General features: G+C 38.8%; 2 protein-coding genes across 5 annotated transcripts; both read right to left on the bottom strand.

The window, feature by feature from the left end:
• Window positions 1-7,102: 7,102 nt before the first annotated feature.
• On the bottom strand, window positions 7,103-30,587 carry cyp4f22 (cytochrome P450 family 4 subfamily F member 22). Of its 4 annotated transcripts, none has more exons than XM_012956903.3 (13): window positions 30,481-30,587; window positions 26,928-27,150; window positions 22,718-22,862; window positions 20,122-20,175; window positions 19,489-19,616; window positions 18,325-18,446; window positions 17,366-17,633; window positions 16,197-16,263; window positions 15,494-15,623; window positions 9,945-10,078; window positions 8,789-8,853; window positions 8,608-8,690; window positions 7,103-7,725 (listed from the first exon to the last, which is right to left on the bottom strand). In XM_012956903.3, the coding sequence occupies exons 2-13, from the start codon at window positions 27,147-27,149 to the stop codon at window positions 7,554-7,556; spliced, it is 1,590 nt and encodes a 529-aa protein (XP_012812357.1). In that variant the 5' UTR covers window position 27,150; window positions 30,481-30,587; the 3' UTR covers window positions 7,103-7,553.
• Window positions 30,588-36,038: 5,451 nt separating this feature from the next.
• Window positions 36,039-60,208, bottom strand: cyp4f2 (cytochrome P450 family 4 subfamily F member 2). Its single transcript, NM_001016020.2, is given in 13 exon segments — window positions 36,039-36,656; window positions 37,413-37,495; window positions 37,594-37,658; window positions 38,867-39,000; window positions 39,999-40,128; window positions 40,758-40,824; window positions 43,123-43,390; window positions 43,864-43,985; window positions 45,266-45,393; window positions 48,271-48,324; window positions 53,976-54,117; window positions 58,237-58,459; window positions 60,170-60,208. Coding segments are annotated over 12 exon segments (1,587 nt in total). The 5' UTR covers window position 58,459; window positions 60,170-60,208; the 3' UTR covers window positions 36,039-36,484.
• Between the last annotated feature and the right edge of the window lie 11,881 nt (window positions 60,209-72,089).

Raw genomic sequence — 72,089 nt, forward strand, 5'->3', positions numbered from 1 at the left:
GTCTGGATGCTCCAGTACCGCCTGCCTGATGGTAGGAGCGTGAAAAGTCTGTGGCTGGGGTGGCTGGGGTCAGAGAGGATCCGCTGCATCTTCCTCCTACAGCGCTGTCTGTACAGGTCCTGCATAGCCGGCAGTTCAGTCCTGGTGATGCGCTCTGCTGATCTCACCACCCTCTGCAGAGCTTTGCGATCCAAGGCATTACAGCTGCCATACCAGGTGATGATACAGCCAGACAGAATACTCTCAATGGTGCATCGATAGAAGTTTGTGAGTATTCTGGAGTCCATGCCAAACCTTCGCAGGCGCCGCAGAAAGAAGAGCCGCTGTCTTGCAGCTTTTGTGATCACACCAACATGGTGAGACCAACTCAGATCCTCACTGATATTGATGCCAAGGAATCTGAAGCCGCTGACTCTCTCCACCTCTGCTCCGTCAATGTGAATGGGGGTATGGCCTCCTCCCTGCAGTCTCCTGTAATCCACAATGAGCTCCTTAGTTTTGCTGACGTTGAGCAGCAGGTTGTTGTCCCGGCACCATGATGTCAGGGCTCTCACCTCTGCCCTGTAAGCCGACTCATCTCCATCAGAAATGCAGCCGATGATGGTGGTGTCGTCTGCAAATTTGATGATAGTATTGGAGCTGTGTGTTGCTGTACAGTCGTGGGTGAACAGGGTGTACAGCAGGGGGCTGAGCACACATCCCTGGGGGGCACCGGTGCTAAGTGTCAGTGTGGATGAGGTGATGTTGCCGATCCAAACCACCTGAGGTCTGTTTGTCAGGAAGTCCAGGATCCAGCTGCACAGGAAGGAACCGATGTTCAGGTCACGGAGTTTCATGACAAGTCTGGATGGTACGATGGTGTTGAAAGCAGAGCTGTAGTCAATGAACAGCATCCGCACGTATGTGTTTCTCTGGTCCAGGTGGGAGAGGGCAGTATGAAGTGCAATTGCTATTGCATCGTCTGTAGATCTATTTGACCTGTAGGCAAACTGGAGTGGATCAAGTGAAGCAGGGAGTAAAGATGTGATGTGAGCCTTGACTATACACTCAAAGCACTTCATGGCAATGGAGGTGAGTGCTACTGGGCAATAGTTATTTAGGCAGCTCACATTCATTTTCTTAGGGACAGGGATGATGGTGGTCCTCTTAAAACATGTTGGAACAGCAGACTGGAGCAGGGAAAGGTTAAAAATGCTCATGGGCGCATTCTTTGAAAACACGACCTGGGATGTTATCTGGTCCAGGAGCTTTCCGTGTGTTTACTTTTCTGAAGTGTTTACACACGTCTGCCTGAGATATCTGATAAGGGCGACCGTCCTCTTCCAACAAAAGCTCCTGAGATAGGTGTTTATCAAAGCGTGCATAGAAGGTGTTCAGCTCATCAGGTAGAGAAGCAGTTACCTCCCCCACTCTGCAGCTCTTTCCTTTGTAGTCTGTGATGGTCTTCAGTCCACTCCACATGTTCCTGATGTTAGAGTTGCTATAGCAGGACTCCACCTTTTCTCTGTACTGTCCCTTAGCTGTTTTTATTGCTTTCCTGCTTTCCTGAGAAGATTTGTACTCACTTGGGTCTCCGGATTTAAAGGCTGCAGTCCGCGCTCTGAGCGCTGTGCGGACCTCTCCGTTAACCCATGGCTTCTGGTTGGGGTAAGTCCGTGCATTAACCCGCGGTACGACGTCATTGATGCATTTGTGAATAAAGTCCATTACGTACTCAGCGTAGTTGTTGATGTTGTTGTCAGAGGCAGTCCGAAAGACTTCCCAGTCCGTGATGTTGAAGCAGTGACGCAGGGTGCTGTCTGACTGGTCGGTCCAGCGCTGAACCGAACGCATCATAGGCTGCTCGCGTTTCAGCTTCTGCCTATAGGCTGGCAGCAGCAGGACTGAGGAGTGGTCTGATTTGCCGAAGTCTGGTCGAGGGCGGGCTTTATAGGCATGTGCGTACGGAGTGTAAACATGGTCCAGGATGTTCTCACCACGCATTGGAAAGTTTACATGCTGGTAAAACTTCGGCAGAACTTTCTTCATGTTGGCTTTATTAAAATCGCCAGCCACGATAAAAGCAGCCTCCGGGTGTAATGTTTCCTGCCGGTCGATAGCATCAAACAGTTCATCCAGTGCCCATGTGGTGTCGGCGTGGGGAGGAATATAAACAGCGGTAAACAGATGCCAATGTTTGTTAAAAACCATTTGAAGCTTATCATTATGTACATGATATTGGGAGACAGAGGTGACCAGATGTCCATTTCCTTTTCAACTCCCTTGTCTCCCCAATCAATCTTCTCATTTGCACCTATTGCATATACTCCTGAAGAACTTTAGTAGGGTAGCCTCTATCTACCAGTTTGATTCCATTTTCTTTAGATCCTCCTTTAAAATATCAAGATCATTAGTTATCCTGCACACTCGAGAAAAGTGACTGATAGGTATAGATCTTTTAACTGCTGGAGGGACTCCAGGTCACCCTGCCAAAGAAGAAACCATCATTGATATACCTCCAGCAGGCACAACAGTACAATATACGTTGTCTCTCTCAAACCAACTCATAGATGAGTTGGAATATTCTTTGTCACGCATATCCCTTAGGGCAAGGGCACATGGGGCATATTGTCAGCCTTTCAAAGAATTGAAATTCCATTTAGTTATTCTGTGCTGACATATCTTAGCCACTAGCTGTTAAATAGTTTTTCAGTAACTAGTCATAAAAATAGGTCTTAATAAGCAAAGATAACAAATTGTTTTCATGTGAACAGTAACAATTCTAAAGGTGTCTGGTACAATTATCCCTTTGGCATTTTACACAGCAGAAGCCAGAACTGACTTACTATGAATAGGGGGCAGCACTTGATACTATATACAGTCACACAGGAATAATGTAAGATAAAGTTATATACAGTTTCAATATGTAACAGTGCATTTTATAATACAGTAAGAATGCATAAAGTTTACTAGTTACAGGAAACCCACAGTGACCAATCAGATATTTGGTTTCACACAGTAGGCCAGGAATAACTTCCTGCTAATTGGTATTATGTTTCACTCCAACAGGAACAAATTTTTATATTTTTATTGCATAACCCCATTGGTCTGAGCAAGTTAAAAAATGTAATGCAATGCAATGCACCTATTATCACACATTAAGGGGGTGATTTATCAACGTTCAAGTTTGATTTTTTTCATGATTTAAGTTTTTAGTGCTAAAACTTGCACAATTCAAGTTCCAAAACTTGAATATCTGGTATTTATTAAGGGGGAGATTTATCAATATTCTAGTCAAGCCATATTATTAAACTGATTTTTTCAAACTTGAAAATTGTTTAAAATAAATCCCATAAGTATGTGCAGTAAGAAGCTGCAAAGAGTTTAGCAAAAGTGCAATACAGGAGCCATGTAATTTCATATAAATCAATCATTATCATGAGGTGCATCATATGCTGCCAAAATAGATACCTTATCATGTGTGTATATATGTGTTTACTTTGTTCTTTATTCTACAATCAAATGAGCAAGCAGCACAGAGGTAATGCTCTCTAGAGAAGACTTCAGGACAGTATCATATCTGTTCTTGTCAGAAAGGGGACAATAAAAGATTAAACATTACAGGACCTGTACAGCTTGCTGGATAGAAAATAAAGTACAAAAAATGCACCGTCTCTGAATAGTAAAGAAATCATTAACCGTTCATATAATTATGCAAGAGGATGAAGGAATTCAACTAGAATGGCTTTGTGCTGAATGCCATTTACTGTATATTGCCTTTGTAGTGCATAAGTATACTGTACCTAAACCTTTAAAATAAACAGGATTGATAGGAGCAATCTGGTTTCCCCTGCTTACTTAGTAGACCACTGCTAATTCTCTTTGCTCCACTGTACTTTTAAAAGCACCAAAAAGTTTGGGCACCACACCCTGAACTGTTTCCACTGACATTCTTTATAAACTTCACTTACTTCACTCACTCTACAACAGAGCCCGATAGTAATATTTCCAACCACCCTATTTAAAGTAGTTTGTCTGTGTGGACTTTATGAAACAAATTCATGCACATCATTCTAAATATTATGCCCCCTGGCAGTTCTTAATTAATAATCTCTTTACATCTGACTTCCATACTGACATCACCATCTCCAGTATTCTCATGCATTTTCAGCTCATCTCTCACTTTTAGCTCCTCCCAACATGACATAACGGGGAGTATTTACTAAAGTGTGACTTTTCTTTGTATAACTTCACCAAAGTTTGCTTAATTCATCAAGTGTACTTTCACAACACATCTCATATTTACTAAAAATCACAAGTACGTTTTTATAAGAGTGTTGAATTTTCTCCTGGCATAAATTCTTTGTGAATATTCATTGCTGTATTTTCCTCAGTACTCTAGTAGCAGGGAACATCCTCCAGAGCAGTGTTGTTCAACTTCTGTGGTACTGAGGGCCAAAACTTTTCTTGCCTACATAGTGAAGCGCTGATAATAGAAGCCAGTTTTGACCACTCCCCCTTTGAAACCACACCCACTTCAACCCACACCCATGTTATCAAAAAATCTTTTAAGACCATCCACACATTAATGATGGTAGCGCAGCAAATACCCAAATGTTTGGTGCTCACTGCAGGGATATCACCCATCACTCATTTGTGAAAGAAGTTTATAGTCATATTAAGCCACACCCTTAAATCCATATGCCGTCTTCTCCTCTGTGGATAGCATAGCAACCCCCAGCACATAACACACCTTAGGGACCCCATAACAACTATTTCTAAATGCTAACAAACTCCTAGAGCAAACACCTACCAGGGTTACCACCCACTGGCAGCATAGGGCAGAGTATGGCACACAGGCAGGGCAGGGCAGGGCAGAGTGTAGGGCAGGCAGTGTATGGCACACACAGGCAGCATAGGGCAGGCAGAGTATGCCACAGAGGCAGGGTCCTCAGTGTATGGCACACAGGTAGAGTAGAGCAGGCAGAGTATGGCACATACAGGCAGCATAGGGGAGGCAGTGTATGGCACACACAGGTAGCATAGGGCAGGCACAGTATGGCACACACAGGCAGCATAGGGCAGGCAGAGTATGGCAAAGAGGCAGAGTAGGGTAGGGCAGGCAGAGTAGGGAAGGAGATAGTGAAATCTATCATGACTATACAAAAAACTGATCATGACCACTCCAAGATGAACAGTTGGTACTACAGTACATACAGTGACACAATGCTGGGACTGCTCCTACAGACTGTCTGAGGTGTGAACAGGTGAACAATGTGGGCGTTTACAGTCTGAGTTGTGAACAATACAGGGGCTTAAAGGTGGGAACAATGCAGGAGTTTATAGTTTGAATCTGAGGTGTGAACAATGCAGGGGGGACAGTTAATCTCAATACTGATACCATTCAATGGTATCAGTAGCCAGACAGGTGGGGGCAGTCACAGCAGCCAGACAGGTGGGGGGGGGGGGGCAATCAAACTGGTGGTTGAATAGTTGGATAGCACTGCTCAAGAGTATTTTCACCCATGAATAAGTGATGTATGTGGCATATTAGCATAGAGGAGGTGACAGATAAGGGTAATGTAGCAACTATCTTTATAATGGCAGTGAACTGGTGAAGATTTATTGGAAACATTTCCTCTGGCAAAATTTCACATCTATTGTTCACCAATGTGCGCTTATTTCACCAAAACTTTTAACTTTTAATTTTAACGTTCTCCCTTTTCTAAATATGTTTCTAAAGGGATATATATTAAAAGGTGGTCTATTAACCCACAGCAACCAATCAACAGTTAGCATTTACTATTCAGGTGCTTGAAAGCAGACATCTTCGTTGTCAGCTGTGGGTTACTAGTCCTGGGCAAAATTTGCCCTTTTTATTACATTACCCTTATAAAGTGTTGCTAGACCTGGTACAACTTTGGATTTGGACTGTCTTTCCATAAATGCTGAGACATTACTTGTTTAGATGACTTAGGAGCTGCACCAGTTTGGAAGCTGTTTCAATACATATTCTGTGTTCAATACAGTTGCTTCTATTTTACCTGTTGCCTCTACTTTCCTGACTAACTAACTTGGCTGAGCCATGGAATGCAGTAATGTGAATAGCACTCTGCAATCCAGTTGCCAAAATATTTACTGACAGTTCTTATGAATTTTAAAATTCTGATTTTAAGATACAGTAGATTATTCCACTGTTTGCCTGAGCTCATTACAGATGTAATTGCAATTGTTATGGGTGAGCCAGCACAGCACGGGTTAACCAGCAGAGCTGTACCCTGCATTCCAGAGTGCATCCTGAGCGGTAGGTATTATTAGTTGTTGTGTATTGATTTACTGTCATACAACCCAGCTGCAATCACACAGCCCCGAAACTCCTTCTTGGTTCCCAAGGCTATGTTCTACCCCACAGTTACCTCCCTAAAACTCCCTTCTACAGAGCCTGGTACAACTATGTTTGTAAGAGGGTATGAAACAGCCCCAATTCCTTTGTGCACTATTCTGACTATCTCTGTTTAGAATCCATGTGCCATGTCAATAAACTTCAATTCTACCTCCAGAGATCTCCTGTCTTTTAAAACACAATGTATGCACAAGGTAAATTAACAAATGTTCTTCAGCTAAAAATATTGTTCTGTCAGTAACCAGTAACAATGGGTTTGAAAATGGTTTCAAAATCTATAGTGCTAGCAGGTGCACCAAGTGATTTGTGTTCTACAAAGGGATGGTTAATAGTTGAATGTGTTGCATGTTATTGCATGTTACTACAGTTCATTTATAGACTGGGTGTACCTTGATGTCCATCCAAGACACCTGGCGACAGCTTTGTTTATCCACCATATTGAGTAGTTTAATATGTGACAGGCAGCTGTTGATAGCTATTACAATCCCATATCTTATAGAATGGAAACATGGGGGTAGGCTGGTTTGATGTCCACTTACCTCTTGTACCTTATATGCATTGTATAGGCAGCATTTACAGGTCTTTGTTAAGGTCCATTAAGTCTCACTTACCTAAAATAGGTGCAAACCACTGTAACCAATAACACAAGTTTCCTTTTATGTTCTCCCAAGTCAGCTGTTATCCTACAGGCTTATATTTTTATGGCAACAAGCTTGTTAATTACAGACTTAAACAGGTCACACTTTTTAATTACTTTTTTTCACATATGGAGAATTGAGTTTGCTGAAGTTAATAAAGGATACAGGTCTGATTTTAACTTAAATTAATAATGTTTAAAGTAGCATTTGTTACACCAGATTTAAGTGGATTTGTCCATTTTATCTGTCTCTGGAATCCAAGCTTTGGAAGCTTTGGAATCCAACTGCAGTTGTGGTTATTGTACAACTCTGTGAAGCTTTCAAGGGGTGTTGGGAGTGGTATAACCCTGTTATTTCAGTAAGCAATTGCTCTAACAACCATTCTTCTCTCAGTTTTCACTGTAGCAAATTACACTTTCATTTTACTTCAGGTTGTTGATTAAATGACTAAAATAATTCTTTTCTATGACACACTTCATATTAAATTGTGCACTTTGTCAAGCCAGTTGGTTCCACCATTAGCAGGCATGACATTATTGTTTCAGTTCTTCCACCTGCAACCAGAGTCCATTTTCTGCTCGTAGGATCAGCTCAGGTTTTCTGCGTACTGTCTTGGTTTCATCCAACCTCATGTAAAAGTTATAAAGGGTTAAAGCCAATACAATCTTCATCTCAGCCATAGCAAAATTCTGTCCAATACAATTCCTGCATAACAAGGTAGAGAAATGTAATTATGTGTCAAACAGAACTGTAAAATAAAAAAATCAGCATATTAAAATACTTTTTTACCCTCTAAAACCTTATCCGTTCTGCTGAAAGCAGATTTCCTAAAACAGTGAGGGCCATGGTGCAAAAAGTCAATAAAACATTGTATTACAGGGGTTACAAGGAGAAAAAGATGGGTATGGCTGGGTGCGGACTTGGATTCTAAATAGGCCCTGGAATTGTAAGAACACAGAGGCACACACAGCCTCACCAGCCCAATAACTAGTGACTGTCTATGGCATCTTACAGCAGCCCCTCCGGCATTTGTCAGAACCCACAGATTGCACATGTGTTTACATGTAGTTTGCAAATGTTCTGGTTGGGGTTGGAAGATGGAAAATGCAGCTGTTACCAAAAAGAGTACCAATCAATCTGAATGGTCAGGAATGCCCCTTGCATTCCCCATGATACCGACCCAGCACAATAGCGAATAATGCACAAATAGTTTTACTGCTGCACTTGTAGAACTATAGCAAAGTGCACAGTGCACAAACAGTGCACAAACACAGTTGCCATGTTTTTTTTACCAACAATGTCACCAGGGGAGTTGCACCTGATAGAATTGCGCCCAATGTGCAAAATATGCTCATACTTCAATGCAAATTGTACACACCTGCGCAGAAAATTTTCCAGTAGTCTGAGATTTAGGTATGTTGCCTATTGACCAAGGTCACTTGGAAACCCTGAAGCTACCACCTAGTTCAAAGGTGCTGGCAGTTCCAGTGTTCCCCTAGGGAGGAAGGTGAAAGGCAACATCTAAAATAACACATGTTTATTCAAGTATCTTTAAAGAATGGATTTTTTTGTGCAGTGTCTACTTACCTGGGTCCAGCTGAGAATGGTACAAATGCATGGGAAGACCTTTCCTGGAGCTTCTCTGGATCAAAGCGATATGGGTCATAAACCTTAAGCAATAAAAGGTCATGTGTTAAGATTATGCTACAAACACAATTTGGCTGATGGGCTTTGAAAACAGAAACAGTGGCAATCATGTAACTTGTACCTGTGGGTTAGGCCAGACATCAGGGTTGTGGTGGGTTCCATAAATACTGATCAAGCAGCTGTTTCCTTAAATGAGAAGCGAAACCATATATTAGAACTCATAGTTCCCTTTAGGCAAGATAGTGACACTAATGGAGTGTATACTTAGACGCCAGAAAAACCAAAATCTAATGCTGAGTTCTGATTCCACTTGCCTTGTACCAAAACCCGCTTTAGGAGCTTTGGTGATCTTGTATACACTTAAATCTCAGCATAAATTGCTCACCTATATCAAACGCTTGTTGTAGCGTCGGGTGCTGACTGCTAACCCCACTGCCAAGGATCAATTATAACTGTAAAATCCAACACGCTGCAGTACTCTGAATCTTGTGAAAAAGTGTTAACTGTCTTGGCACAATAATAAGTTAAAGGTAACATTGGTGGCAAAACAATCCTTTTGTGTTTATTTAATGTATAAATTATTTTTTTTTAGTAGATTTAAGTAAGGAGATCAAAATTACAGAAAGACCCCTTCTCCAGAAAACCTTAGGTTCTGAGCATTCTGCATAACAATATACATTTACCGGTACTTTATCTTTAACCTTTTGCCTGCCAAGCAAGCAGCTCCTACATGCTGGCAAGTAAAGGCTCTAACTAACATAATATATCTGATATAGGTATGGGACCAGTTATTCAGAATGCTTGGGACCTGGGATTTTCCAGATAAGGGGTCTTTCCGTAATTTGGATCTCCATACCATAAGTCTGCTGAAAAATCATTTAAGCATTACTTAAATCAATAGGATTGTTTAGACAAACAGAGAGAACTGAGAAAATACAAAGTAACAAAAAAGAAATTCACAAATGTGACTAATGACGGGATTTAGGAAGATGGGAGGAGATCAGATACTCAAGAAATGTGTCCCAGATATGTACTGATGAACTAATGGTGGTAACAAAAATAGCAAAGTATGTACCCAGTGTAGTTATCCATAACCACCAATTGTCAGATAGCATTTACTAGTCACCTGTTTAAAAGCAAACATCTAATTTGTTGCTAGTTTAGTGTTAAAAAAAGAACAGATTAATTACTATTTACTAATATTAAGTAGATGTCACAGACAGCATATAATAGTGGGTGAAATCCAAAAATATAATTTATATATATTAATATTGTACCTTTAGGGATGACTTTGCCATCAGGTAATTTGATGTCCTCTGTACAGCGCCTGGATACCGCCGTTACAGGAGGGTGAAGCCGTAGACTCTCCTTGATGCACATTGTAGTGAATGGCAACTGAGACAATTCATCCCTGAAAGAAAGAAATATAATTTCAGCAATGTCTTCACAATGACTAATGGGCATATTTATAAAAATGTGAATTTGGAGTTTAATACATAAAAACTTTCTATTCATTTCTATGGCATTTTCAGAAGCAAATTTATGAAATAGTGAGTTCTAGCTTTCACCCACTGATAAATATGCTTCTAAAAATCCCATAGGAATGTATAGAACGTGGGTGAGTTTTTATGTATCAAACTCTAAACTCATATTTTGATAAATCTGCCCCCAAAACTCAAAAATTAATTAGCATTATGTAAACTAAAGCACTTTACTCTCTGGTTTGAGGCACCTTCATGGTAGTACAGGAATGTGACCTGTTGCCTGGAATGCTTGGGTGTCTTGCTATAAAGAAAAGCACCATTAAGTCCATCTGTGCACAAAATGCATGAGGTTTTCTGTACACCTCATATCTTTGTAATTAAGTAATGCTTTTCATTTACTTGAAAAAACCTACTCATGTATCTATGAGTTGCTACAATTCCTGGTACTAAAAATATTTAAACACAAAAATGTAAGTATCTTTAAAAGGCAACTATGAGTCAGTATTAATTTACACATGGATTTCTGTGAGTTAGGAAAGTGTATCAAAGTAATTAATATATTATGTACTATTGCCTTGCACTTTTAAAAGTTATGTGTTTGCTTCAAATCCTACTATACTTTATATAAACTAAGCTGTTGTGTAGCCATGTGGGCAGCGATTAAAACTAAAAAAAAGGAGACAAGGCACAGGTTACATAGCAGAAATGAACAGAACTTCCCATTGTATTTTATTGAGTTTATCTGCCTATGTAACCTGTGCTTTTTCTCCTTTTTCCAGCTTGAATGGCTGCCCCCATTTATAATAACTATAGTAGTCTTTCTATAACAAACACACAACTTTTACAAGTGCAGGGCAACAGTACATTATATTTTATTTACTTTAAAGCCGATTTAGTAGGATTGTTTGCCACCAATACGGATTCACACCGCTTAGTTATCATCAAGTACAAGGTGCTGTTTTATTATTGCAGAGAAAAAGAAATAATTTATAGAAATAAGAATCGGCTGGCCTTCTTGTAATTTGAAACTTTCTGGATAACAGGTTTCCAGGTAATAGAGCCTATAGCTTTATTGTCTTATGATTACAGAATAAAACCATATCAGTGAAAGGCTATATTTTTTATGTTATTGCATGTATTCTACTAAGCAGAAAACCATACAAGTGGTCCCCTGTAAGTACAACCCTATGGGGTATGGCATTACTGTATTTTTAAGCAATATCACACATGAAAATGTTTATGTGCATAATCATAATCACAAATGTATCTCTTCTATGTATAAGTTAATTATAAAGGACACATATATAAATTTGGCACACCTACAAATAAAATGTAACTTTTATTATGGGCTTTAATTAAAATGAGTTTAAAAAATAGAAAAGCAAGAGAAAGAAAAAATTAAAAGAGAATACTCTATGCCTAAATTATCAGATACACTGACTTTCACGTAGATGAAATCTCATAGATTGTTGTTCTCATAGATCGGCATGTGGGGGGTTCTGTAAGAAACATCGTAGTAAAAGACGTTTAGGTGGGGGAAACTAAGGCGCGGTAATTTCAAATATTGCTTAACCCGGTAAAAGGTTTTATACCAAGAAATTGCTTTTGACAATATTGCTTTTGACAATGCCGTTTGAAATCATAGCCTCCTGTGAAAAAAGTCCGTCAAGTCTAGAGAAGAGGTACGCCTCTGAATAGGTGAATTCGAACTTTAAAGGTAGAGTAACAGCTACGGGAAAAGTATAGGAGTTTTGAGACCGATTGTTGATATATACATGGTTCCGGCATTTTGGTATAACTGGATTGCTCACCTAATTAGATTGATTCGATCATACAGTGGTAAACTTCTCCTGATTATGAAGGGTTAACAGTGGAGATTTAGCAGAGGGGAGTTGACGTATGGCAATGCACACTGACTACGGTAGGACACTGACTCTGCCGCGGCGTTGCAAAAAGGTCATTTCACAGCGGATAGTACTTGCGTAATATGTGTGTAGGCTTGATAAAGGGCTGGTTTAAGCCCGAAACGTTGCTGTGTGCACTTGAGTAAAGTCACTTTTTTCAACAACATTTCCGGAGTGCTGCTGTTTTTTCATTTTATCCTGCGTAATATGTGTGTACACCGTTATTGATTGAAGCCAGGACATCAGAATATGTGTTTACACCGTTACTGATTGAAGCCGGGATATTGCTAATTAACCACTCTATAACCCACACTTACCAATGTCGTGATACAGTCAAACAGCGTCCCTTAACTATAATCGGTATCCCTGTCCCCTATTGTGTCCCTTAATTTTAGGGACGGGCGCCTATGGTTAACAAGTTAATAATACATGGTAAAAGTGCGGCTTTTGATATGAACGCACTGATGTGTCATACTTATATCTAAAGGGGCTAAAATTCTAGTATATGGCACACAAAAGAAAAACCAAACACCAAGGGTTACTGAGATTTTATTGACACGGTAAATAAAAAATCACACACCAAGGGGCACATTTACTAAGACACGAATCTGAACCGAATTGGAAAAATTCCGATTTGAAAACGAACATTTTGCGACTTTTTCGTATTTTTTGCGTTTTTTTCGGCATCTTTACGACTTTTTCGTTACCAATGCGATTTGCGCGAAAAAACGCGAGTTTTTCGTAGCCATTCCGAAAGTTGCGCAAAATCTGCCGATTTTTTCGTAGCGTTAAAACTTGCGCAAAAAGTTGCGCCTTTTTCGTAGCGTTAAAACTTAAAAGGTGCGACGTTTCGCGCAAGTTTTAACGCTATGAAAAATCGCCAGATTTTGCGCAACTTTCGGAATGGCTACGAAAAACTCGCGTTTTTTCGCACAAATCGTATTAGTAACGAAAAAGTCGCGACATTTTTCCGAAAAAATCGCAAAATACCGATCATTACGAAAAAAACGCAATCGGACGCATTCGGCCCGTTCGTGGCTTAGTAAATGTGCCCCCAAGAGTTGATAAGACTTTATTAACACGGCAAACAAAAATTGAATATAAAGGAATCCTAAGACGCTAATGATAAGACTCTTAGAAAATAAAAAGGACTGAATAAACTTACCTTGTAGTCAGGATTCAGTGAAAGGTGCGATCAGGCCTTTCCTTGGATACAATTGTTACGATAATGTAACAAGGGAGAGGAGTTTCACTTGGTATATTCAGTGAACCTATATGCAGTCGCTACACTTGATAATTAAACGACACATTGTATCAAGAAAAGTCTGAACAACAATCTATGAGATTTCACCTACGTGAAAGTCAGTGTATCTGATAATTTAGGCATAGAGTATTCTCTTTTAATTTTTTCTTTCTCTTGCTTTTCTATTTTTTAAACTCATTTTAATTAAAGCCCATAATAAAAGTTACATTTTATTTGTAGGTGTGCCAAATTTACATATGTGTCCTTTATAATTAACTTATATTTCTACTACACATTGAGCACCCTATCATCAAAGTTGTTGTGCGAGGTTTTCTCTATTGTATCTCTTCTATGTATGTCAAGAACATGCCACTCTCAGACGTGTATGACATGGGGATGGGGCAACAAGGGGTTACACTCAGTCACCTTTCACACAGGTTAGACTAACATCAAGCACCCCCAAACACACCACCGCCCCAAATAACTATTCGCTGCCACCATCTATCATTAACAGGCGATAGAAACCTAATGCACAAATATATCACACAAGCTTTCTTACTGTAGTTCGGGTTAGTTTCCACTAATTCCACAAAATACACTAGCAGCCAAACGGTTAATTTACAAACACACTCTCCTGCTAGCAGTTAATTAGTATTTACACAGAACTTGCCCCTCCTACTGAATACACATACAGCCAAGCAGTTAATAAATTCACATGTAAACAAGGTACGTGGGGATCTTTATAGAGCCAAAGGACAGAACTGTTATATTTAATATTACAAAGGTAACATCTCTATAGTAGTAATAATCCAGTCCTTTAAGATTGTTACAGGGAGTGACCATACTGGACACCTCTGTTAAAAGTGTCTGCACCACGCACATGCTCAATACGCTCTGAGCAGATGTTGAGAAGCTAAGCTTCTAAGATGGTAAGCTACTGGGGGCACCTTTGGGGCACAGATCTTCATTGCTAAAGGTCTGTGGTTGGGAAGAAGCCCAAAACATAATTTACATTATTAGCCTACATATTATTTAAGCTTTAGTTCTCCTTTAACTAATTTAGGAGAAATGCTACTTCTGTATAGTAGCTGCCAGAAGTCATAGTGGCTCAGTAGGTAGAACATCTTCTTTGCAGAGCTTGGGTTATAAGTTCCAGCATGGGCACTATCAAGGATTCTGTATGTTCTATGGTCACTGGTTAGTGTAGTTACAATAACTGAAACAGGTGTTGCACTTGTTACTACATTGGTTACATCATTCATTGCTCAGAAAAACAGGTGCTTAATGTGGGATGTTTTTATATTGTCTTGTTTATCTCTGCAAACTTCCTGTTTTCCTGATGCTCTTTATATCATCTATGTTTTAGGTAAATATTTTTCAGCATTCAAGTCATCTGCCATAAAAACCATCAAATAAAGGAGGCCATACACTGGCTAATACTATCAGGTATCCAACCAATCAGCATACGGACTTAACATATGGATGTTGCATGAGTGATGATACACTTGTTTGGCTACCTTCATATTGTTCCTTCTTGTTTCTTGTTATTGTTCTTCTGTTCCTATTCATTTGGGCTGATAGCCCAGTCAATAGGAACAGAAGGAAGCAAAGAGAAGTTGTAGCACTTGCCGACATGGTGCATCACAGATACATTTTTTTATACATGTCTGATCATCTGTCATGTCAAGATGGTCAGGCAGTATGGTTTATATCAGCCAAATAGCTTGAGCAAACCTGGGCATATATGGGAAGTTTCCAATCCAAGTTTTCCTTCTACTGGTCTGTAGGTACATTTAGTGGATATTACCATGAATTTTATAACAGAAATTTACAAAGAAGCACTACTTTAAGTACAAAGAAGTATCAAGAAGATATCAAGAGCTACATTAAGCTTCTGGTCCATATGCTATTTGGATGAGGGTTCTGCAAACTACAGCTGTAAGATGCTACAATAAGTTTAATGTTACAAAGAGGATCCTCTGATGGCAGTCTTTCACCCAAGTGATTTCATTGTCGCATAAACCAAAGGCACAAATGGTTAATGTCCCACCAGATCTTTTCAGGTAACATAGAAACATTCCAGATTCTCAGCAAGATGAAACACATTATGTTAACAACACAATATGAAGATTGAGTTCCCTTCAAACAGTCACATTAGACTTATAATTGACATGTTTATCTTGTGAGGCACCTACCACTCCAGATGCTTTGTGTCTTTCCCTTCCAGTAACTCTGTAATCTCCTTTCTGCATTTCTCTTGATATTCAGGGTGACAAGCCAAATTGTATAGAATCCATGATAAGCCACTTGCTGTGGTGTCATGACCTAGAGATAAGAGTATGGTCAGTACAGCTTTAATGTACAGTACAGAATTAGCTAGAACATTTTAATGTATTAACATTTGCGTTGAGTTATTGATCTTATTCTACAAATCCAGTCCACCCATCCATAGAGAATATGCAAACCTTACACTGAAACACAGTTTTTGTCTAAAGAGCTGCTATTAATCATTTGTGTACTTACTTGTGGCTTTACTTGTGAATTAGTTTTATTTTCGGAAATGAAACATTAGCCAGCATTGCACACAATGGCTTGTTTTCTATTGTGCCGGGCACAAATGTACTACTCACATATGGGGTAATGATTTGTGCAGTCTGTAATCTGCACCTTGATTGGAATAAATATCTGGCACAAGGTGCAGAGCACGGTGTTGGGTACAAGGCTCTGCTGCACCTTGTGCCATAATAAGCTTTCTATCTTGAACATATAAGGAAATGTAATTTTATAAAACAAAGCTAGTTCGTCCAGTAATATTAGTATCATTTTTTTATATATTAAAAGCAGGTTACACAGCCCTTTTCAATAATAAAACCGTCCCTGCAAAGTCTGTAATCCTACCTTCAAACATAAATGTGTCTACTTCGGCCCTCATATCTTCATCAGACAGCTGATTTCCATCTTCATCCTGTGCCCCAACAAATGAAAATGATAAAACTTCACTGGGTACAAAAAAAAAAAATCACTCCCTTTTCATCCTCCAATTCAGTACAATTTCCAAACCTCCACAAATGAGTGTTAGCCAATGCTGTCTGAGTGACTACCATCAATTTACACACTGGTTTCCCTGTCAGTGGTTATTTAGCCAACCCATATTTAATCTTTTCCTCCAGACATACTTGCCCATTCAGATGCACGCACATCAACACATACCCTTAAAGACAAACTGACACATCTGTATCTTCACCGAGACACAGAAGAAAAACTTCACAACCTTACATAAACTGCTGATACTTGTCTGTATCTCACCAACTGGATGGATATCATATGAGTGACCATACATGACCATACATGACATGGCCAATTCCATTTGATTGGGCCGAGAGCTGGAACATTTGGCTCTTCACTTTCTCATTTGCTTATGCACCATGCATAACAGATACAGATATGGAACACTGGCATATTAAATTATGTCCATTTGAACCAACCTATATTTATCTCATAGTGAGATCAGGATTGTCACCCTAGCATACCAATCACAACCCTATTTAAACACCCTGGTTCACAGACTGACCCATGCATAATCACGATAATCACTTAAACACCCTTACATTTATAATTCATTTAATGGAGGGACAACCTTTACTATGTGGTGTCTGGGTGATTTAATATAGCTCATTTGCTGATAACTGAACCAGCAGGGACAGCCAAGCACTTTGACATTGTTGAGTATACTTCTAGTTATCAACTTTTATTACTTAGCTATAATTTCTTTTGAACACTCTTTTAGTCTTCATTTTTACAACTACCTTTAAATTTACAACCTGAGTAATAATTCCTTAAATGGTTTTTTTTTATCCAGAAAAAAACTATTTTCAGTATAGCATTATTCAGTAACACAACAGAATTGGACAGGGGTCTGAATTACTTTCTGTAAGCCTTAATAATTAATGACTATCAATGCTACTAAAGCCTTTTGGTTTTAGCAAAACTATATTTATATTATTAATACTACAGGAAAGATTGTGGTCAGGAAATGAAATATTTGTGATGGATATGATTTGTCTAACCTTTGACAGCAATAGAATATCAATGAAATCTTTGGTTTTGCCTTGCTTTGACTTAATCCATTCCTCTATCCCTTTCTCTTGCAAGGCCTTCTTTCTCTGCTGTACCACTCCGGCAGTAAATTCATGTACTGTTTTGCATGCCTGGTGAAATTTCCTTCCATTGGAGGAGAGGTTGTAGATAAAGTCAAAATGATGGGGCAAGTAGTGCTCACGTTTCACCACTAGGGAGCTCAGTTCATAAATAGCAGCAATATAATCACTTGGCTTCCTACAATAAAAAAAAAAGATTTTTTAGGTATTAACACAAAATATACTGTAAATAGTAGATGCAACGTTTTTTCACCTGTTATTTCAATGTCCATTATCAAAGGCAACTTGCCCCCCCCATAATTTTTCCCTTAAGCAGGGTCAGGGTAAGGGCCCCAATTCCCCATAATACTGTTTCAACATCTGGGGGATAACAACAGTTGCTGATAATATATATATTTGTACGTTTAATTGATTGACTATCACTTCCCATGAAGTTTGGATCGGTTATTCCTTCCATTGGCATCTCCCATTCATTTGATGTTTCAGTTTGCCAGTCCAGATTCTAATATACCTTAAAATCTCTCTATAGAATACCAATTCAGCATTTATTAATGCAATGAAATAAAAATGAAAGTAACTGGCCAGCCTTTAGCATTAATAGATGAAAAGCTCCCTGTTTTTTGCACTCTGCACCACTTGTTGTGCCCTGAGGCACAGCGATTGCTTCTAGAATGAAGAGCAAAGAGGGTGGGTGGCAAATGGGCCACAATGCCCTCTATTATTCATCACATAGGTGCACAGACTAGGAGGTGCCAGGGGCCCCAAGGTTAGGTACAGAGGTCTCCTGCGCCTGTGCCATATTCTTCTACTTTCTGCAGCTGTCTTACAATATTTAAAAAAAAAAATCAGGGGTAAGGAATAAGCCTTACTCTTGGCAGTCACTGTCATAGCTAAAAGTACATTTAAGAAGTGTATCCAAGGTCATCAGGCTGACATGTTCAAACATATCGAGAGACACAGGGCCCACTGCTGCCAATCTCCGCCACTTTGCCTGTAAGAACAAAATGGACACAATACAAAAAACAATGCACGTTAGGAAAAATACTAAGATTTTTTATATCTTGAAATAAAAAAAATCGTATCTTATTGTATAATGTCCGAAAAGTACAATTTTTTCATATCTGAACGATCAGAAAAACCTTTCTGACTTTGATCCTTCTGTGCATGATTTTGGAAGCCTCCCATAGGACTCAATGGCATTCTGCAGCTCCAACCTGGCCCAAGGAAAGTCACGATATGAAGCTTGAATGAATCCGAAACTTTTGTACTCGGTGCGACAATACAATTTTGTCACGCTTTTTTCTCAAAGTACGAAAAAGTCGCAGAAAATATGCAAAAGTTGACTTGGCTGACAAGTCAATGTAGATTTGGGCAAAATACATGAGGTTTTACATTTTCTTTTAGGAGAGAATCGACTGTACTTGATATCCCAAAATAACTCTCAGTGATGGATTACATTTTATTAAAGGAATGAACAGCCTGCTGCCCATTAATAGCCATCTACCTGTCACTGCACATACAAGGGGATATTTTCAAAAATGCATGCAAGTGATTTCAGGTGGAAATCCTCCTTGTATGTACAGTGACAAACAGATGCTATTGATAAATCAGTATGGGGTGGTAATGCCCAGTGGAGGAAACCCCCTAGTGAGAGTTTAGGCTTCAGCTGCAGTTTGGTTATAATTGGTAACATTTATTTTAGTGTTTGAAGGTGTATTATATAGGTGACACAGGTGTAAACTTTCTATGCCTTCTACCTTAAAGAGAACCCTTAAAGATGACACACTCTAGGTAGTAGTTAAATTATGGTAAAATAAACCCTCCTAATTTAAACATCACAATCAAATTATCCTGTGGGTTAGGCTTTGTACAAACAGATCAGAAGCTGGTCTCGGTAAAGCACAGTGGAGCAATGCAGCTAGTTGCCTTTAAGCCAAAGAGTGGACTTTTGGCAAAATTTTTAAAGCTGACCACAATGCTATTGGTCAAAAAAAAAATTCAGGAAATGAACACAATCCCAAAAGGGAACTTACAAGCATAATATCTGTGCTTTGATTAAAAATCTTCACATAGTTCTTAAGGATGTCAAAGTGAAAAGCAGGTGTCAGAAGACGCCGTTGACGCCCCCATTTCTCCCCACGGCTAAGCAACAGCCCATCCCCTAAAAATAAATGTAATTCAATTTAATGGTCATAATATGCCACACAAAATAGAAAGGAGGCAAAGTAGAAGCAAAAAAGTTACAACCAACTGCAATATCATTGCAACAGGATCAGTTTTAGTGATTCAGTATTTAGGACACCAGTATAGGTAACTATGACAGCTATTCCTTTAATAATAATTATATTTACAAGTAAAAGTTGCTTAGAAATTTTATTTCATTAGGCAAAACTTTCTTTTTGGGTTTATATCCCATTTAAGACAGTACCAGAAGGGAATATTAAAAAGCCTATGATGTTAGAGTTGTGGCAAACTGGAGATGAGAAATAATGTCACCCTGAACACAAGCAAAATAATGCTTATTAATGCTCATTCAACAAGCACTTAAATCCAGGGCATATTCATATTCACACTGCCACAGGGCTGGTGCTAAGTACTGGGCCACATTGACCCCCCCCTTCCCCTGACTCACTAACATGAGTGTTTAATTTTGTTGAAGGACTCACCTAGCCAGGGTCTGAGGAAACCATAGAACAGTTCATCTTTAGGAGCAATGGCAGCTATAAAGCAAACAAGATATAAAATGTTCTTAGTGTAGGGCTATTATTAACATGTATTTATAAAGTACCAACATATTCCTCAGCACTGTACAATAAGTGGGTGTATACATTGAACATACAGAATTATATACAAAGCAACCTATAACTAATACAATAGGTAAAGAGGGTTGGTATGTTTAATATCATTCATATAAAGAGAAGGTAGTAGGATTGTGTTCTATAAACCAATGATGTGTGTGTGTTTATCACATTCCTATAAAAATATTAAATTAGTAATCTGTCCTGTTATGCACAGGTCAGTTCTTTCTATAAATTATCTGTAAGCTAATGTATAGATGGGCTAAAAGGAAAATGGTATTGCCTCAAAAAACAGAAAAATGGTGAATAAACTTAACCTGATAAACTGCAGAACAAAGAGTACCTTATATGGGAAACATCTCTCTTCTAAATGAATGTGAAGAACCCTCCAAAGTAACTGGGGTTGAACTTGATAGAATTTGTTTTTTTTCAGCTCAACTTTACTAAGTAAGTATGACTACTTTACATTTGAACGTGAGGGCAACATAACCACTGTTATACTGACAAAATGAGATAACATGTTTTCATATGATACATTTGCTATACTCCACCAAATTTTGGATAAAATAGTTTAGTCAGTAATATTTTCTCTGCTTTTGGACAATCCTTAAAAAATCAGGTAATTACATTTAAAAAAAATGTTTTTTGTAGTATTAACATATATAGAGTCTAGACAATAAGATGCAATAAGAGCAGCAAGCTTTTGGCATAAGCAGACTATGCTTTCTAGGCCCAGATATCCATGTGCACCCCTAGGGGCAAATTTATCAAAATGTGAGATTAGAGCTCACCATAGAAAAATTCACCCACTCTCTATCTATTCCTATAGGATTTTTAGAAGCGTATTTACCAATGGTTTAAAGTTAGAGTTAACCATTTGATAAATATGCTTCGAAAAACCCCTTAGCTAGTATCTCATGAAACTCAAATTATTATATAAAATCCCTGGGCTTACTAGATAACCAAATCTTTTATATTCGAATATTCACATTCTTCTACAATGGACAAACTGGATCTTTATTTCTCTGTTTAATAGAAATCACAACCCAGTCACTCAGGGTTTTGTTACATATAAACTCAGAATGATGTTTCTAAAGAGCTGCCTGTCATCAGTTTTTAAGGGTCACAGTTTTTCGGAATTCTTTGTAAAGGTCTAGTAACTAAAAGCAAAGAATCAACAGGAAACATATACCTGTGTACTGTTTGAAAGTAAATATCTGTTCTGATCTGTTATTGGTTATCAGGCCCAATGAGAACTTTGACACTACAATATGTAGGTTTATTGTTACTTTTCCCCTTATAAAAGATGAGTGCACTGTAAAATATTAATAGTAGGGGTAGCATTTTTACAGCATTCATAATCATTTACTTAAATCAAATACAGATCTGTTCAGGATCAAAGTACAAGAACCAGTATGAAAGAATGTAGTGCTATATAGGCGTGAGATTTAGCTGAGCAATGTGCCTGTTCTCAAGAAACAGGAAGGAATTAGCCCTACACCCTATTGCTGTTTGGTTCATATTGCAAAATGCACGCTGTATGTGTGTATTCTCTTAAAGCATTTTAAGCAGACAAGGAACTTTTATCCAATGTGTAGCTTGAAATATAACATATGAAGCTAGAACGTCTTTTACCAGTTTAGAATTTTACATATTGATTTACCTAACAGCTTTTATGTTAGAGAAAAAAAACCATAAGGAACAGGAAAATATAATAACTACCTGGCAGAATGGCACACTGCACAAGCAAGGTTATAAATCACTAGAAAATGTTTGGTTTCCATTCATGGGAATAAAAGTCTCTTTCTAATTCCATTATCACTTCCCAGAAATTAGACAAGGTTGGGGCAGGGTTTAAGGTTAATGACATATACATATATTTTTACCCATCTACTTTTTTATCTTTTTTTCTGCAGAGAACACTGAAGCTGTATTTGCATGCCGTGTTGTGTTTTGGAAGTCACCCTGCAATATAGACTATGTAACACTACATTCTTGCATACTGGTTCAGAATAGAGAAAACCTATATAAATGTTGAAAAAAGAAAAGTCGCTGTAGACAGCCACTTCCCTTTCAGTAGGATTAGAAATGCTCACAACTTCTGCATTCTTAAAATAGAACTTAGTAGTGCAGTTTTGACAGTTTATCCTAAGAGACCTGCATCAACCAAACACTACATGGGCCATTGCTATTAGAGGAAAGAGATGTTGTTATGCCAGTATTTCATATTTTTAAATGGCATCTGTGTGGTTATAGGGCTGCTGCAATACTTTCCATATAGAACTGTTACCCACCACACAATCTGCTCTGCTAGCATAATCTTAAGCAGTATACATGTTCTTGTCCTATTTATTGCTGTATGTAGTCAGCACTACTCTACTATCATCCCCACTGTGGACAGCACAGCAAACATGCTCAAAGCTGCAGAAGGCAAGGAAATTGCAGGACAGCTATGAAAGTCTACCTGACACCTGCAGTATTGGCTTAATGCTACTTGGGTGGAAAAGTCGCACGATGGGATAACAAAGACTAAACCACCAAGAGCAGGCATAGATGTTGGTCTTCACCAAGCTGTCCACCATCAACAGTCCTTCTTCAGTATTCCTGATCTGGAATGTGGGGAAGTAAGTAAGTAAGGTCAGAAAGTGGGCACCCATTAGTATGTAGATATGGCCGGTACACTCTGAGAACCAAATCAAGTAGCCTGCAATAATCCTATTTTTAAATTAGAAATAATGGTTAAAACAAAAGCCTCTATGGTGTTGTTAGCATTGAAGGGACTTTAAACTGTAGGGACCCATATGGTTATTATGCCCCTATGGCTTTTGGAGGGGTGGATCTTCCTCTTTGGCTGCATCTGTTGATGCATCTGTTGACTGCATCTGGAAGTTCCACTGAGCCTGGGATCAAAAGGGCCCCAGTAAGCCATCAACCCTAGAGACTACATCCAACTCTAGTGAAGTCGGGGAACAGGGGCCCTGTGAATGAGGATTAGCAAGAATAGGATAACATCTGTCATAGCACTTTCTAGAAAAGTGAGAAAGTTAGTCTAGGTAGAAAGAGCAGTTTCTGGAACCAACCAGGTAAGCTGGAAGAAGTCTTCTCTACAGGCACTGTTGCCTTAATGTAGGACACAGGTCTGCTGTTTGGGATCCTTAACCGCTGAGGTATACATCCTAAGGATACAAGATACTTATCCAGACTACTCTCGATAGTGATGCCCTGCTGTTTGGCTGTCTTTACCCTGCCCACCTCTGTCGAGGTGGTATAAAATGGTGGACACCATAGGGTTGATTCACTAAAGGTCGATAAAACGTGTGTTATTTATAGCGTGCGTTAAAAATTTATCGCGTCTAATTTTTTGCGTCTTAAAGCACGATTCACTAAAAGCATACTTGCGTTAATCTTGAATGTTAGAGTCCTATGTACCCCATGCTCTGAAGCCTATCTAGCTGGTCTGGTCTGTAAATACAGCCAAATAGGGGTTAAAGTTCTGTTATATTTATTTAACTGAATTACAAGGTCTAATCTGTTATGTATATAGTGGCAACATATTTTTCACAGTACTGTACATTACAGAAATTACACACTATTTCCTGCCCCAATGGAGCTTACAATCTATCTTAGGTTACTACCACATTTACAAACCAAGGGCCAATGTTATCAGGAGCCAATTAATCTGCCTGTATGTTTTTGGAGCGTCAGAAAGGAAACCATGCAGACAATGCAGACACTGTGAGAACATACAAAGTCCTTGCAGATACTGCCCAAGCCAGAATTGGGCTCAGCACTGGTAGCTTTTTATTCATGGAGCCTAAAGGAAAGTTAAATAATTCTCTCCATGAGTTTTTACTAGGTAATGCCATTTTCTATTTCAAAACAGGTCCAAGTTTCTAGCTACACCAATGCAGTCCAAAAATACCCATGTAGTGATCTGATCATGCAGTTTAATATGCTTGTCACTAAAATCTATTAAAATGGCATGAGCTATAAATCACATTTAAGCCTACATCAGGCCTGATACCCAGTTTGACTGCTGTGACCTCTTTACTGTACCTGAAGCTGCAACCATTGGCTTAATTGTGTCCGGGTGAACCATTGATACTAACGAGATAGGTCCCATCCATGTCAGAAAAGATTTGCGAAAATTAGAGATGGTATTACTCACTTCTGTAAGGCCCTCCTCTGTTGGCATGAACTGCAAACAATGACAGCAAAGCAATAAAAGCAAAGCACAGATCTGGGGATGCTAAATGAAAATAAAGGCAAAATCAAGCTTCAGTACAAAGCAGCAATATATTTCTAAGGTGAAATGGAACTTTGCATATTGCTTCGTCTTCTGAAGTGCTGAGCAATTTTGTAGGGCTCATCTTGTTTCTTATCTTATTACTCTGATTTAGAGCATAGGTCATAGGTGGAGCATAAAGCAGCAGCAAAGCAGTGTCATCTAATTTAATTTTGTAAGGCTATTCCATTAATTGTGGCTCCTCCATCATTATTCCGGCCGTACATAGTTATATAGTAAAGGTTAGAGCTCAGCAAAAGCATTGCAGCACTACACATAAAAATCTATCATACCCTGGTCCAATAAACAAACTCACGGTCCCCGTGGATAGAGCTGTCAGGTTAAACACCATTAGCATGATCATAAGCATAACTACATTCTTAATGGTTGTTAGTAAGGATTACATTACTTCATTATTTAGAAAGTACTTTAATTTCTTTGGGTTTTTTTTAAACAAATATACTCATGGAACCTTTGTTTTCAACCTGCATTAGATTGTCCACAGGTAAATGCTGAATAGTGGTGATAACTGCATCTATGTAAATTTGTAAGTTTATAATCATAAACGTGCTAAGGCTTCATGCTTACATCAATGTAAACCCCATATGGAGGTTCAAACTGTTACAGCAAGGTGCCAGACATTAAAAACATAACCAGAGGTAAATAGAACCATTAAGGGTTTACCTTAAAGTGGTATGGTTACTTAACAATATTACTTAACAATATTTACTCATAAACCTGTGACTTAAAACCACTGTTTTGTAAAAATGTGTGTATTGTACTTGCAAAGAGTAAAGTACAAGTAGGTGATGTGCAATAAGATTTAACTATTTTCATATAATTTCCATTACAGTATCAACACCTTTTCCTTTGTTCAGTTAGATAGAAACTTGTATATGCTGCATAAATAGGAAATTCTACCTCCCTTCCCCCAACAGCCTCATAATAAATGTCTTTAAAACTGTAAAGCCCCATGAGTGCTGTCATTACAGGAATACTGCCATGGGAAAACATGTTTTTTTTCCAAATGCATCAATTAATAGAGCTTCTTTAGCAGAATCTTGCATTGAAATCCATTTTTCTATATTTAATCCATTTTTCTATATTTAATTGAAATCCATTTTTCTATATTTAATTTTGAAATTTCTCATGGGGCTAGCCATAGTCTTCATTTCCCAGGGTGCCACAGCCATGTGACGTGGTCTCTAGTAAACGTCAGTCACACTTTACTGCTGAGCTGCAAGTTGTATTGATATCACTCCCCTCCCAGCAGCCGATTAGCAAAACAATGGGAAGGTAGCAAGATAGCAGCTCCCAGTAGATATCAGAATAGCACTCAATAGTAAGAAATCCAAGTCCACCTTGGGACTCCTCCAGTTACATGGGAGTAAGAGAAACAATAGGTTATCTGAAAGCAGTTTTAATGTGTAGCGCTGGCTCTTCCTGAAAGCTCAGACTCAGGCACAATGCACTGAGATGGCTGCCTACACACCAATATTACAACTAAAAAATACATTTGTTGGTTCAGGAACAACATTTTAAATGGTAGAGGGAATTATTTGCTATGTAAACAGTGTAATTTTGAAAAAAAAAGTAAACCATAAAAATCACAACAGAATCCCTTTAAGAAAATTGCTAACAACTGTAAAATGTCTGCAAAAATTTTAGTAATTAGTACCCAAGGTTTTAACACACGAGTGTAAGAGCTTACTTTCAGCCATTAATGTGGAATAATGATGTTAATAAAATACCACTTTTAAAAAACATTGCTCCAAATATATCTGCCTTTAGTACCTATTCCAGAAAGTGGTGCAACACACTTTTTTGGATTTAAGTTATGGATGCATCAACTCCTGGTTCAGGTTGTGATTTGGCTGAATCCCAGCCTTTTTGGCATAATTCTGATTTTAATTTAAGTGCGTGGCAAAATAGTATGTGAACTCTAAAAATCAGGTGACCATTGTTCTAACATGATCAATAAAGATTGCAACATTTTTAACATAATTTAAACATGATTTTTTTCCCTACTCCACCCCCCCCCTCCATTTCCCCCTTACAATAATTTGGATATGCAAATTAGGGTTCAAATTCAGTTTGGGATTTGGCCTAATCTTTTGTGAAAGAAGTAGGATTTGAATCTTAAAAAAAATAAGTTTGGTGCATCCCTGCTATAAGATCATTAAATTGCATAGCTCTAAGCTTATAGGCATAGTGGGATTCAAAGCCTAAGTTAGGCCCCAGACTTAAGCAAATTATGGCTACATGAGAGGTTAATGCTTATTAGCTGTTCTTGATACTCCTTGACCTAAAGCAGGGTGTAATATTGTATGTGATAAATAACTTTGCTTTTTGGGCATCTCTAACTTAAGTAATCATTAAACATGCTTACCAGTCCCAAATGTCCTAAAAGCCAGCTACGTCTTGGGGGTTCTGGAAAACAACGCAGCCGCCTGGCATTGATGATGTAAGCATAAATGTATATCGCCATCTTTAAAATGGTTCGAAACATAATAAGGCAGAACAGGAGAATAACAGCAGCAAAAATATAAACTCGGAAAGATGAGCGACTCATATTTAGGGAGTCCAGAAAATGGTCCAAAGACGGCAACATCCTAAAGTGAGAAAAGCAAAATAAAATACAAAACATTGTTAATTACTTGGTAATCAAAAGCAGATTACCAAGGGTAGGTAGATACTAATCCAGTAAAAATAGCCTCCTCTATGTTGCTGAGATGCAAGTCACTGCAGTAGGAATAAAGGTGCAGTTTTGCTCTGATTTCTGAAGGCTGTAGCCAAATAGTCGGCCCATCTGGGCCGGTACTGAATTATGCATAAAACCTGTTGTTTTGCCACTAAAGCTGCTTTATTGTATCTACTAACCACAGTTATCCCTCTACCCATAGGTATGACGAGTGCAGTATCAAGTTTGCAGTACCCAGCCCCTTCCCCAACCCACCCAAACAGAAACAATACCGGACAACAGATTGGGAAGAAAAGGCTACAGTGTTTATTAACATTACTTAAAACATCCTTAACATGTATACAGTCATGGCCCAAATTGTTGGCACCCCAGAAATTTTTCCAGAAAATCAAGTATTTCTCACAGTAAAGTATTGCAGTAACACATGTTTTGCTATACACATGTTTATTCCCTTTGTGTGTATTGGAACAGAACAAAAAAAAAAGGGAGGAAAAAAAGCAAATTGGACATAATGTCACACAAAACTCCAAAAATGGTCTGGAAAAAATTATTGGCACCCTTTCAAAATTGTGGATAAATAAGATTGTTTCAAACATGTGATGCTCCTTTAAACTCACCTGGGGCAAGTAACAGGTGTGGGCAATATAAAAATCACACCTGAAAGCAGATAAAAAGGAGAGAAGTTCACTAAGGGGCCCATTTACTTACTCAGGAACCGGCCGAATGCGTCCGATTGCGTTTTTTTCGTAATGATCGGTATTTGGCGATTTTTTTGGAAAATTGTCGCAACTTTTTTGTTACCAATACGATTTGCGCGAAAAAACGCGACTTTTTCGTAGCCGTTACGATGCGCTCGTATTTTGTTGCGACTTTTTCGTAGCCTTCGTGCCGAGTACGAAAGATTCGGATTCATTCAAGCTTCAGTATGGTGACTTTACTTGGGCCAGGTTGGAGCTGCAGGGTGCCATTGAGTCCTATGGGAGGCTTCCAAAATCATGCTAAGTCTGAAAGTTTCGCCCGCCGCTTACGAACGCTCAATACGAAAAAGTCGCAACAAGATACGAGCGCATCGCAATGGCTACGAAAAACTCGCATTCGGTCGAAAAAATCGCAAAAAATACGAAAAAGTCGCAAAATGTTCGTTTTCCAATCGGATTTTTCCAATTCGGATTCGAATTCGTGTCTTAGTAAATGTGCCCCTTAGTCTTTGCATTGTGTGCCTGTGTGTGCCACACTAAGCATGGACAACAGAAAGAGGAGAAGAGAACTGTCTGAGGACTTGAGAACCAAAATTGTGGAAAAATATCAACAATCTCAAGGTTACAAGTCCATCTCCAGAGATCTAGATTTGCCTTTGTCCACAGTGCGCAACATTATCAAGAAATTTGCAACCCATGGCACCGTAGCTAATCTTCCTGGGCGTGAATGGAAGAGATAAATTTATGAGGTTGCAACGCAGGATAGTCCGGATGGTGGATAAGCAGCCCCAAACAAGTTCCAAAGAAATTCAAGCTGTCCTGCAGGCTCAGGGAGCATCAGTGTCAGCGCAAACTATCCGTTGACATTTAAATTAAATGAAACGCTATGGCAGGAGACCCAGCAGGACCCCACTGCTGACACAGAGACATAAAAAAGCAAGACTACAGTTTGCCAAAATGTACTTGAGTAAGCCACAATCCTTCTGGGAAAACGCCTTGAGGACAGATGAGACCAAGATAGAGCTTTTTGGTAAAGCACATCATTCTACTGTTTACCAAAAACGGAATGAGGCCTACAAAGAAAAGAACACAGTACCTACAGTGAAATATGGTGGCGGTTCAATGATGTTTTGGGGTTGTTTTGCTGCCTCTGGCACTGAGTGCCTTGAATGTGTGCAAGGCATCATGAAATCTGAGGATTATCAAAGGATTTTGGGTCGCACTGTAGAGCCCAGTGTCAGAAAGCTGGGTTTGTGTCCGAGATCTTGGGTCTTCCAGCAGGACAATGACCCCAAACATACGTCAAAAAACACCCAGAAATGGATGGCAACAAAGCGCTGGAGAGTTCTGAAGTGGCCAGCAATGGGTCCAGATCTAAATCCCATTGAACATCTGTGAAGAGATCTTAAAATTGCAGTTGGGAAAAGGCGCCCTTCCAATAAGAGAGACCTGGAGCAGTTTGCAAAGGAAGAGTGGTCCAAAATTCCCGGTGAGAGGTGTAAGAAGCTTATTGATGGTTATAGGAAGAGACTGATTTCAGTTATTTTTTCCAAAGGGTGTGCAACCAAACATTGTTAAGAGTGCCAATAATTTTGTCCAGTCCATTTTTGGAGTTTTGTGACCAATTTGCTTTTTTCCTCCCTTTTTTGTTCTGTTCCAATACACACAAAGGGAATAAACATGAGTATAGCAAAACATGTGTTACTGCAATACTTGAAATACTTGATTTTCGGGAATTGCTGCCTACTGGCACCGTCATGCCCTGCCTCCCTAAGTTACATTCCAGTCCATTTGGTCTCATTATTTGTTGCTAGATAGACCCTTGTTTCTAATACAAATGCAACTCATAGCTGCCAATCAGAAAACTGTTTCCATAATTCTGTTCTAAATGTATTAAAGCTGATTGCTGAGTTATATTTATGGTGTAACCCAAGCAAGTCAATAAAAACATTTAACCAGCACTACAGATCAGTGCAAAAAGCAGCATTTTCACTCACTGGTTTTTATGCTGAAATTTTACATGGAAAATAAATATAAATATGCACAATTTACACAGCATTACCCGTGGTGTACCCATTGCAACTTTTATAAATTTACCCACAAAATGCTGAAAACATAGATTAACATGATATGACAACAATAGGTTATTATTAGCAGGGTTCATAGCAACTGTTAAGTGTTCCAGTGTGACAGTTTTCTGTATCAACTCCGCACACATGTTAACTAGGGCTCCCAGCACGGTTCAGCTGCAAGTGGATGATCAGAGTTGTAAGTATATGTATGTATAACATTTGTTACTTGCTATCAGTAAAAGAGGGTATACAGATCCCAATTCAACAGGTCAAATCAAGTCTTAGTATCAGATCCACTGACCAGAGAATTGCTGCTACCTCTACTACCATCCAATTCTTCTGAACTACAGAAATCCAAAAGTGCTATTCACTAATTCATACATAATATTTAGCAGTATAACTGGTTTCAAGTAAAATAAACCTTTTTCTGAATCAGTATTTATGCCAGTTACAAGGATGGAAGTTTCTTACCTAGCAATCAGGAGAGATCCAGCAGAAACAGTCTCTATTACAACAATATATAACCACCTCTGTGAATCTTGTTTGTTGACTTCCTACACTGCCTTCTGCTCTGGGCACGGCCTGCTTTCAGCCAATCTAAAAAGTGCAGATATGATTCTGAATTGGCTGGGATTTGCTGCCTCACAGTGGTGTGTATCTGAAATCATACCATATGGTACATGTGTGCGACCTTTTATCCAAATTGCATGGAACTTTACTTTGGATCACCATACTTTAAAGCTGGCCATACACGTTCAGATTTTATTTGTAGTCAGACAATGTTCTGGCTAGTAATTGATAGACAACAATCATATAAGTTATGTCCCAGAAATAGTAGTGACATATGGAAACTTTCATCCCGAGAACAACGTGTTTATACATGTTATATGAAAGAATGTGCAACAATTTATCATGTGCATGAAGCTTCAGTTTCTATTTTGAAAATCAAATTTTCCGGTTTTCTGTTGAGTTCCGAATATATAAATGCCTAATACAGAGCAGCACTTGCAATAGTATTGGCAACAGCATATCAGGAGAAGAAGAAGAAGAAGAGAAAGCGTTCTTGTTGGAGTAAGCAATGGCTTTTAAAGCGTGAAACTGTAACAAATGTACATAAAGTTCCTCTATCGTTTTTTGTTTGTTTTTTTTAAATTTAGGCTAACAGGGTTCTCCTCCTGGAGAACTGCTCTCTGCAAAGCTTTTGTAATAGTTCTCTGATTATAACTAGATTCTAGAAATTGTTAATTGAAGTGAGAGAGTATGTAGATCATGCCATGTACAGAACCGAGCCGCACTGTTTGCTTAAATAAAGTCTGCTCAGCTCTGCCACATCCTCATATGGCAATGGTAAAAACGTTCTTGAATTGAATACAGGTATGGGACCTGTTATCCAGAATGTTCAAGATCTGGGTTTTTCCAGATAAGGGGTCTTTCTGTAATTTAGATCTCCTACCTTAAGTCTTCTAAAAAATTATTTTAGCAGTAATTAAACCCAATAGGATTGTTTTGCCTCCAATAAGGATTAATTATATCTTAGTTGGGATCAAGTTCAAGGTACAGTGATATTATTACAGAAAAAAAGGAAACCATTTTTAAAAATGTGAATTATTTGATTAAAATGGAGTCTATGGGAGATGGCCTTTCTGTAATTCGGAACTTTGTGGATAATGGCCAGTGTTCATTACAATAAATACATTCATTCATGTAGTTGTTATTGAACTGCTTTGTTCAAAACAATAATAATAGAATACTGAAATAATATATGTGGAAGGATTCTTTAGCAGTTTGGATTTGAAAATTGAAGATAATTAGTAGAGAGCCTGAATACAAATGTAAGTAACAAAAAATAATAACAATAAAACTGAAGCTTTACAGTCGTTTTGTTTAACTACACAGGATTTTCAGTTGCAGGGCAGAAAGGTGCAGCATAGGAAGAATAGTAAGTTTCTTGGCATGGGCCCATCTATTACATATGCAAAATGTACTTAAAGGTGAACAGTAGAAATTATTTTACATATTTGGATTGAAAGAGTAGAAATTCCATTTAGTTATTTTTGGCTAAAAATCTTTGTATCTAGCTGTTAAACAGTATTTCAGTTAAAAAGGTCGTGATAAGCAAGACAAGGATAATTGTTCTCATGTGAACAAATCCATTGAAGCCCAAATAGTAACTATAGACATATATATTTAAAGGTGTCGGATTACAACTATTAATAACTACCAACAATGCCTTTGGCATTTTAAATGCCAGAAGCCTAGAACTAACTAACGATGTATAGGGGCCAGCACTTGACATGGATGTATCTACATTCACGTGGGAATTGTAACAGGAAAAACAAGTTATATGCAGTAACTATTAATATGTAACGGATAGTAACACAAAATTTCTAATTTTTTTCTTTTAAAAAATAAACTTACTTCCACGAATGTCTGACATTTACTTATAAGTCTTAGCTGAAAAAAGTTGCAGAAAAGTCACGAAAAAATCTGAAACCTCTTAAATTTCGAAAAAAAGTAGGATCTTCTGGGGAAGGGACATCTGCCATTCACTTCTAAATGATCTTGGCAAGTTTTAGCTGGCGTTCGGATTAGGGTTTATAGCTGTTTTGATGCATAGTAAATCTTGAAAAATGTTCTTTTGTCTTTTTTTTCTGCGACTTTTAGTGCTAAAAAATCATAATTGGAAAATAAAAAAATCATAGCATTAGTAAATGTCCCCCATAGTTTGGCACTGGTAATTAGATATTTGGTTTCAAACAACAGCTTTTCCTGCTAATTGGTTGTTCACTTAAACAGCAGCAAACTTGTGTTTTAATTGCATAAACCCATTGGTTCGAGCAAGGACCAAGTTATCACTTATCTATTTTAAGGTTATCTGGTAGGAAAGGTAAACTCTAAGATCTAGCTCCACGTACCACACATGAAGTATGTGCATTAAGAAACTACAATAAGGGAAAACCCTAAACCACTGAATACAGGAGCCATGTTACTCCATTTAAAGGGGACCTGTCACCCTAAGAAATAATTCCGAAACCTTTTCTATCATGTTAGTTGAGCAAAATAAGCTTTAAATACACTATCTAAATTATTGAATTTATTTTCCCTTATGTTTTGGAATTTACAGTGATAGCCAGCAGGCTGGCGCCATTTTGTGTTCACTGTTATTAAGGCAAGCTTTGTATCATCCCAAAATCTTATGCATTTGCCATCAAAGTGATATCTAGGAAGTGCTGAATTGAAAGTTAAAGTGATTGTAAATAAAAATCTGTGCTGTCAGGCATAGAGGAGGGGCAAGCAATATATGTTTGACTTTTAAATACATTTATAACAGGTATGGATGATTTAATTATAAAAAAGAATTTGTTTTTCATTTTTTTTTAATATGCAGCTTTTTATGTGTGGGCGACAGGTACCCTTATATTAATCATTATCATTTGGTGCATTGAATGCTGGCCAAACACAGTTTACTTCTTATCTATATTTTAACTAATAAAACTGCCTATGATGCACCTTCATGTGTGATGTGTATACATGACATGGGGACTCCTCAACTGACCCTTCGCCTTGAGGCACCCCACTGCACCCCCTTGTTACATACCTTAATGAAACTCCAGGAGACAGAGGTGCAGAAATTGGCCACAACATTTATTCACATTTTATCAGATAAATAGGACCTTACCAGCCTCACCCCAAGGAAATATTCTAAAGCCATAATTCCACAAGAGGTCGCTACTATGCTCTGCCGTTCCTCACTAAAGACTTGAAAGAGTATTAGGCTGCCTCTACCTACAGAGAGGAGGGCCCCAACACTGTTAACAGCAGGAGCTGCATTACCAACCATGAGAGAAGTTCAGCAGCCCTGCTGCCGGTCCTGGATCTGCAGTGTCTCGATGATAGGAAATCCAAGCAGGTTGTCACCTAGCACAAGCAGTAGTCTGTGTCTATCAATCCACCGTGCAGTCACAGGAGAGAACCTCCTTTCTCCCTCTGCTAAAATTACCTGTGCAGTACTCTGGCAAGGTCCTACTGCTGCTGTGACAAATAAAACTTAAAATATATTATCATATATCCACTGTTTAAATACAGAGGAAGGCAAAAAACCCAACCTGAAGCTAGTACCAATTATGCCTCAAAAGGAAATAAATTGCTTCCTGACCCCCTTGTCGATCGGAAACATTCCCTGGATCAAGCAATCGTAGTTAACATGAATTAAATACAATGCTGACTCTCAAGTTTATACCGTACAAAGATACAGAAAGCACAATATAACAATGCATTCAGGAAAACATCCACATTCAGTTATTAACAGATAATATGAAAACAAAAAGAAGAGAAACTCCTGACATTTTGCAAAATATGCAAAAAGGGGGAGGGTGGGTGGGATGTTTCTACCTGCTCAGAAGATAAGGAAGTGAGTGCTTCTTTTTCTGACATCACATCCCTCTCTTTCTTCACTCCCAGCTCAGCCTTCTCCTGCCTTAACTCTTTGCTTCTCACCTAATCACAGCTGAACCTAGTTCTGCCAATCTCTAAACATAAACCAGTGTAATCTGGGCTTTCCTTACTTTGTTGTTTCATTCTCCAATCTAATGATCAAAGTTATCACACATGATGGTGCATCATAGGCAGTTTTATTAGTTGAAATATATGTAAGGAGTAAACTCTGTGCAGGGTTGGGCTGGGTGGTGAAGGGACTACCGGGGCTTCCCCCCCCAGGGGCCCTGCAGGTGCCCGTGCCCATAGCCCCCCCGAGGGACCCCCCTAGCCCCCCTTCCAACGTCCTCTCCCGAGCACGTAAAATTAACATGTCAGGGCAGGAGCGGTCGGGCAGGGGGTGCGCCGCAAGGATTGGGTCTGGGCCGCCGGGGCCCACCGGGATTTTTCCCGGTGCCCCGGCGGCCCAGTCTGGCCCTGACTCTGTGTATTCATACTTTGTTGTTTCATTCTCCAATCTAATGAGCGAAGTGATTGTGAACTACATTCACACAAAGGGGCACATTTACTAAGAAGCGATGCTTCGTCTCGGAAACTTTGCCATACTTCGTGCAACTCTGCAGGGTTTAATTCACATTGACTACGCTTAATTCATCAAAATGAAAATTTTCGATGTGACTAGAGAATACTGGTGAATTTTCGCCAGTGAATTTTCACCAGCGATTTTTCACCAGCGCATTTTCTCTAGTGCCACTATCTTTAATCTAAAAATTTGCAAGCATATGTATGCTAGTGTTAATTGAAATCAGTGACTATATACAGGACAGATATGTGTATATATTAATGATGTTGCTGAACTTAGAGAAAGTGCCCAATTATTTTTTTTAATCTCCATGTAACCAAAAGGAATATTGACTCTCTTATCAGCTGCAGTAACAACGTCAGATGCAGAAAATAAAATAAAAAGGTTTACATTAACAACTTATATACAGAATAATACTGTAAATAAGAAAAAACACATGCATTTTGATGCTGGATCTGACGTTTTTGGGGGAAATCAGGATTTACTTTCATTGATACTGACACCAGAAATGAAACCTTTTTTACATCTATCATAACAATGTCTTTGCATACTATTAATATTTTGCCATAAAAGTATTTGCCTGATGATTTAACATTAACTATCAGATCCCCCATGCTCCTTTATGAGGTGGCTGCCATATTTATATAGGCCATTAGCTTTCAAAGTTATAAACTGACAGGCTGAGATGGGACAGGCAGGCTGGCAAAACAGTCAGGTTTAGGAACTTCAAGTAACAATTACTTACAAAAGCAGGCCTAATAGTGAATAGTGAGCGAAATGGGGAAGGCAGAGTAAAGTTAGTAAATTACCGAATTTGTACTTCTTTGCTTTGAAAAATTAGCTCGAAGAAGAGGCGCAAAGTTTTGCTACCGCTGATCTTTGTCGTCGGTGAAAAGTCGTCAGCGCCTGTTAATAAATAGGCAAATGCGCAGCAAATTTTTGGCGCATTTTCGTTTTAACTTACATTTAAATGACAACAAGCTTGTTAATTACAGACTTGAACAGGTTTCACTTTTTCTATGACTTTATTAATTTCAGAAAACTGGTTTTTCCATGCATGAAAAATGGTAAAGATCTTATTTTTACTTAAACAAATAACATTCAAAGAAGCATTTTTTACACCAGATTTCAGTGGATTTGTCCCTTTTATCTGGGTCTGGATCCTTCAAATGAAATATCTATACAGCTTCCAACTCAAAAGATTGCAGTTGTGGTTAAGGTACAACTCTGTGAAGCTTTTAAGTGATGCTGGGAGTTGTACAACTCTGTTATTTGAATGGTAAGTAGAAGCACAAACAACCATTCTTGTCCCAAGTCAGTTTTATTTTAGCAAGCTAAACTTTCATTTTACTTTATATTATTGATTAAATTACTAAAATTATTCTTTGCTATGACACACTTCATATTAAATTGTGCACTTTGCCAAGTCAGTTGGTTCCACCATTAGCAGGCATGACATTAACGTTTCAATTCTTCCACCTGCAACCAGAGTCCATTTTCTGCTCGTAGGATCAGCTCAGGTTTTCTGCGTACTGTCTTGGTTTCATCCAGCCTCACTTGAAAGTTGTAAAGGATTAAAGCCAATACAATCTTCATCTCAGCCATAGCAAAATTCTGTCCAATACAATTCCTGCATAATGAGAAGTCAGAGCTTTTTAACTGAGCAAAGTAGTAACAAGGTAGAAGAGAAAACAATTTGATTATGTGTAAAACTGAGCTGTAAAATTAAAAATTTGAAATACTTTCCCTCAAAGACCTTTACCATTCTGCTGAAGTTATAGAATCTAGCATGCCCCCTGCTGCACTTCTCTGCTCTCCCAGCCTGTTAACTAGCAGTGAAATATAACAGTGCCATAGAAGAAAAGCTGTTTTGTTATAAACAATGTATCTAAAAAAAATATAGAAAATAACAGACAGTTTGCAAAGTGAACTTCTGAAAGCAATTGCCATGTATTTTTACCTACAACGCAGTATTCACCCCCCACCCCCCCACAGAATTCCAGAATAGTTGTGGTTGCCAGGAGGAGATGTGTCAGATTATGGTTAATGTGTCAAATTCGCCATAGTTGTGCTTATGCTTCTGCATGAAATAATGTGTCAAATTTGCCATAGTTGTGCTTATGCTTCTGCATGAAAGTGATGTGCACGCCCAATTCTTTTGGCACACCTGCACTATGTCTATTGACACAGGGAACTGTGGGAACCCTATAACTAGCAACTAGTTAGGAGGTAGTAATAGCTTTAGAATCCCATGCATCTGCAGGCACAGCAGAGCAAACATAAGTGAAAGGAGTGCATGTTGACATTAAAGTACCTTTAATGATTGAGAAAGTAGAGAAAGTGCAACTGTTGTGCTATAAGTCATATTGCTACAGTGGCTACTTACCTGGGTCCAGCTGAGAATGGTACAAATGCATAGGAAGACCTTTCCTGGAGATTCTCTGGATCAAAGCGATATGGGTCATAAACCTTAAAAGAATAAAAGGTCATGTGTTAGGATTATGTTACATATACAATTTGGCTGATAGGCTTTAAAAACAATAATGTGGCAATCATGTAACTTGTACCTGTGGGTTAGGCCAGACATCAGGGTTGTGGTGAATTCCAAAAATATTGATAATGCAGCAGTTTCCTTAGATAAGAGGAAAACCATATATTAGAGCTTTTAGTTCTATTTAGGCATGATACTGAGACTGTATACTGGAGTTTATACTCATACACAAAATGGTAGTTTAAAAGGAAAACCAGGATTGTATTAAGCCATCAAAAATATAAAATATAATGCTGAGTTCTTATTCACCTGTCTTGTCACAAAATAGGGTGCTTAAAAATATATAAAGTTAAAAGCACACACTTACTTACCAGAGCTGCCTACTAACCTATAAAAGTATTAGATAATATTAAAATAAATATTGATCCTCTCTTTGTTATATGGTTAAAATATTATAACATGCCCAGTAAAAATTGATATAAAACTAAAGAAAAATAATTTCATCTGCGCATTGACAGAGTGGGTTTCATTTTATATAAACCTTCTAAGTAATATTATGGACATCGAATTAGGAACAGGGCTGCTGTTAAAAGAGGTCCATATAGGAGTCCAAAAAATTACGTTTACTGTAAGAAACTTCACCTCAATATCATTTTATCCTTTTGTGTGTGTGTGTGCAGTGCAGACTGTAAACTGTGTATTATAGAAATGATGTAATAAAATATAAGTTGCAGCATACAAATGAAAGGATGCTAACAAAACCAAGTGAAGTGCTTTGAAGGTAAAGGGATTCTACTGATGAAAAGCACACTACAGAAAGCCAAAAATATTTAAGCACAAATTTTAATTGGGTATAGATTTTTTAATAAAAGGAAGACAATCCAAGCAAGGTTAACTGTAGTTTGGGGAATCTGCTAATGGAAGGGAAAGACCCTTGAACTACTGCTATGTAAAAAAAAATATGTGATGTAAAAAGAAGAACAAAGTAAATTAGTAGTGAGTAAATTAGTGAGTAAATTAAGTACACTGGCATGTTTTATGTTCCATCAAGTGTTTACCTAAGATAGGAGATCAAATACAAGAAATGTTCCCCAGATATATATTGCTGAACTTATTATGTGGTAACAAAAGTTGCAAAGTTTACAGACGGTGTAGTAACCCATAGCAACCAGCTGTCAGGTAGCATTTTCTGGTCAGCTGTTTGAAAGCAAACATCTCATTGGTTGCTAAGAATTACTGGTGCAAAAAAAAAAAAAAAAAAAGATTAATTACTATTTACTTATATTACTTAGATGTCACACAATAATCTAGAGTGCAATCTGCAAATACAATATATATCTATCTTGTACCTTTGGGGAGGATATCACCTTTAGGTAATTTGATGTCCTCTGTACAGCGCCTTATAACTGCAACTACAGGAGGGTGAAGCCGTAGACTCTCCTTAATGCACATTGTAGTGAATGGCAACTTAGACAATTCATCCCTAAAAGATATGAAGAGAGATGATATCAGCAAAGTCTTTACAGCTACTTACAAAGGGACACTTATTGGTCGCCTGTGACAAATCTCCCTTGTTGCGGGCGACTAATCTCCCCGATATGACATCCCACCGGGCGAAAATGTAAATCAGCGGTGGGGTGGCATACGCGCTGGCGCAAATCGCACAAATTGCGCCGCCGGTGGGATGTCATATCGGGGAGTTTAGTTGCCCGCACACAAGGGAGATTTGTTGCAGGCGACTAAACTCCCTCGTGTGCCAGAGCCCTTAAAGGCATTATTAGAATCAAAGTTAACATTATAAAACATGTCTGAACAACTGTGATCTGATAGAATCACAGGTTGATGCACTGGAATGGCCCCACGACCTGGGATATTTGTCCAGATGCTCAGGCAGTATAGTTGATATCAGCCAAATTGCTGGACCAAATCTAGACATGGATGGCCAAATTTTCATGCCCAAGCTTTACTTCTATTGGTCTGTGTGCGTGGATATGGGGGTAGAGCTGACATTTACAGATCAGCATATTCCAAACAATGTACAAAGAACATGACTTCCATTACATAAGAATCTTGAACTCACATATCCAGGGCCAGATGTAAAGAACTACATATATCATTAACCTACAGAAAAGGGCAATGCTCTGGTCCATATGCTATTTGTTAGAGGGTCCTGCAAACTACAAGTATATGATGCTACAATGCCACAATGATGCTACAAAAGGTGCCTATTTATTATGTTATGAAAAAAATAATGCCAAAATTCGCCACACTTGACAGGTTTTGTGTAAAAAAACAGTAATTTTTGTACACATTATGTAAAATAACAGACTAAAATCTGGCGTTCAGATGGTGAAATTCACCATTTATTTTACACAGTTTTTTCGGCAAATTTTCCTAGGAGTATGAGAACTAAATATGCAGGTTGGGTTCCCTTTCAACAGTAACATTAGAATGATCATGTTCATCTTACGAGGCACCTACCACTCCAAATGCTTTATGTCTTTCCCTTCCAATAATTCAGTAATCTCTTTTCTGCATTTCTCTTGATATTCAGGGTGACAAGCCAAATTGTACAGAATCCATGATAAGCCACTCGCTGTGGTGTCATGACCTAGGGATGAGACAAATACTGTGGTAAGTAGATATTTACTATACAGTACTAAATTATGTAGTCCAAGAACTTTAGCCAGAACGTTTTCATGTATTTACATTTGCTTTATTCTAGAAATCTATAGTCCATCCATCCATGAATAAGGAATATGCATACCTTACACTGGAACAAAGTTATTGTCCAGAAAGCTGCTATCAATCACTAAGTAAATCATCTGTGTATATACTTGTGCCTTTACTTGTGGGTTGATTTTATTTTTGGAGATTAAACATTAGCCAGCATTGCACACACAAGGGCTTATACTCTACTGCACCAGGCACAAATCTAAGGAAACTAAAATTGTGCCCCTTAGGACCCATGCACTTACTAGCTACATCTGGGTTAATGATTTGTGCAGTTTGTAATCTGCACATTGCCCAAAGTGCAGTGCACACAGCACAAAGTACAGTGCACAATGATTTTGGGTACAGAGCTCTACAGCGCTATTACGCTTCCTAGCTTGCACATCTAGAGATTCAGTTCATCCAGTCGGATAACTGCCATTTTTTATATATTTTAACATCAGGTTACACAGCCCTTTTCAACAATAAAACATTCCCTGCAAAGCCTTGCTACATTGGTAATCCTACCTTCAAACATAAATGTGTCTACTTCGGCCCTCATATCTTCATCAGACAGCTGGCTTCCGTCTTCATTCTGTGCCCCCCCAAAAAATGAAAAATCAGTATTGTTTCCAAACCTTTTTAAAAATGAGTATTAGCCAATGCTGTCAGACTTTTGGGTTAAACTTTTGACAGTTCAGTATCACAGACTGGCAATCTAGGAAGCTAAATGGTGGAATATACTCTTATATGCGGATTATACTCGTAATCTGATTGGCTATCTGACAAATGCTTCCACGTCATAAGTTGTTTTTGCAGCTGCAGGAATAGATCTACCGGTATATACTGAATAGCACACCTGTTAACTCACACAAACCTACTTTGGCTTTTTTACTAACATTTTTACTAACTTTGGAAAGACCCAGATGCATCTGACACTGACTTACACTCAACTACCATCAATTTACTAACTTGTTTACCCAGTCAATGGTTATTCAGCCAACCCATATCCAATATGTTCCTCCAGGCATACTGCCAATTCAAATCAGGTCTGGACTGGGATTTAAAATAGGCACTGGCATTTCAACTATGCAGAGGCCCAAACGGCCCCCCACTAGCCCATTAAATAGTGACTGGCAATGGCACTTTACAGTAGCAGTATTTGCCTGAATCCACAGATTGCCAGTCTGGGTCTGATTCAAACCCTCACCCTAAACACAAACTGACATATCTGTCACCTTACTAAGCAAAGACGAAAAGCTTCACAACCTATACACACACACAACTTATATTTATGGTACAGATTATAGTAAGATCAGAATAATCACCCCAGCCTAAACATACCAAAAAAAAAAAAAAATCACATCCTTAAGGTGGCCACACATGGGCTGATAATCACTGGCGATTCAGTCCTTGTACATTAAGTCTGCAGCTTATTGACCTGTGTATGGGGCCCTCTAACAGACCTGCCTGATCGCTATCTGGCCAGAAATGCAGTCCTCAGCCTGCATTTGCCGTTGTTGTGATCCAAAAGGGATAAACAATATGATCAGGCCAATATCATTCTCCGAAAGGTTGGCATATTGTGAAAAGATTTGCTCATCTCCAAACAAGTGTTTGGCCAGCTTTACTCAAACACCCTTTAATTTATGTTTCATCTAATTGAGGGGCAACATTTCTATGCAGCATCTGGGTGGTTTAATGCAGCACACGTTTCCTGATATTTGAACCAGTGCCCACAAGGATAGCCAAGCACATTAAGACAGCACAGGAGCCGTATACCTATACAATTTGTATATTCCATATCTTACATAAAAATATGAATTTGGGCTTAGTTTAAAAAAACAAAAAAATACAACGAATTTTAGTGTAGGATTATTCTTTAAAAAAGGTTCTTTAAGCTTTAATAATTAAAAAATGAATACTCTTAATACTATAAATAATGTCTTTTGGCTTAAGCAAGGGCCACAGGCCACTGCAAACCTGCAGTAGGCCATGTTAGATTCGAAAAGGGTGGGCAGGGTGACGCACATATGCATCCTATCCTCTTGCCCTCTACCTCCTGTCATTGCCCTGTCATTTTCACACGCAAGTTAAAGAGCGGATGGAGGTGCGGCCTGCATCGGGGCCCTATCCTTAGGTAGGTGCTCAGTACAACGCTGGGCTGCATCTTCCGAAGCTGCTCTCTGCATGGAGCACTGGATATTCAACCCAGCACTCAGTGTCGGACTGGCCTACCAGGATACCAGGAAAACTCCCGGTGGGCCCAGGTGTCAGTGGGACCTCTTGCTTCAAACTATTTAGCCTATTTCATGGTCATTCCCTATTTCTGTATGGGAACAAGGAAACTTTATAGATGAAAGAATAGAGTATAGTATGCAGAGAAAAGAGACTAGGATAATAAAGAGTTTGAGGGAGGAGAGGAGGAATTAAAGTTTTGAGAGTGAGCCCATTGTCCAGGGTTTTCTGGTGGGCCCCTGCCATCTCAGTCCAACACTGCCGGCAGCCTATACCCGATGCCTGTTGCCGCTCCCCCGGGCACAGGTATCCTCCCCTGATGCATTTCACTTTTGCACGATCAGGGGAGGACGTCAGGAGGGGGCCCCTGTAGGGGGTTTGTCGGGGGAAGGAGTGTGTCAGGCGACGCAGCTGACAGGGGCACCTTGGGGGATGCAGGGCCCCTGGAGCAGTAGCCCCGGTGGGCCCTGCACCCCCCAGTCCGACCCATCACTCCATGCAGACAGAAAAAACCCCAGGGACACAAGTTCTGTAAAATGAGCCCTTGCACTTGTGCATCCCTGGCTTGTAAAAAGTGTGTACTTATATTTACATTATTGATACTGTGAGAAAATCTGTAATCAGGAAATCAAATATTTGTTATATGACATCTGACCTTTGACAGCAATAGAATATCAATGAAATCTTTGGTTTTGCCTTGCTTAGACTTAATCCATTCCTCCATCCCCTTCTCTTGCAAGGCCTTCTTTCTCTGCTGTACCACTCCTGCTGTAAATTCATGTACTGTTTTGCATGCCTGTCGAAATTTCCTTCCATTGGAGGAGAGGTTGTAGATAAAGTCAAAATGATGGGGCAAGTAGTGCTCACGTTTCACCACTAGGGAGCTCAGTTCGTAAATAGCAGAAATATAATCACTTGGCTTCCTGCAGTGAAAAAGATTTTAGGTTTTAACACAAAATATAGGTTATGCAAATAGCATATGCAAAGTTTTTTCAAGCAGACCAGTAATAATTGCTGGTTGGTTGCTAGGGATACTAGATTCAGAGCAATGTCCGTTATCATAGGCCATTTACAACCCAAAATGTTATCATAATAAAAGTTAACTTTACTTTGTTCCACATGTTGCGCCCTGAGGCATCATACTTTGCTTTCAGAATTAAAAGTAAACAGCAGCACATGGCATTGAGATGGGGTGCACTGCATTCAGGGAGGGCTAATGGTGTGTGACACACAGGCTTCCTTTTAGAATGCCCTCTGTTATGTGTGTCATGCAGATGTGCAGGATAGGGTATGCCAGGGGCTGCACCCGAAAGTGCTGAGCTCTGTACCAAGTGCCAAATACTTTAACTGTTCTACAATGCTTAAAAATAAATTAGGGGTAAGGAATAAGCCTTACTCTTGGCAGTCACTGTCATAGCTGAAAGTACATTTAAGAAGTGTATCCAAGGTCATCAGGCTGACATGTTCAAACATATCGAGAGACACAGGGCCCTCTGCTGTCAATCTTCTCCACTTTGCCTGTAAAAAAAAATCAGACAATGTACTTTTGGTAAAATACTTTTTACAATAAGCATTTCAGACTAAATTTGGGCTGTCACTGCCAGCATCTGCCATGTGAGTGAGACACGATAAAAGCAGGAATGGTAGTTTGGGGTTACTGCCCCACCATGTCCCAACCACATCCTGGGCATGCCTTACGTGCTTCCCAATTTTTTACCCCCTTAAAAAAATGCTCTAGCAGGCATGTTTAAAATGTATTCCCGTTGTTTTACATTATAGACATATTTATCTGACTTTCAAGCAGTCTGGTGTCCATCTATAGGCAACTACCTGTCACTGCACACACAAGGTGAATTCAAAACCTGCAAGTGTTTTCAGGGCTAAAATCCTCCCCATATGCCCAGTAACAGACAGATGCCATTGATGTCACAAACGTCACAGTGAAGAAACCCCAATGGCTACTTCAGGATGCTGCTGCAGTTTGGTTATAACTGTTGTGAGAGATGCAATGAATAAGATCATTGTTTGGTGGATTTTCCACCAGTGTTAAAGGTGGAATACAAGTAGCACCTGGGAAAATGCCTGTTTTTACAGGAGGTAACGCTGTTTTCAAGTTACTGCCTTAGGAAAAGACAAATTAATTGGTCCCTGGAGTGAATGGAGGGAGAGAAGTTCCATTCTGAACATTCTCCAATCTCCAGCTAATGTTTTCAGTTGGCCAGCTGTAGGGAGCAGCCTGATTAGGCTGCAGGTGAACAGCAAATAAAAGAACAGTGGGGTTACACAGTAGGGACTCAGAGTAGGTCACTCTCAGAGCAGGACACACGGCAGGAAGGTTGCCTGCTTGTTGTAGGAACTCCCAGAGGGGCTGGGGGTGCCTGAAAGGTGAGAGTCCCAGAAAGGGACCAAGTTTTGAACAAGGTTGATAAACTGTGTACCTGTGATCTTTATGTTGGGAATTTGCCCTAAACAAGCTTGTTGTTCCTGAAGACGTGGTGTCCCTGTCTCCATGCTCCAGATCCGCCGCTTACCTACCTACCATAACTAATTTCCCCCAAAAATTACGTGTATAGGCAGTCAGCATGTCACACTGGCAACATTTACATTAGGGTTTAAAGGAATATTATATAGGTGATACAGGTGTTAAACCTCTAAACTGTGTACCTTAAGGGCTAAAACTACACAGGAGATTTTCATTAGATTTTGTGGGTCAGATTTTATCTGATTTTGTCATGCAAACTTTTTATAAGCCAAGAAAAGGTTCAGGAAATGCAAAAAATTCTCAAAAGGGAACTTACAAGCATGATATCTGTGCTCTGATTAAATATCTTCACATAGTTCTTAAGGATGTCAAAGTGAAAAGCAGGTGTCAGAAGACGTCGGTGCTGCCCCCATTTCTCCCCACGGCTAAGCAACAGCCCATCCCCTAAAAAACAGAGAGAAATAAAGAGTTACAGCCAGATGCAACATCATTTCAATGGGATCAGTTTAATTGATTTTTTTCACCATAGTTAAATAAGGGACTATGAAGTGTTTCCCATGTCTAGCAGCATAGGCCTACTGTGTCCTCCTGTTAAAGTACAGCCAAAGCATGCACTACTTAGCTTTCTATGAAAATTGTTCTCAGCATTTAAACTTGCAACATAAGTCTGCAATCTGGACATGAACAAATACACCAAACTCAATATATCCTTGTACACTGCTTTCTAATTGCTAAAAAGCCATAAAACAAAACATAATTAAGAGGAAGAAGGGGTCACCCCCGAAAGCTTGTGCTGTTTGTCCATTTCTGCAAATAAATAATTTAAAGGCATTTCTGACAGACTGGAGTGCTGCTTCCCCTTTGCAAAGGCACATGGGCAGTAACCCATAGCAAACAATCAGCAATTAGCTTTTTTTCAGCCAGCTGGTGGTTCAACAATGAAAGCAAACATTTGATTGGATGGTTGCTACCCAAATTTTCCCACTGTTTATAAATGAGTCCCAGTATCAGGAGCTGGCGGTATATCAGTGTAACATTAATCTATGTAATAAAATACAGAAGGAGGAAACACAAGTTTAGCCAGTATGATATCATGTTATTAATTTAGAGCTGCTAAAGCCTCTGTAGAACAGTGTTGGACTGAGATGGCAGGGGCCCACCAGAAAACCCTGGACAATGGGCCTGCTCTCAGAACTTTAATTCCTCCTCTCCTCCCTCAAACTCTTTATTATCCTAGTCTCTTTTCTCTGCATGCTATACTCTATTCTTCCATCTATAAAGTTTCCTTGTTCCCATACAGAAATAGGAAATTACCATGAAATAGGCTAAATAGTTTGAAGCAAGATGTCCCACTGACACCTGGGCCCACCGGGAGTTTTCCTGGTATCCTGGTAGGCCAGTCCGACACTGAGTGCTGTGCATACTGTACTTTTCCATCTATCAAGCTGCCTTGTTTCCATACAGAAATAGGGAATTACTATGAAATAGGCTAAATAGTTTGAAGCAAGAGGTCCCACTGACACCTGGGCCCACCGGGAGTTTTCCTGGTATCCTGGTTGGTCAGTCCGACACTGCTGTACTGCTGTAGAAAATTACATGAACATAGTGCAGGCAGCCAAGTTTATACAGAACCAGCAGGACTAAAAGATGGGACTCATTTATAAAAATTGGACAAATCTGCACCTGGGCAGTAACTTGTAGCAACCGGGTTAGATTTTTCCAGCCAGCTGCAGGTTGATCACTGAAAGCAATCTGACTGGGCAAATTTGCACCTGGGCTGTAACTTATGGCTACCATTGTTTATAAATGACCCCCACTGTTTAACTAAGTGGACTGGCCCTGAAGAGCACTAAGCAAAGTTACTTTAAAAATCATTCCCTGATGTTGCTGGCCAATAGTTGGCCAGCTTTAGCCCTTGATAAATTATTGAAATATATGTTGGGAATTGAAGCACAGTAACAGCTGTATAACCCACAGTTGAGCAGCACTTTTGCAACTGTTTCCCCTTTTGGTATCATCAGTGACAACTACCGAGGCATATACTCTAAAGGTAACCAGACAACCAACTGTTCAGTGACATAACTTACCCCCCCAATTTCCCCTTCCCCTATTTACAGGAAAATCATGGGTCCCCTGTTTCCCCTATATTCCTGGCTCTTTACTGTTGCTTGTTGCTCAGTAACTGAAACAAGCTAAGCACCACTAGCTTTAGGAGTCCAAATTTTGAAGGTAACCCAACCTAGCAACCAAAAATATTTATATTTATATTTAAATGAGATGCTAACCCCTAAATTTTGCTAGTTAAAAGAAAAAACAATCACACATTCCAGTAGATGTAATATAAATAATGAAAGTGTTTTGGAAGTTATTAGTTACAAAAGCAGTATTTGTCTGTTCCTTTCTGCACTCTTGAAGCAATTTGGTAGAAGTTGGCTCTGCTCCAACCAAGACTCGCAATGATTAACATGCTTATTTACAGGACTGTTATAGGCTAGCTTCTGCAACAATGTTTCAACTGTGAGAACCACCAGTGCATAGAATATTTAGGCACAGACAGATGTTGCTTTTTCTGATAATTATATTTACAAATAACTTTATGAAACTTTCTTTTCGAGTTTACATCCCCTTTAAAGGAGAAGGAAAGTCATTGTGGCATTTTACTGCCAATAGATTCACCACATTAGTGCCACCTAGAACAAACAGTTCTAGAAGCTTTGCCTAAGACAGTAGCTGCCATTTTAAGTAGCTTCCTGATGCAGCTCTAGCCCTTATAGCTCAGATCACACATTCCTAAAGGAGGGGGGAGGTAGTTCTTAGCATTCTTAGGGAAGGGGGGAGCAGGAAAGGGGAGAGAGGAGAGAACTGCGCAGACTCATGGCCCAGGGAATTAAGGATTTTTCTGAGAGAGTAAGACACCGAACATCGTATTAACAATAAAGGAGACAGAAACTCCTGTGTTTCTTTTGATAGAGGACTTGTCTGTCAGTACTTATGGCTGTATTTATATAGACCTTTCTGATAAAGCTTACTTAGTTTTTACCTTTCCTTCTCCTTTATCACAGTACCAGAAGAGAATATCAGAATGCCCAGGGTGTCAAAGTTGTGGCAAACTGGAGATGTGGAAAAATGTCATGCTGAAGAAACACAAGTGCAAGAGCACTAATGGGCACAAAATAATGCTCATTAATGCTCAATTACCAATTGCTCCTGCCTACCACAGGGCAGGTGCTAAGTACAGGGCCACTTTGCACCCTCCTCACTCCATAACTTGAGTTTCTAAAACTACTGTTTAATTTTGTTTACATTTTTGGAAGGACTCACCTAGCCAGGGTCTGAGGAAACCATAGAACAGTTCATCTTTAGGAGCAATGGCAGCTATAAGGCAAAGAAGATAAAAAAAATGTTCTTAATCTAGTGTTGGTATATTTAACAAGCATGTCATTCACAGAAAGAAGAGGTAGTAGAATTTTGTTCAATAAACAAATGATGTGTAGTAATCTGTTCCCTTTATCCACAGTAAGATGGAGTAAGTGAGTTCTTTCTATAAAGCTACCCCCATTAAGGTTATGTATACATGGGCTAAAAGGAAACAAAAAAATAATCACTGTTTAAAATATAGTTCCCAAGTTTATGCATGAGACTTACAAAACCAGAAAATTATTACAGAAACTGCAGTACAAAGGGTACTTTATATGGGAAACTTCTGCCTTCTAAATCAACATGAAGATCAGTGCACAGCATGAGCCTAAACATTTTGTGGTGTAGGAAATACAGTGTAACCAAAACCAGCAGGCACTAACCACATGCCTTTTATCTCTACACACAGCATAGCATTGTCTAAGTAATGTACCTAACGTAACTACTTTTTCGATATTGTTAAACTTGATCTCATTAGACTGCATTTTACTTCATCAATATTAAATGATTTCTGGATACATGGTTAGATTCCTTGTCTCTGCCAAAAATAGTGGTGATTTGTATCTAGCATGAGGTATGTGAATACTTTCTGCAAATGTGATGATGGACACAGTAAAGCCTTAACATAAGCACTGGAGAGATAGCAATACGGTCCTAACACTAAGGAGCAGATTTATCAAAATATGAGTTTACAGCTTAATACAGGGATCCTGAAACTATGGTCCGCAGGCCAGATCCGCCCCGCCCCCAAGCGGATACGCTGTGTCCTCACCACTGGCTACTACCTGTCTGCCTCATCGCAGTGACGTGATGCAAGGATGCAGTGGGGAGCAGGGGAGCAGGTTGAGGAAGGGTTAGAAAGCAAGCCGTAGTTTGAGGATACAGCAGGGAGCAGGGGCAAAATTTGAGGACTATAGTCTGGCCCCCCAAGAGTCTGAGGGACCATGAACTGGCCCCCTGTTTAAAAAGTTTGAGGACACCTGGCATAATACATAAAAACTCACCCACAGTCTATTCATTCATAAGGAATTTTATGAAGTGTATTTATCGATTGGTGAACTTACCAACTGATAAAAATCCCATAGGAATTAATAGAACATGGGTTAATTTGTATGTATTACGCTCTAAACTCACATATTGATAAATCTGCCCCTAAGTACGTAGTCTGGTATTGCAGACATGTTCATATATTTTTTTAAATATTAGAACAGTATAGAAAATAACTATTTTACACTTAAAGAACAAGGCAATGCAAAATATAATTTTTTTGCCTAATAAAAGAAAACATAATTCTAAGCAGCTTTACAATATACATTTATTACAAGTTTGTAATGATTTTTGAGTTATTTGTATATATAATTGCTATTAAAAGCAGTGTTTTCCTGTCCTTTCTATTCTCTGCCCTGGTGGCTCAGACTGTTGAAACAATGTAACACAAGGCAGCGGATTGACAGACCTGACTTGCTGGAGACTGACCTTTTGCAACATTGTTTAAAAAGTAACAACCAGGAGTTCAGCAAATGCTGCTTTCAATGGCAATTACATTTACACATAACTTTTAAAGCGCTACAAATTTTTAATTATTTCATATTGGAAAATTGCTTAGAATTATGTTTGCTTTTATTATACAAAAAATTATTTTTGGGGTTGACATGCCCTTTAAGTGCAACATGAGCATTGTTTTACTGACAAACTGAAATAACAAATATGTCTTAGTGTGACAAATTTGATCAACACCTTTTAATAAACGATTCTTGAAACATCAGATGATTACATGTAAAGAAGATATTTTGTAGTTAGGGTTACCACCTGTCCAATTTTGACCCGGGCAGCCAGGTTTTCGGTAGGGTTGTCTGGGTCAAAACTACCTGCCCATTTTCCCCACTTCAGAACATCTAACATTGATGTGGCGATTGGCCAATCTCAGATCACCATGTCATAGCTCCGCCCCTGTGACAGTGTGTCCCACCCCTGTGACATCACACACCCCTCCCTGTCCAGAGTTCTTTGGCAGGAGAGGTGGCAACCCTATTTGTAGTATTAACATAGATAGATACTGGATAAAAATAAAGATGTTGTGGTTGCAAGGGGGCACTGCGCCTAAAGCAAATGCCGCAAATCAGATACAGTTGTGCTTAAGTCCACATGACATCATTTTGCGTGCGAGTAACAAATGTGCCTTATTTTTTCACCACAACTGTGCTCCGCACGTTTGCAGTGTGTGAACAGAAACCTTGGAGCTACCACCACCTCTAGACTAGGTGGTAGCTCCAAGGCTCCCCTGTTTCATTAGGCTCAGCAGCACTCAATTTGGATCTTGAGGCAGGCCAGGAAGGCCTGAGTAGCACCAAGCGTAACTACACGGAAGTGCACAGAATGCATTTTGACACAAGTACCTTTAAAGAATGGGGTTTAACACACAACTAACTACAAGCAAAAATACAGGAGCACAACTGCACTTGCGGTCATAAATGACTCCTTATACTTTTTAATTGACAAGACAAACACAATGAAAAGGCCCAGATATCAATGTATGGCACCTAGTATCTGAGCAAACTGATGTTGCCTCATAATATTATATTATCTGATTTCCAGGTTTACTAAATCTATACCATAGCCATATACACATTTATTCAGGATTTCTCCACAATATTCACATTCTTCTAGAATAGCCAAAGCACATCCTCATTTCACTGTTTAATGGAAATCATTACTCAGTCACACAGGCATTTGTTACTAAAAATAATCCATATCAGCTCAGTAAGATGTTTCTAAAGAGATACCTGTTATCAGGTCCTAAGGGTTAGAAACTGTAACATTTATTGGAAAGGTCTAGTAATTAAAAGCAGCCAATCAACCTCTGTACTGTTCAATCTAATCTGATCTTCTTTTGTTTATTGGGCCCTGGTACGAACTTTGACATTAGATGTAGACTTTGATATATAAGATTTATTGTTACTTTTGCTATATAAAAGTTGAGTGCAGTGTAAAATATGAATAGGCTTTCCTTGCAAAGTTCTGAACTATTTTTTTATCGCACAGGGTTAGCAATAGCAAATAAAATAACAACCATACAGTTCACACTGCATAAACAAAGTGATCATTCGTTGGGAAATGCTTGGTTTCTATTCATGGTAGTAAGGCCATGGGCACACAGACTATTGCCTCTGCTTCTCTGCATTTTTTTCTGCAGGCTGAGAGAAGTGGATCTGTTCCCTTCCACAGCTCCATGTACCTGCATTGCAATGTACAGCTTCTGCCTGAGTGTAAGTACACAGAGCGGAGCAGAGGTCAGCCTGAAAATGCCTGCTTTTGCATTTTCGGGTCGCTCTGTTCAGTGTACCTGCACTCAAGTTCAAGCTGTACTTTTCAATGCAGATACACAGAACTCTGTGTGCCCATGGCCTAAAAGTGTCTCTCTAATTATATTATCACTTCCCAGAAATTAGACAAGCTTGGGGCAGGCTTTGAGGTCAGTGATTTTGTTATTATTCCCCACCCTGCTACTTTATCATCCCATCAAATTTTCCTGCAGAGAACACTGAAGCTATATTTGCTTGCTGTGTGATATTTAGGAAGTCATCCTGCAATATAGACTACATAACACTACGGGGCTGATTTACTAACCCACGAATCCGACCCGAATTGGAAAAGTTCCGACTTGAAAACGAACATTTTGCGACTTTTTCGTATGTTTTGCGATTTTTTCGGCGTCTTTACGAATTTTTCGTTACCAATACGATTTTTGCGTAAAAACGCGAGTTTTTCGTAGCCTTTACGAAAGTTGCGTAAAATCTTGCGCTTTTTCCGTAGCGTTAAAACTTACGCGAAAAGTTGCGCCTTTTTTGTAGCGTTAAAACTTAAAAGGTGCGAAGTTTCGCGTAAGTTTTAACGCTACGAAAAAAGCGCAACTTTTTGCGCAAGTTTTAACGCTACGAAAAATCGCAAGATTTTACGCAACTTTCGTAATGGCTACGAAAAAATTCGCGTTTTTACGCAAAAATCGTATTGGTAACGAAAAATTCGTAAAGACGCCGAAAAAATCGCAAAAAATACGAAAAAATCGCAAGATACCGATCTTTACGAAAAAAACGCAATCGGACTCATTTCGACCTGTTCGTGGATTAGTAAATGTGCCCCTACATTTTTGAATACCAATTCAGGACACAGAAAACCTAAATACATTTGTGAAACTGGGATAATGTGCAAAATGCATTGAAGTCAGTGGGCGACAATTTTTTTTACCATGCAACATTTTTTTTTACAGCCATTGGAGTCTATGGACATTTTTTCGCAACAAAACCTGGCGAAAAATTTTGCTCATCACTATTTTGCACCCGTTAGTATGTAGATATGGCTGGTACACTTTGAGAACTGAATCAAGTAGCCTGCAAATACAGGTATGGGATCTGTTATCCAGAATGCTCGGGATCTGTGTTTTTTTCAGATCTTTCTGTAATTTTGATCTCCAAAACTTATCCAAAAAAATCATTTAAACATTAATTAAACTCAATAGGATAATTTTGCCTCCTGTAGGGATTAATAACATATTAGTTTGGATCAAGTACAAGGTACTGTTGTATTATTACAAAGAAAAAGGAAATCATATTTAAAAATTAGAATTTATATTTATATTCGAAGTGAGTCTAGGGGAGATGGCCTTCCCATAATTCAGAGCTTTCTGGGTAACAGGTTTCAGGATAACATATCCCATACCTGTACTCCTGTTTGTAAATTAAAAATAATGGTTATAACAAAGCCACTGTGAGTGCGATTTGTTTGTGGTTACTATATGTATATATATATATATATACCCCAGCAGAGCTTATGATCTAAGGTTTCTAACACATTTACAGACAGTAGTGGCCAATTAAACCCTGCACACCAGAAAAACTTCCTTAGGGAGGTATTATAGTTAAAAAAGCATTTTATTCATCAAAAACATGATGTAAAAAAGTTTTTATACTTTAACAATATATATCCATCAAAAAACAAATACATACATACCACCCCGCAATTTGATTGAAAAAAAGATATGAAGGCAGATACTCTGGATGAGAGAATACCCCGACGCTTCGGCTCAAACACCTTTGTCAAGGGAGCACCTGAATATTATATACTTTGTATACATTTGTATTTTTTTCTTGTGGTTAAAGGGCAAGAAAATTCTAGCTGGAGTGCCCTCTATTATCCTAAATTCTGTAGTGGCCAATAAACCCATGTTTTGGAGTGTGGGAGGAAACCCATGCAGACACTGAGAATATACAAACTCCTTGCAGATACTGCCCAAGCCAGAAGTGCCACTCACTAAACCACCATACTGCCCGCACCCCAGATTGCAGACAGCACTGGTGGCTTTTAATTCATTTCCCAAGGAAATGTTAAATACTTCTGGGTTTTTTACGTCTTTATTAGGTATTATTGGTGCAGGTTTCTAACTGCATCAATGCAGACCAAACTTACCCATATACTGATCTGATTATCCAGTTTGATACATTTGTCACGAAAATCTATTAAAATGGCTTTATGAAAACAACTCCATATCAGTCCGCATCTGGCCCAATACCCAGTTTGACTGCTGTGACCTATTGAACACTCTTTTACTGTACCTGAAGCAGCAACCACTGGTTTAACCGTGTCTGGATGAACCAATGATACTTCAGGGATGGGTCCCAGCCATGTCAGAAGAGTTCTACGTAAATTACAGATAGCACTACTTATTTCTGTAAGGCCCTCCTCTGTTGGCATGAACTGCAAACAATGACAGGCAGACAGACTGGTTAGAGCAAAGCACAGATCTAGGCATATTAGATACAGTAAAATTGAAAACTTCAGTACAAATCACCAATATATTTCTGAGGCTAATTTAAACATGCATATTGCATATTATTATTGCATATTGCTTTATCTTCTGAAGTGGTGGAAAGTTTTGTAGGACTTGAGTTGTTTCCAGTTACTCTGAGGTAGAACATACTCTAGGTCATAGATCATCTATGGAGCAAAGCAGTGCCATCAGTTTTGTGGGGCTGTTCTGTTGTGGTACCCCCCTCATTATTCTGAACATACATAGTTATATAGTAAAGTAAAGGTCAGCAAAGCATTGCAGCACTACACATAAATATCTGACCTGAAACTGCTATGCATACCCTGGTACAATAAACAAACTCACTGTGCCCAGTAATGGTTATTGAGACACTAATTAATATATCTTTAACCCAGGTAAGGACAAAACTTTCAGGTTAAACACCATTCATTTGATTTTAAATATAACTACATTTATCTTCACGGTTGTTGTTGGTGGTGGTAAGATTTGATAGCCTTGATTATTTAAAAAGTATTTTACTTTTTGTTTTTTTTACAAACAGATATATTTATGGAACCTCTGATTTCTTTCAACCTGCATTAGATTGTCCAAAGGTAATTGCTAAATCTCTTTTCTGGAGCCTGAGTCTTTCCATGCCTTTATAAAATAGCTGTAAATAACCATGTTTCCTATTTTGTGTATATGGCTGGGACTGCATATCAGCTTGCATATTGCCCAATCTACAGTATTTCAGTGACTAGTTTATGATCATAAAATTGTTTAGCCACCCTGCCCACATCAATGTGAACCCCATGTGGTAGGTCAAACCATGGCAGCCAGTTGAAAGGTGTGTCCTTGCAGAAAGTAAATTACAAGCAGGCAATGTGCATTGCTCAGGCCCCTTATTATATGCTTGTAAGTTTTGCCACTTCAGTATATTGTAAATATTTAGATAAAAATATTACTGAAAATATTTTATCTACCCCAGACCTGGAGAAAAACATAGAATTAAATGTGTCTGGTAAAATTAGTTTCAGTACCATGTTAGGACCCAAAATTATATCACATGACCCTAATAGCTCACTGAACCATGCAAGTTAAATGAAATTACCCATTCTCCAATATATCTGCCACCAGTGTCTAATAGAGAGTAGATTCAAACATCTATTTTTATTTGATTTAAGGTCATATTTTTAGAGACACTGAAAGGCAGTGACCCCCAACCAGTGGCTGGTGAACAAATGCTGCTCACTAACAGGTCAAAAGTTACTCCTCGACACAAGACACCTTGAGACTTCTTGAAATGCTCACTCAGAAAAAGTTTATTGATTTGGTGCACCAAGCATAGAATAGCAATACAGCAGTCAACAGCATCGGACAACATTGTCTGAACCCCCAGGGGTGCTGCTACCATGTGGCAAGTTGAGAAACTCACCCCAGACAGCAGCACCCCCAAAGTTAACAGGGTTGGCATAAAGCAGCTCCTGGTATTTTTTAAGAGCCGAATTTCTGTTTTTTAAAACAGAAATTCGGCTCTGCTAGTGCAGAGAGCGCAATTGCACCCTCTACACCAGCGATGCGGGGGGGCGGCATCAGAAGAGCAGCCTCAGGTGGCCCAGTGGCCTGTAAGCCCCACCCCTGGCAAGTTTTGATTGCCTAAAATCAAGGTGTACAACCAAAAAGAGTCTCATGTAGGCTGCCAGTCCACATAGGAGCTACCAAATAGCCAATCACAGACCTTATTTGGCACCCCCAGGAACATTTTTCATACTTGTATTGCTCTCAATCTTTTTTATGTTTAAATGTGGCTCACAGGTCAAAAAGGTATAGTTTCCCAAACTGAGGCCTTGAAAGCTTAACTAGGCCCAGGCCCCAGCAAATTATGGTACTGCTTGACCAAAAGTGGGGTGTATCATTGTATCTAATAAACAACCTTATGTTCTTACAGAATCTCAAACTTCAGGAGTAACTAGAAAGGGAAGTTTGAGAACAAACTTTAAGTTGGGTTGAAAAACATGAAGTCACTGAATGGGCTCTGCCCACTTTCCCTAACCTTGGACCACAGTTATATAGTAAAAACCACTGTGCAAAGTTTGGGGACCCTGGTTTTAATAGTGTCTGAATGGCAGCAATTTAATTTCCCCACTGAAAGTCAACGAGTGACATCTGATTGGCGGTTGGGGGCTGCGCCCTCTTTTTCTAAGCTGGAACTGCAGTTACCCAGTGACTAACTCTGCAAAGTTTAGGGACCCTAGGATTAATAGTTAAAGAACGGCAGCAGTTTAAATTTAAACCAATAAAAGTCAATAGGTGAATTGTGATTGGTGGTTAGTGGGTGTGTCCCCTTTTTCTAACCTTGAGTCGAAGTCACCCAGTGACAAACAGTGGGCACCCTGGCATAAATAGTGTGAGAATGACAGCATTTTAAATTTAAACCAAAAAAATTCAATGGATAAAATCTGATTGGCTGTTAGTGACCCAACCCACTTTTCCTATTTTTTAATTGCAGTCCCCCAGGGGACTCAGGCATAAAAATTGTGAAACTGACAGAATTTTACATTTTACCATTGAAAGTAAATAGGTGAAATGTGATTGGCTAATGGTGGTTCTGCTCACTTTTTTCTAACTTTGAACGGCAAATACCCAGTGACTAACTCTGGAAACTTTAACAACCCTGGAATTAATATTTAAATAATGGCATCCGTTTAAATATAAACCAATGAAATCTAATGGGTGGAAATGGATTTGCTGTTGGTGGCTCCTCCCACTTGTTCTAACCCTGAATATGTAGTCAGCCAGTGCAAAGTTTGGGCACCCTGACATAAATATTGTTAGAAAAGCAGCATTTTAAATGTAAACAAAAAAAATTCAATAGGTGAATTGTGATTGGCTGTTGGTGGCTCCACCCACTTTTTAAAACCTAAAAATGCAGTCCCCTAGTGGCCCTGGTGTTACTGTGAGAATGGCAGCAGTTTGAATTCCCCCATTGAAAGTCAATAGGTAAAATCTGATTGGCTGTTCACAGCTCCACCCACTTTTTCTAACCTTGAACCACAGTTACCTGGTGCCTAACCCTGCAAAGTTTGGGGACCCTGGGGTTAATACTGTGAGACTGGCAGCAGGTTGGATTTCCAACAAGTCAATAGGTAAAATCTGATTGGCTGTTCACAGCTCTGCCCACTTTTGGGTATCCAACAATCATCATATTTTCATTCAGGCTGACCCCATGACTATGTGATTCAAGTTTGGGGAGTGAAGCCTCAAAGCTGTAAGATTGGCAGCAGTTTCAATTTCCCCATTAAAGTCAATGAGTGAAATTTGATTGGCTGTTGTTGGCCCCTCCCACTCTGGGGGTCATCCAACAAATGTCGCTATTTCGTTCGGGGTGACCCCATGATTATGTTATTCAAGTTTGGGGGGTGTAGCTTCAAAGCTGTAAAGCTGGCCATACACGCACTGATACTATCGTACGAAACCTCGTTTCGTACGATATTCGGTGCGTGTATGGCATGTCGGCAAGTCGACCGATATCGCAGGAAGCTGCTGATATCGGACGACTCGCCGATCGGCCAGGTTAGAAAATTTTGATCGGGCGCCATAGAAGGCGCCTGACCAAAATCTGCCGTCAGGGCTGAATTGGCAGAAGGAGGTAGAAATCCTATTGTTTCTACCTCCTTATCTGCTGTTTCAGCCCTGACGGTGTGTGGCGGATCTGACGATGTTATCGGTTGCACTAAACATTGTCAGATCGCCACGTGTATGGCCAGCTTAAGAGTGGCAGCAGTTTGAAAATCTTCCCTGTCAAAGTCAATGGGAAAATTGGGGGGTTCGGAGCAGCGCCACAAAAAGATGGGGGGCCGGATCGCTTAGAAAAGCACAAGCAACCTGCTCCGCTATAGGGTGAAGAAGTGTGGGGAGTTTGGGTGTTGTACCCCTAAAACTGTAGGAGGAGTAGCGTTTAGCAAATGGGGGGCGCTAAGAATAATAATAATAAGAAGAGAAAGAATAAGCTGAAGTTGAAGAACAGTATTTTGGGTTTTTCAACCCAACATAATTAGCATGCTTACCATTCCTAAATGTCCTAAAAGCCAGCTACGTCTTGGAGGCTCTGGAAAACAACGCAGACGCCTGGCATTGATGATGTAAGCATAAATGTATGTCGCCATCTTAAATATGGTTCGACACATAATAAGACAGAACATGAGAATAACAGCAGCAAAAATATAAACTCGGAAAGATGTGCGACTCATATTTAGGGAGTCCAGAAAATGGTCCAAAAACGGCAACATCCTAAAGTGAGAGAGAGAAAGACAAGAAAAAGCAGAAACTTAAAACTGATTGCTGATTGGCCGCTATAGTAGGTTGACCATGTCTTATATGTCGTTTACTAATAAATCATTTTCTTAAATGCTGTTATGTTCACAGCAGTAAAGTCATATCATGATTCGATAAATAAACATTTGTGCCAGTATTTATTTAAAACGGGATCTAAACATGAATTGATATAAAAATATTCAGATCAGTCCTCTAAACACTTTTGCACTTTATGTTTATTTTTTTATTTTTAAGCAGTTTCTGAGATATTAGCAGATTTAGACAGTTTTATAGTGCTAGGCAGGCATTAGCTCAGGGGCACTAAATGCCCCTCCCATTTGACTAGATTTGGCAGGTTATTTAAAGTTTGAACACATTTCTGGTGGTTTTGGGGTCCTGTTTTATGTGTTATTACAGTTTTGCTGAAAAAGGTGAAATTGCTCTTTAGGCTGATGCCACACTGAGTGTATGGCGTATATTTTGGGCAATCGGAAAACCGCTTGCCGAAAATACTGCCATACGAATGAATGAAATATGCTCGGGTGCAGGCACATGTAGCCGATATCCGCCGAAGATACAAAGTCTTGCGTTTTTTGGTGGATATCGGCTACATGTGCCTGCACCCGAGCGTATTTCATTCATTCGTTCGGGTGCAGGCATAAGGTAAGCGAAACCTACAGTAGCGGAGCATATTCTCAGCAAGCGTTTTTCAGCTTGCCGAGAATACACCCATGTGGCATCAGCCTTATGCTGCAAGTCTCAGTTCCGCTAAGAGACCTGTTTAGCTTATTAGTTACAATTGTGTCTCAGTGCAGGTGGGGATTTTTACCTTTCTGGGCTCTCTGCCAAAACCTACTTATTTAATTAAGGCTGATGCCGGACGAGGCGTAGGGCGGATATTTTCAGCAAGCGGAAAAGTGCTTTCCCGAAAATCCCGCCCTATGCCTCCTACTTGTGCCTGCACCTGTATGAACAGGATAAGCTCGGGTGCAGGCACATGTAGCAGAAATACGCTTAAAAACACAAGAGTTTGAAAGCCTCACGTTTTTATGCATATTTCGGCTACATGTGCCTGCACCCGAGCGTATTCCATTCAATCAGGTGCAGGCACATTTTGGAGGCATAGGGCAGTATTTTCTGCAAGCGTTTTTCTGCTTGCCGAAAATATCTGCCCTACACCTCATCTGACATCGGCCTAAAAGCGATAAACAATGTTTCTAAGTGCAGGTGATGCTCATTAAGATTTCTGGACTCTCTGCCAAAAGCTACTTTTAATTAAATTTGTATATTTTTTAGCATTCAGTGTAGGAGATTAAAAGAAAATGAGGGACTTTTCAGTAAGAATACGGGACTGAGGGTTAAACTGCGGGACAGTTTGGAGGTATGGTGTCATGTTCCTGAATCATAATTATCCCTGCCAGCTTTAAAAACAGCAATAGAAGATCTTTGTTTTTTTTCAAAGCAGTCTTGGAATTATGCTGGAATTTTGCATGGAAAATGTATACCCAAATTGATAAATACAGTCTGGGTTTCAAAAATTGGTTCCACACATACAGGGGAAACACACTTTTGAATTTATAAGTTACATACAAAATATTTAACAGTATAACTGGTTTCAAGTAAAATAAACCATAAACCTTTCCTGAATCAGTATTTATGCCAGTTACAAGGATTGAAGTTTCTTACCTAGCAATCAGGAGAGATCCAGCAGAAACACAGTCTATATTCCAACAATATATAATCACCTCTGTGAATCTTGTTTGTTGACTTCCTACACTGCCTTTTGCTCTGGGCACGGCCTGCTTTCAGCCAATCTTACAGGTGTAGATCTGTCTCTGAACTGGTTGGGAATTGCTGCCTCACAGTGGTGTGTATCTCAAAGTGCAGTTGTGTCCTGTTACATTTTCACTTTACAGGTATTGGATCTGTTATCCAGAATATTTTGTATCAGGGATTGTGCATAAGGGATATTTTCATATCATTTCACCATACCTTAAAGGAGAATGAATGCAAGTCAAAATGTAAACAGCATACTGCCCAATAGTCCTCCTATTGTTTAGTAAAAACACCACACTTTTGGCTCACCTAATCAAATATTTACTCAGTCACACTTACTTCACATTTTCTAGAACAGGCAGCCATCTCTAAAAAGGTATTCTCCCTTCCTTTCCCTCCTTGCTTCATACTGCACATGTTTCATTCCCTCCCCCCCTCCCCTCTGGCAGATCCGCTTCTGATTGGCTGGTGGGCATGTGTAGCTCAGAACAGGAGACAGGATCAAGTTACACACATGCTCAGAGAATAGGAAGGCTGCCGCTGGCAGCCTACAGGAAGGGGAGAGAGATTTCAGTGATGTCACTGTAGTCTTCACACTGCTGTAGGCTGCCAGCACCATATCTCAGAGAAGCAAGCAGGGATCTGGGAATTTAGATATGCAGTAAGTACTTAAAAATAATGCCTTTAGACTTACTTTTAATTTATATTAACCTTTCATTGTCCTTTAAGTCTGCTAAAAAAAACATTTAAAGATAAAATTGAATTGTTTTGCCACTAATATGGATTTATGTAGCTTAGTTAGTATCAAGTATAAGGTACAGGTATCTGAACCCTTATCCGGAAACCCATTATCCAGAAAATTCTGAATTACGGCCATCTCCCATAGACTCCATTTTATTCAAATAATTCACATTTTTAAAAATGATTTCCCTTTTCTCTGTAATAATAAAACAGTAGCATGTATTTGGTTCCAACTAAGATATAATTAATCCTTACTGGGGCCAAAACAATCCTATTCGGTTTAATTAATTTTAAATAATAATTTTATTAGTAGACTTAAGATAGGAGATCTGAATTACGGAAAGACCCCTTATGCGGAAAACCCCAGGTCCCAAGCATTCTGGATAACAGGTCCCATACCTGAACTGTCATCATCAACATAATTTATTTATATACAGTAGCACTAGCAAGTTATGCCACCCTTTACTTAATTTATAGCAAACATTGGTCTTTTTAAATTAAAGGGCCCTACGCTGTTATTAGTAGTTGCTTAAAATGTATGCTATGGGATCAACTGGTGGTGAATCATGTTCTCAATTTTTTTTCCTATAATATATTGTTTATTATCTTATGAGTGTATGGATATTATTGGGTATTATGCTTTTTTTTATTATGAGGTAGCCGTCTATCATTTTGGTAAAATACATTTCTTATTGGTAACTGTATCGTTTGTTAAGTGGGACATTTACCCTGGGCATAAATATTGGAATAGACTTTATTTATGGCTTTAAATTGTATGACCTTGAACTGTAAAGGGTTAAACTCCCCTGCCAAGAGGTCATTTCTTTTACTTGAGATTGTTAAACAAAAACCTGATATTGTATATCTACAGGAAACTCATTTTACCAGCGATAGTGCTAAATTACTAAAAACTAAACCGTAATATATACCATGCGGTGGGGCAGAAAAAAAGGCTGGGGTATCGATTTTGGTAAACAACAATGTTATTTTTCAGTACCAGTACCAGCAACACTATGCAGATGCCCTGGTTAGATGCCTAATTATTTTATGCACAATTGATGGATTACCATTTATATTAACAAACTTGTATGAACCTAATGTGGGACAAAAGACTTTTCTTAGTCAGGCATTTAACACATTTTAGAACTAAAAAGGTAGGTTAATAACTGCTGGGGATTTTAATAGTGTGGAGAATTTGGCAATAGATAGGTCAAAAATATTTTCTACTGCAATTAATTATATGGATCTGAGTAATATCCTATATAATTTTGGACTATTTGATCCGTGGAGCATACAACATCCACTAATGAGGGATTATACATTCTACACATTGATTCATAAGACCTATTCTAGAATCGATTTTTTCTTAATAGATAGGGACTTAGTGGAGTCTATAAAAGATTCTAGAATTGGGAATATTACTTGGTTGGATCCCGCTCCCGTTTTTTTAAGTATAAAATCCATCTCCTCCCTGGCGGCTGAACCCTACATTACTGTCAACTCAAATGGGGAAGGACTTAATTGAGCAAAAGGTCAAAGATTGTTTTGATCTAAATGATATGGAAGATATTACAATAGCAACATTATTGTGGGCCCATAAGTAAGTTAACAGGGGGGAATTAATCAAATTGGGGTCCTTTTTGAAGAAACAAAGGGGTCAAAGATTGTCAAGAGTAACTAGGCAGCTGATAGAGTTAGAAAGATTAAACAAGATTTCTCCTTCTGAGGTTATCTCAAACAAATTGTGGTCTCTTAGGAGATAAGTGTATTTTTACTAGATCAAATGAAAATAACTTGTGGAAATTAAAGGTAGAGACATTTTATAAAGGCAATAGAGCGAATGCTCTTCTGAAATCGAGACTCCAGAAGCAATCGTTAAATAAAAGGATTTCCTATATAAAATGTAAAACATGGCGGGGGTGCAATGAGGTTGTTACCCCCAAAAAAATTTGGTTATATCTAACCTCCAGACTAAAAGCTGATGGTTCTACTACATTGATACCTTAGATATTCTTAAAAATAACTCACCAAGCATATTTTTTTTAAATAAACTAAATTGACCCCATACTATGCTATACTGTCATCCTGATCCAGGCTAATAGCTTAATATTCTTTTATGCCCAGTTAGACATCCCACTATTGTGCCCCTTGTGCCCCTCTAGTGTTAGCTGTGGGGCAAGTAATATGAAGACATCTTTCACAATGGCTAAGTGTTTAAAAATTGCAACAATTTGCCATGTGTTACAGGGAACACTAGCCAATAGACAGGGTTGGACTAGCCTTCTGGAAACTGGTGGGCCCCATCAGCCCCAGCACATCAGTTAGAAGGTGTGTAAGGAGATGAAATATGGATTTATTTCAGCATGTATATAGTTGTATATGTATTTAAGCTTTATTGGCGTTTTGTCCACTAGATGGCACCAACCTCTAGCTTTGGCCTGAAGGGGGAGCTCCCTTTAGGAGCCTATTTAAAAAGGTGTACAAGGGAGCCCTTGCACTTGCATGTTAAGAGTTTGCTGTAGGAGTAAGAGTTAAGGTAGATAGCAAGTGATAGCCAGTGATAGTCTAGTACTGGTGTAAGCAAATCCCATTTCCATGGTGCCAATAGCGCGAAATAGCAAAAACCGCCGCGTATTTCCGCTAGGTCTGCCCGTTTTTACGCAACGCTTTTTCAACAAAGTATTTTTTAGAGAAATTTTTGCCCTTGATCCCCCTCCTGCATGCCACTGTCCAGGTCGTGGCACCCTTTAAACAAATTTAAAATCAGTTTTCTGGCCAGAAATGGCTTTTCTAGGTTTTAAAGTTCGCCTTCCCATTGAAGTCTATGGGGTTCGCAAAGTTCGCGAATATTTGCGCTTTTTGGCCTAAGTTCACGGACGCGTTCGCAAACTTTTTTTTTTAGGTTTGCTACATCCCTAATCACTTCTACAGAACATATTAAAATAGTGTTTGTGGCCAATTCACTGTAAGCCTATTCATAAAACCCACTGTGAGAACTACTGCCACATCCAGGGTCTTGGTAGATCCAGGGTTCCAACAGTTCGCTACATCTCTAGAAGTGATGCGATATACTCATTTTAAGCCTCAACAAGCCCCATATTCCTTACATTGCACCAGAAATCTGCACTGTGTATAAAAAACCTGGAAAATTGCACCTCAAAATTTCACAGTGCACCCGGAAAGTAAATACTCCTCCTTTCTCCTTTCTACATCTCTTCAGCCTTTATCACCTTGCTCCTTTTTCTCATCTGTGAATTCAACATTTCTTTCTTCTTCTGCAAGGTACTGTTTTATTACAGAGAAAAAGGAAATCTTTTTTAATAATGTGACTTATTTCCTTAAAATAGAGTCTATGGGAGATGGCCTTTACGTAATTTGGAACTTTCTGGATAACGGGTTTCCGGATAACAGGTCCCATATCTGTATCTGTATTCCATCAGCAAACCTTTCTCTGATTTGGTGGGGCTTTAGGATAACTTTTATCATGTTATAGAATGGCTCATTCCGAGCAATTTTTCAATTGGTCTCAATGTTTTCTTTTTTGTTGTTGTTGTGAATTATTTGCATTCTCCTTCTGCCGCTTTCCAGCTTTCAAATAAGACTCGCTGACCTCAGCAGCAAACTATTGCTTTATGAGGCTACACTTCTCATTCATAACAATGCCTGGCTGCTAGGGTAATTTGGACCCTAGCAAGCAGATAGCTTAGTTGCTGAAATTTGCAACAGGAGAGCTGTTATATAAAAAGCTAATTAAAAAACACAAATGATAAAGAATGAAGACCAATATCACTGGCTACATCACACTAAAAGTTTATTTAAAGGTAAACAACCCTTCACCATATTGTCTGGTATGGGATAGCAGAAAGGCAGAGAGTTAAAGGGCACCTATTGCCCCTATATTGTTTCCCCTACCAGAGGCGCGGGCTATTAAAAACAATAGCGGCCATGTTTGTTGGCGCGCATGTACATAATAAGCGATATCCCCTGCTTACTTTTTATGTGCATGACATAGGAGCGCAATGTAAATCACCCTCCTACACCACAAACATGTGCATAATGAGCGAGTTGCAACACTTGGTCATTATGCACATGCGTGTGCCCCAACATGGCTGCCTCCACTGGCTACTTCCTTCCGGTGCGGGTAGCCCAGGGCTGGCAGGGTCCGTTTTTTTAAAAAAAAAGGTTGGTTCCCCTGTCTGGAGTGCGGGCTCTATTTGGCCACACCTCTGTTGGGGGAAACAACATAGGGTTAATAGGTGCCCTTTAAGGCAAGAGGTAAGTTTTCTGAGTTCATATATATGTAATTGCAGCATGACTTATCAGTTTGAAAAAGAAGCAATCAATCGTTTTAAGTAAGAGAAAATGAAATGTTTCTTTATGCTTTCTGGCTGGCAGCTCTCCTAGAAGTTAAGCATGAGAAGAATTAGAAGTATCCTTTCCTCGCTTCACCTTTACCACAAGGCTGTTTTTCCTTTATCACAATGCTGTTTTCTCAAGTAATAGCTAGAGGGCTTTATAAAAAAAAAAATAAAGCCAGCAGCTTTGTATGTCTTCCAAAAATGTCCATACTGATGTCATAGGGGCAGGCCAATGATGTCACAGGGCTATGACTCGGTAATTGGCAATTGGCCTATCACCCCGTCAGTCTCAAAGAGTCCTGCCCGGATTTCCTAATTTGGAAAACCCAGCAGGCAGTTTTACCCAGACAGCCCTTCTGAAAACCGGGTGGCAGGTGGTATCGCTACTTCTTACCATTGTAAGGTAGTTTTTGAACAGAGAAAATCAGTAGAAAATGAAAGAGTAAAACAAAGGAAAAATAGAAATCAAGTGAAATCAACTTATATGTATGGAAGCTGCAGACAGAAAAGAGAGCGAGGGAAGGATTCTAGTTAATGGCAAAGCATTTACCACAATTGGGACATAGAGAGTTAAGTGTCTGCTTATAGATACAACTGTAAACAGATGTGTTTGACCCCCTAGTGCCACCCACCCCCCTTGCCCCTCCACACTAAGGTTTTTTCTGTCGGTGGGGCCGGGGGGCTGCATCGCTAGTGCAAAAAGCACAATAGCACACCTGATTCACTATAAAAATATCTAAGCTTAACTGTTGACTCTGCCAAATGATAGCAATTTCAGCACTGTGTGATTGTTTAGAGGGTTAAGTTGCTGAATTCTTTTTTGCTCTATCCCGAAGAATGTATTGTATTCTGGCACAATAACATACCAAGACACTGTGTCATGATATAAATACACTGCATTTTCACTGGCGCCTGCCCATATCATATACATGTTGTACAATGGTCCTGTCTGACATTTTCTGCTTCTATTCATTTCATTACATTTAACGCTTTTAGATGATTACCGGTATGTTTTAAAATAAAATCCAGAGATTCTATAGGTTAATTTGGAAAGGTCAGGCACGCTCCATTTAATTTTTATTTGGGAACTGCATTCACAAGTAGCATATTAATGTTCAAATAACTGAAAAATTAATCTTTATTTAAACTTTCCTCGGGACTATTTTTTCACCAGGTTTGATCTCGAGAAACATTGTGTCCTATGGAAGGCTTCCAAAGCTAGACATGGAAGGTATCAAAGAAAGAAAGGTTTTTGTGGCAAACTTTTCGGAACGCAATAGCGATATTTTCATACGACTGATATTTTCATATGATAAAACATCAGAAATTATTATGTTAGTACAAATTTTTATTATACCATACCAGAAAACAGAGCCTCACAGAGCAATACTTTTTTGTCTCCTGGGATCAGTGACCTCCATTTGAAAGTTGGAAAAAGGCAGAAGAAGAATGCAAACAATTAGAAAAATATATAAAAGAAAAAATGAAGACCAATGGAAAAGTTGCTTAGAATTAGCCATTCTATGACATACTAAAGTTAACTTAAAGGTAAACAACCCCTTTAAACACATACTGATAAAATGACATAGACATTAGGGGAGCCATTTAATAATTGTCCCGATTCAGATTTTTAGCACTAAAAGTCGCAGAAAAAAAAGGTTGCTTTTTCCGAGGTTTACTATGCAACAAAATGGCTAAAAATCCAAATCTGACAATTTGCCAGCTAAAACTTGCTGAGATCATGTAGAAGTCAATTGAATATGTCCTTTCCCTTGAGGATCTTTGCTTTAAAACTGTAGAGGTTTTTGGATTTTTGTACTACAATTCGAAAAAGTAGAGGTTTTGGTTAGTGATGAGCAAATTTTTTTCAGCAGGCATGGATTTGCAGCGAATTTTGGGCATTTCATCATTGGCGTATTGTTTCACGCAACTTTCCCTAAATTGCTTACAGAAAAGGCGCAGTTAAAAATAGGTGTGGTCATGTAAAAAAAGACATGGTTACGGCAAAATTTTTTCAGCAAATCTTTCAGCAGAACGGGACAGATTTGCTCACCACTAGTTTTGGTGCAACAATTCAAAAAAGTCACTTTCTTACTGCCCAGAAAATGCCTGACAGTCTGCTCGGAATCCAGGATTCTCTAGTTTAATAAAAACACAAAAAGTCCCCAAAACAATACATTTACAATACAAAGTTAATATTAAGGTGAACTAATCCTTTAATTTAGAAATGTCTAGTCCCATGCTTTGCCATCAACCAGCGGGATGTCTCAATTAAATGTGAGGGCTAAGACAACATGTAGGGTGCATGTACTCAGCTGCTCACTGTCAGTTTCAAAGTAAGGTTCATTATAAAAGGAATGTTTATCAAAACAAATTGCATGTGGTATTTTTATTGTTTGGTTTTGATTCACTGGGGCAAAAAGGGGGATGTGGAATAAATACACTTAGGCATAAGGAATAAAGTGGGGATACATTTAGTGGGCAGTTGCTACTATGAGGATAAACACACTTGGTAAACATTTAGGAGTAAATGCATTGGGGCATAAAGGGGTAGGTGGCAATAAACCCAGTGGGGCACAGTTTGTTCATGCCTAAGGTTGTGCTTATTCAAAGGCTTTAGGGTTACTGTACCTCTTTGCATCTTTCTTATAAATAAGCTTTGTTTAAAGAAAGTAATGATCTCATGAGGTCCAGTTTGCTCCTGCCAAGGACGGGCTTTAGGAAGAGTCCTGTGGCCTTAAGGACCATCACTAGCAAATCTGAACCCCATCAAAGAGGAAATGGATGGGGGACAGAGGAAAAAAAAAAGAATTACAGATACTTCATCAAGTTGAGTTCCACTTGAGTTTGACTCAGGTCTGCACCTCACTGAGTATGAAGCCATATGAAAGAAGTGCCATGTGGTTAAAAATCCATCACAGGGTGGCACTGCCAGAAATACCTGTGTGTAAGAGCCCTAAAATAGAATTTCCCTCAGCTGAGAAAAAAAGTAGCTTTGATGGTTGCTGGAGCTCAGCAACACTGCGTTTTTGTATAACATTTGTATTGCTTCAGTTTTAATAGTTGATAAACTTAGTGTTTGTTCTTTTGACAGTGGTCAATGGTACTAATCTCTAGAAGGAAAGAGTCTGATGCTCCTTTAGTGTGGGATGATGAAGTAACCATTATGCCTTTTTTCCACTGCCTGCAGGTGGGCAGTAGTAGGAGTATTCTGCCATCTCACGCTAATGCAGCTGCTACCTCCTTCTCTTCTTTAGCCTTACAACCTTATCAATAATTTGTTTTTCTCTGTTTCTATCTGTATGTGTCCGAAGACAAAGCCTTCCAGGCCTCAGCAGTAGCAGCACCAGCCAGTAAGAGCATGTTGACCCTGATTTTGCCTTTATATATGCCAAAGGGCTATGGCTGTGCTTATAAAGCCATACGTATTGAGCTGCATTTTGGGGCCAAGTCCATATTAACAGCATGTCCCAACAAAGCTTGCTACACGTTATTGCAAAAGTCACTTTTTATTGGTGTCTTACTGCCCAATATTTGTAAATGTTTGTAAAATATAATTATTGTTTGTTCATTTGTTCCCTTTTTTAGTGGCATAGTAAAGTTGAGCACTCAGAATTTTTTATTTATATCACACCATAACCAGATCTGCTAGGTCATACCAAGCCATGTGCCCAAAGCACCCAAGTGCACACACTTTTTTAAGTCTCAAAATCAATACTGTATCATTTATGAAAGGACAGGTGGCACAGAACTGGGCCATTCAGACAAATGTATTGCAGTTAAAAAAAAAAAATTATTTACAGAAACATTTTAAAAAGAGCAAGCCTTACACATTTCAGGCCCGAAGGACACATAATCATGGGCTGGAAACATACAATACATATCACACTAATTAGACCTAAAAATGCCAATCATAAATTACTTTGAAATAGCCATTTAGATTGAGCTATACAATTTGCTAATAAATCTATAAGTCTATTTAATATTTAATATACAAGAATATCAGAGAAAGTTACTAATGCACTTATGGCTGTAATTTATACAAAACAGGAAACTTTACATTTGAAGTTCATTCCTAAGAGCTGTCTAGTACCCAAGTGGAAGATCCACTTGACTTCAGGTCTTATTGAGAATATCACCTCCTCTCTTATGTTGTGTAAACTAATTATCTTAATGACTTTTTAGTAAAACCTTCAAGTAGTGCTGAAATTTTTACAAACCCACAAATTCTTTACCGTATTTACACTTGCGTACCTTGGCATCAAATGTCTGGTACTCCACAGGGCTAGTGATGGGCGAAATGTTTCGCCAGGCATGGATTCGCGGCGAATCTCCGCATTTTGCCATTGGCGGATTGTTTCGCGAAACAGATGAAAAAATTTGCCGTGGAAAAATTCGCTGCACATCCAAAAATTGGCGCCGGCGTCAAAAAAGAATAGTCGTGGGCGTTAAAATAATAGCCGCGGGCGACAAAATAATAGCCGCGGGCGACAAAATAACAGCCGCGGGGGACAAAATAATATCCGCGGGCGACAAAATAATAGCCGCAGGTGACAAAATAATAGACGCGGGCGACAAAAGAAAAGCCGTGGGCGACAAGAGAATAGTCGTGGGTGACAATTTTTTTGCCACATGTCATTTTTGCCGCACAACATTTTTGCCGTTTCGCAAAATTTTCGCCGTTTCACGGATCTTTTAAAAGATTTGCAAATTTTTCGGCGAATCGAAATGGAACAGATTCGCTCATCACTACACAGGGCCCATAACATAAACACCAATGGCTTTTTAATGCCTTCATTTTATCATAAAATGTATGTTCAGGCTATAAAATCACATACAAAGCAAAGCTTTCAATTAATTTGTAATTCTTTTATTATACAAAAACATATATACAAAAACATATATACAACTTTTATGGGCAACTTCAATAATAATCATTATTTTGCAAAAAATCTAATTTTTAGCTGCAATTTAGATTAAAGAAAAACAAATAATACCATTTTCAACATCTAAAACCTGACCAAATACTATAAAAGTCAGTACAGAACTTCATCACAGAAATTAAAAAAACTAGGTTATGCAATTATTTATTTTTTTCCCTTGTAATAGAGCAAAAATCAGTAAATATGCCCATTAGTATTGTGTGTCTTAGCAACCAGAAAGTTGATTGAATGACAGATCAGAGGATGTATAGGTATGGGTTTGAAAAGAGCTTTAAGTAATTATGAATATAAAAAAGGATTCATATTTATCCTCTGGGTTTATCAGTTTTGTGGTTGCTGAGGTCAGATTGCATTATAATTTCAGGCTGTGAAAAAAGCTAAATAAAATAAAAAGACAGAATATATATATATATATATATAAAAGAAGAACTGCAAAGGTTCTTAGTATATCACTATCCCTAACAAAGAAAAAGTTAATTTTAAAGTGCACTGCTAGCTTTTTGGACCCAAGATCCCTAGAAGTGTAGAAATTTACTGAAATATTTGCTCCACTGGTTGTATTAATCTGCTCTATATTCAAGCAAAAATTGGGCCCACGAGAATCTCTATCCCAGGAACCAGTGAAACACACATATATATGGATCATTTCATGAAGCAGAACCTGTAGAGCAGATATAAGTAATTCAGTTACAAGGGCCCTTTTTATAGGTTTTCTTTTTTTTAAAAAATGCTCCTCATTCTCTCAGTCAACACATTTTAATGAAATATATTTTTAATTTATTTGGCTGAGCAACTCCTCTAACAGAATATTTCAGGACACTTTACAGGTAGATCACCTTGCAAATATGATATGAGAAGCTTTCTACCAAACAAGGGAAAACAACAAGGGAAAGTTGTGGTCACCACTAAATTTTAAACCATTAGGCGGAGGTGCAAGGAGTTTGTTACCAAAAAATACATATAGACAACAACAAGAGATCCTCTGCACTCACCCATTATCAATATATAGGACATTGAGACATTCTGTGCATTAATCTACCAAGAAATGCCCTCCCCTTTAAGCAAAACAGACTTTGTCCAAAAACTGCAATGTACTTCAAGCTGGCCAAGCAGACCTACACTCACTTACAATTGATTCATTAAGAATTCCTACTAACCCAAGTCATTTGATCTGGCATGTAAAGGCCTTCCTTTTTTATAATTGCACTCAGTTTTAGTGATTATACACAGTTTTCACGGGCACTGGTTAAAGGGCTAGTCTTTTTAGTTTCATTACGGATATCTATTATAATCTAATTTCACATTTAAGTCAATGCGAGTAGCAAGGAGGGGGAGTTTGGGTGCTCTTCATCCAACCTACAGCTGTAGAAACTTCATCCAAAAATCTAATTATAGGACTGTATGTATGTTTAACCCTAGAGTTTAACAACTATAGTACCCAATAACTTTTAACAGTATGCAGTACAGAATAAAAAAAGTTTGAATCCATTTTCATACAGGCTTTGTACATGGGGTTTATTTTAATGGAGTGCAATAAAGCTTATATTTTTCTAACTTTTGGATTGGTGCAGATTTAAATTTGCAAGTTGTTCCCCTCTTTGGCCACTAGAGGGTTTATTTTGCACCTATATATCTTGGATCCAGATTAATGACAGTGACTATCCCATATTTTGGCTCCTGAAGTGAGTCTGTTTTTATACACTCTTTGCAGTCTTGCTTTTTAAGCAATAAAGAAATGTCTCTGCTTCAATAAAGAAATGTCTCTGCTTCAATAAAGAAATGTCGCTT

Source organism: Xenopus tropicalis, chromosome 2, assembly GCF_000004195.4.
Source record: "Xenopus tropicalis strain Nigerian chromosome 2, UCB_Xtro_10.0, whole genome shotgun sequence".
NCBI classification, from domain to species: Eukaryota; Metazoa; Chordata; class Amphibia; order Anura; family Pipidae; genus Xenopus; species Xenopus tropicalis.

What these genes read in the sequence shown, in the direction of transcription:
- cyp4f22 (XM_012956902.3), bottom strand. Translation starts at nt 27,149, where the DNA reads ATGTTGCCGTCTTTGGACCATTTTCTGGACTCCCTAAATATGAGTCGC. An exon ending in TATGACAGTGACTGCCAAGA is followed by an intron (nt 17,634 to 18,324) that starts GTAAGGCTTATT and finishes TTTTTATTGTAG; the next exon opens with GAAGCCAAGTGATTATATTG. An exon ending in TGGCAAAGTCATCCCTAAAG is followed by an intron (nt 8,854 to 9,944) that starts GTACAATATTAA and finishes TTCTCATTTAAG; the next exon opens with GAAACAGCTGCTTGATCAGT.